Consider the following 72089-nt stretch of genomic DNA (forward strand, 5'->3'; position numbering starts at 1 on the left):
TAAGAGTTTTACTAGCATAGTAAATGACAATGGGTTTGTCGTCTTGGCATTGACCTAGGATAGCTCCAACAGCATAGTCGCTAGCGTCACACATGAGTTCAAATGGTTTAGACCAATTAGGGGGTTGAATGATAGGAGCTACGTCAGGGCAGTTTTCAGAGTCTCAAAAGTTTGTTTGCAATTGAAATTGAAATCGAATATGGCATCCTTAATTAAGAGATTGGTTAAAGGTCTAGTAGCCTTTGAGAAATCTTGAATGAATCTCCTATAGAATTCAGCGTGGCCTAAGAAGGCACGGATGTCATGAACTGTTCGTGGGATAGGAAGAGATAAAATCTTATCAATTTTTTGCTTTATCAACCTCTATTCCGTCTTTTGAAACAATATGTCCTAGAACGATTTCTTTGGTAACCATAAAATGACATTTTTCCCAGTTAAGGGCTAGATTTTTCTCTTCACAACACGCAAAAACCTGGGAAAGATTTGATAGGCATGTATCAAATGAGTTACCATATATGGAGAAATAGTCCAAGAAAACGTCCATAAAACGTTCAACCATATCACTGAAAATGTGAAGCATACAACGTTGGAATGTACTAGGGGCATTACAAAAGCTGAAAGGCATTCATTTATATGCAAAGGTGCCAAAGGGACAAGTAAACGTTGTTTTTTCTTGATCAACATGATCAATGACAATTTGAAAATAACCTAAATATCCATCAAGAAAACAGTAATATGCTTGACCCGCTAAATGTTCAAGCTTCTGGTCAACGAAGGGAAGAGGGAAGTGATCTTTATGTGCCCTATTTGACAACTCAAGATAGAACATACTTGTTGGTTTAACTGCCCTGTGAAACCTTCCTCCGTATTCTCTAATACTTATGAACACCTCTTAATCGTCTCAGGAATCTGACGTTAAAAGACCCACCAGGGAATTTCTCATTTGAACGTGCCACCACATAAATGTGATGCGACAAGAGCACATGTTTTATCTATTTTTTTTCCACATATTAATTCTTAATCTAACTGCACTTGCCATCCTGATATGTAAATGTTCATATATTGGCTATAAATCTCTTCCTTTTAGCCATCTTCATTTCACTCATTCTTCATTATTCTTCCCTCACTTATACTTTCAAATGGATCAACCAAGAAAAATAGTGCCCGATAAAAATTATTTGAAATTTTTTCATGAAGACTCATGGACAACATTTTGAATTGACTAAGGAAATCATCTCCGACATCCTTCAAATTCCAATGACGAACTCGGAGTTGCATTTTCAAGAGTCACCTTTTGATACTGTCAAACAACTACCGAAGGCCACTGTATCTCGTGGCAAACTCGGAAATAGAAACCACGTTGTTCTTCAGCGCTCTTTGAAACAAAATCAACGAACCGTTCTCCACTGGTTAGGACACAATGTGGTGGGAACATCACAAACATCTGAAGTGACAAAACCTCTACTCCACCTACCCTGGATTATGCAGACTCAAAGGGATGACTTTTGCATAATCCTATATCTCTGAAACTCAATCACTAAGCCTAAAAAACGGTTAACACCTTTGCCTATTCTAGTCACTAAAATTATGTTGCATTGGTTATCAAGCTGTTTATCCATAAATACATCTTCAAATAGTTGGCCTTACTGTAATTCACGCAAAGTGCACCGCTGGCTTTTAGACTCCAAATACTCCAATGAACCTAACAAAGGAACAAGAAGACCAAAACCCATACTCTAAACATTTCTTTGATGAAAATGTCTTGCATAACATTTTTAACCCTATGGAGGGCATTCATTTTCTTCACCAAGGCATGCGAGCCCTGCACGACCGTCAGGAAGTCATCTTTACAAGTTTGTTGGAATTACAGGAAGTTCAGGCAATACACAAAGTGGCACAGGAAGTATTCTTGAAAAACCACTCCCAGTTTTTGGAAAATCACACTCTCATAATGAAGAACCAAAGTGATTTTTCCACACACCAGAGTGCACTACAATAGTAGCTCATCCAGGAGATTAATCAACTCAACAGTCTTGTAAATGATCTGCTTCCACTTAACCATCCTCGTCGTCTACAAAGCCTTGGATTTTGTTCCACCTTTAAAACTTAGGTTTTTAGTTATGTTCATCTCTTAGTCAACCTTTGTTGTTTTTGTGTTAAGCAGTGGTTAAAGATAGTGTATCATTAGCTTGAAATCATTCTTGTTGTTATTCATACACCATCATTTCAAGACAAATTTTAAACTATTATTTTAAATTTGTTTGCAGGAGGGCATTATCTTCTTCCATACTCTTCCATCCATCACGACAGATTTTAGAACATATTTAATTACCTTGCAGTGGGCCCTTATCATTGTTTTACATAAGGCGACTATTTACTTTTGGACTTCTTACCACACTGATTGATAGTCTGTCAGGATTCCCTGCTATAAATCACATCTCTCTCTACTCCATCAAGGATCATCTTCGTCAAGCATGGCAACTCCGAAAATCATTCCTTAGCAATCATTTCAGGCTATGATGGACTCCCCCGCTTATGGCTTTCACTTTTGTGACTACATCACCAACATTGGGTGGTCTTCCCTACTTCTTCCACCGGACCAAACTTATTCTCCAAGTTTCGCTACATACTTTATGCCAATATGGAAGACACCCAAGCATTCAACCATGAACATAGTTCTTCCTAGATGGGTTTATAATCACAGTTGGGGACACACAACATATTTTCTCTGAGCCAATGATTACCCTAGCTTTGGATCTGCCTTATCACCAGCCAGTAACAACATGGTCATACATTAGCCAGAATTCATACCGTTCATTTTCATGGCCTCATTTTTTGCTGGACATATGGTGATGGTGTAGCATGGATAGACAAAGGAGCTACACTTGGCAGATGGCCAGAAACCACCATTCCCTTAGCAAGCATAACCATGAACGTGGGAAATGCGATGTTGTTTGTACTTCTAAACATCATGGGAGATTGACATTTTTCTACTGCCAATGACACTGCATGTGTAGTCTTCAATGCTTTTGCTCAAGGCCATACATTCTTTGATATCATAAACTGTGTTATCTGTAATTTGAAAAGAGATCGCAATTTTCTGCACGAATATTTACTTTCACCTGTAACCGCATGCCGAATTATGAGGACACATTTCCCACAGTTTTTGGCAACTTCAACGACTAGGTTCAAGTAGATTCTATATTCCCTGCGAACAAAATTATTCGTTCATTAAGATTTCGAGCATGGTGGCCACTGTCACGGTACCTGAGGTACGTCTGCTGTTTCCCTGACGACGAAGATATGTTGGCACATTTAAACAAATCAGGGGCACCACAATGGAGCACCATTTAGCAAACCATTATATATTGGCGTGATGCTAAGGAAATGAATTTCACTCGAGATAATGAGAGAAAGTCAGTATCTAGTGGTTAGTAAAATTTGAGTAGGACAATGTATATATATATGTAACTGTATATAGTTGTGTTTGGTGTGATATTGTTTTCCTTTTTGTATAATATATTTGGTTATAAAACCTTTATGTTGCAGATGTCCAGTCCTAATTTTGCTCGCGATTCTTAGGTAATTTATTTCTCTTGATACTTCGTGGACTAAACATCATTATGTTTGGGGGTGGTTAGAACATCTAGCAAATATTAGGCAACTTGTAGATTGTATATAGTTTTTATTCTAAGTAAATGTACTTTGTGACAAAGTCTTCTTTCCTTTTCTATAATGAAAATTGTCTAGAAATCTCACATTAGCACTCGAATTAGGATTTGTTCTTAAGATAATATGTACGCAATAGCTTTTATATCTTTTCATGAGCATTCATACACTAAGTATCATTGACGGTACATAGCAGTAAGTTTATGGAACCCACAGTTAGTTTATTTAAATTACCAATCCTGTGAGAATCTAACCAAAAAGCCTCGATATGTGTGAATTATGAGTAATGACACAGAGGAGTAGTTTTTTTGAGTAGAGAAAATCACGCGTCTACTTACTTGATCACCATTCGAATCCTAGGTGAGAATTTAGGCCTCATTTGGATCAATATAGCCAAAAATTCATACCTATTACAAATTTTATTTACCACTAGTCGCCTAAATGACGAGTATGAGAAATAGGATGAAATGTTGAAAAATAAAGAGAAAGACTTGTCCTAAATCAAAATCAGTTATTTTCTTCAGAAAGAAAAAGAAAAAGAAAAGAAAAATACAATTATGTTTCCCAAAATTCAAAAGAAAAAAAAATTAAAGTTAGAACTCCCCAAAATCAAATCAAAAGGAGTCCAAAGCTTAAAAGTGCAAAGTATGGAAACTTATTTTAAAAGCAGGAAAAGAAAACAAGGATTTCTCTAGTGTAAATATCTAAGAAGACCTTATTCTCTCATACTTATCATTTTTTATTTTTCATTCCCATTTTCTTCTATACCACCACCTAAGCCCTATAATACATAATAAAGACCTCTAGCTCAATTAGGAGTAGGATGGTGTGATAATAAGTAGTAGACATGATTGATCGACCTCAGCTCCTCTGACTGTCATGGAGATGTAAGGAAAAGTGTGTCACTACACACTGGAGTTAGCGAAACCCGAGTGGAAAAATTATGAGCAAATTTGTGTTTTGACATACCTATGAGAACCTATTTAAGGATGCTCTCCAAAGGATCTAGAAACGGCCCTGCTTGTACATTTCAATGTAAAGTTCATTGTATGCATGTTCCTATGTAGATGTTTCAGCAGGAATGAAAAAGTAGGTTTAGCACTAAACTTTTTGAATGAGTGGGGCTCTACTGTTTTGTATTTGAAAAAGAAACGCTCCCGTGATTTGTTCAAGGGTATGACATTCTCGCCAGAAGGATTTAAAAACTTGTGAAGAATGGGAGAGGCGAGAAAGTCGAGTACAAACTCAAGGTTTTATTGAAAGGGTGGAGAATGGGAAATCATGGTGATAGAAGGTGGGTGGGTTTCTACAGGTGGTAACTCATCATAGGCTCTCAAGAATTTGAAGTATTCGTCATCCAGCTTGTCTGGACTTACATGATAATCATTATCTACAAAAGTATGTGCATCCTTAAGGAAATCTTCAATATCCTCGGTAGTGAAGTCGGCAAAGAAATTATGATATTTGTCGTCCTCCGTAAGAAGAATGGGTACCAATGTTGGAGTTAAGACATCAACCAAGCTGGTGATCATGTTGATCTCACCATCCATACTTTGTGGCATCAGTTTGAAAACATTTATTTCCATAGTGAGATTTCCAAAGGACATGGTCATGGAACTTGTTTGGGTAGAAACTTGCCCAAACACACCAATGGTTTCGTAAGGGAGGTTGTTATAATTAATTGTTGAGACTGTACCTTCAATGGCTGCCTACGTATCCAAATCGTTCTCTGGAATCAAGTCTCTCAAATGAACGTAGTTCTTTGTTTAAGAGGAATGAGGTATTTATAGGATAATAATGAGAAGTATTATTTCTTTCATTGCTACAAAATCTTCTGTAATTATGTAAAGTTTTAATATGGAAGCGGTTCTTGCCAAATACATTTTCTAAATCTGAAACTGCTATATCTAGCTTATGATGCCATAAAATTGGGCAGCCAGGCACGCCATAAAATTGGGCAGCCAGGCACGCCATAAAATTGGGCAGCCAGGCATGCCATAATATTGGGCAGGGCAAGCATGCCATAATTTTGGGTGGCGTTGGCATGTCATGATTTTGGGCGGCACTGGCACCCCATGATTTTGGGCAGCGCACATAGTCGTGGGTGGCGCTATAATGGTACCCAAACCAACGATGATTGTTTATGGGGGTGCAGATATGGTGGCACATACACCGCCCCCTCTTTGCCGGATGGAACTAGTTCCTTGTGGTGAAGAATCATAATAAAAAAACTAGCTCGAAGGGGTGTGACGGTGGACGTTAGCTAAGGTACTTGACCACATCCAAACCTGACCAAATCCAAACGCTACGACTCTCGAGTGGATTGTGCGATTATTAGCAGGAGAGGACGTCAAATTTAACTTACCATATGTAGCTATTAAGGCCCATGCAAAATCTCATGGCTCTTAAAATGGGTTTAATAAGGTTGGCATGTGCGAATAGAAAGTTTTGGATACTAAGAAACCTTTGGTTATTGAAGTTTGACTCAATATTTAAGAAATAAGAAACATTAAAGGGTAAATTTGTGGGGTATAGAAACATTGATCTAAGGGTTGCTTATTAGTGAGGTCCTTGAATGTCAAAATAGAAGGATAGGAACGGAAGATAGAAAGTTGCTCCCCATGCCTAAGTTGTGAGAATCATAAGAAGCTTATATAATGAGTGTTGTTTCACGTGTATTTCATATCATAGTGATACTAAGTAAATTGAGGGCATGGTAAGGTTGTAAGAAACACAGGCCACAAAGTTTGTGCAGTCGAAAGATATTATACGGCCATATGGTGATTGTGACAGAGGATTCTGGGGAGTTGAAGGCTAAGGCCGGCGTCAATGGGGTGAGATGGATGATGACTAGTTTGTCGGGCGAGACGCTGCAACGCAGATGGGCAGAGCGCTCTGCCTTACCAACAAATAAATTTGCTCGAAGTACTACCACTAGTGATCTGAAGAGAATGTTCCACGTGAGGAACCTTTCTGTTGAAGAACTTCCAGAATTTGACAGGGGACACGTGGTGAAAGAAAACGAGTTGGTGGTGACGTTCGCACAGATAGAGTATGGGTTGGTGCTTCCCCTTGACAAGGAGATATCTCGGGTATTATTTGTATGGCGCATTGCTCCGATTCAGGTGTCAATGTCGATGTGGTTAGTATTTTCGCGAGTACACACTTTGGTTGAAGTATATCGTTGTCCTTTTGGGGCTGATGAACTGATGTTGTTAATTCGTCCAAAACGTACGGAAGAAAAAGACGGGTCGATAACGTATCACGTAGAATGGTCGTATCATGATATGAGATTTAGAGGGCTCCCAAAAGGGTACTTTAATTGGGACAAGTATTGTTTCTTAGTATGAGGAGATTGGAATCCTCATGGGTATCGCGTTCCCAATAGAATCCTAAGTATGAAAAGATTCAGAATTGCGTGCTTTATTATAGATATATATTAATTATTGTTATTTTTTATTTTTTGTGATTTGTCTGTTTGTGTTGTACTTGTAGATGAGCGACCAAACATCCCGAGAGCTGACGTGAGTCAAGAAGCTATGGATCATCTTCAATTTTACTTCAGCAAGGATCGAGACAAAAATATTTTAGATTTGTCATGGCCTAATGAAATAGTCCCTGGCTATCATTATGGTGAAGACAAAAAGTATGGGCCCCCGCTTTATGTGCCGAAGGGCCCTTATAGAACTAAGCTATTAACTGCCAAGCAGCCAGAACTTGAAGCTCAAGGTCAAGGTCCCGGACAACATAAAAAAGGGAGAGATTCCCAAAGGAATATGTCTCCGAGTTCGGACGCTCTTGCGAAACCGAAAAGGAAAAGATTAAGTAATGAAAAGGAATTGAATGCACTGGAAATACTTCATAAAGCCTCCGCTGTTGTAGAACGAAGGAGCAAGCAAAAAGCCGACAAAGGATTTATCGTGAACCTGCAACCCGAAGTGGGTCGCTGTCGATGAAGGCGTGAAGGTTGACACAAACGGAGTTAGTTATGGTCAAGTTGCCGAAGATGTAGGGTGTCGAGTGGACCCTGCTGCTATGAGCAATGAGGCTATAAGGAATGGTGTTGCTGGAAGTGAAAAAGGGTCCGGAACCATGGAGAGACATTCTCAGTATACACGACCAAAACATATCCATGCCGCACCTAATCATGCTAGTGAAGCTAGAGTTATGTAAGACATGTCTGGTGTCTCTTTACGTGCTGGAAATATTACCTTTGGACCCGCCCTAAATAAGCGTCCGACGGCGGTCTTTCTTGATGATGACGTGATAGATGCGTTGAAGCCAGCAGATGACATAGTTTTCTCTAGCGAGATGGTCGAAGAGTATATGAATAACCAATTTGCCTCCGAAATTTGCTCAAGCAACGTGAAAAGCATAGGGGAGACGTCAGAATTGTGTATCATGGGAATGTAGAAATTGCAAGAGGTAAGATGGATATATAAATTCCAATGTACTCCCTGTGTCTTTCTTTTTGTATAAATTTGAATCTTTGGACTTTATTTACAGGCTAAAGAGAGTTTAGCTAAGCTGATGGCAGTGTTAGGCCGAGAAAAAGAACTGACTCCAACGCCCTTGATTATGGATGTGTTACAGAAAGAAAACGAACAAGCAAAGGCCGAGGCTGTTAGGGCGGACGAGGAGGTGCTGGTCCTGAAGGAAAAATTGGATGTGTTGACCTTTGAAAAGGACGGTTTGGTGCATCAAAATTCCGAGATGGCACAAGCGATCATAGGGAAAGACAAAGAGTGTAAGAGAGTTATTCAAGAACTACGCGAGGAGAGAAGTACACAATCTGAATTGAATAAAAAACTCTCATCGGCCTTGCTTGAGAAAGCTCAACTTAAGGCTTTGACGAAAAAATATGTTAACGATTTGAGTGGCCCGCGCGGTGTACTGAATGATGCCTTGCAACATTATACTTCAATGTACAATTGCTGTCCGAAAAAGGAGATTTGTGGTGTACTGATGCCAAGCACCTTGGAGGATGCAATTGAAGATCTTGGACTTGAAGATGGAGCAGGAGAGGCTCCCGGGTTAACGGGGGATGACTATGGCTCTCCTGCTTAACGTGTCATTCTACCATATTCTAGGAGCAGCATTAGTAGGAATTTATTATCTATAGCTGGATAGGTTTTTGAAATGGCATTTTCATGTTTAGTTATTGTTGTGTTATATAGTTTGGAAAAGGAGATTAATAAAATAACCTTGTTGCTCCGCGTATCTCTTGTACTCCAAGTGCTTGCATATACTGCCGATTGATTGATTATTATTATTATTATTTTTTTTATATATATATATTTTTTGGGATATGGAACATGGAACTCTTGTTTCAACGCCACTGCTTGTCGCATCGATATGGTTCCTTTGCTTTATTGCTGAGCATTGATGCTTAGAGAAACTACTATAATCAAATATACACTGACAACTTGTGATAAGTGATAAGAGAGGGACTTCACTAAGGGAGTTTAGGAATGCCTCCATAGAGGTTGTAGTTTCCTACAACTGAAACAGCCCTTCCATTTTGAAAGATCCCTTTGTTTGGTACCTCAACCTCAAGGTTATTGAAAGATAGGTTCAAACTTCGTAAGACTGAGAGCTTCTCTAATATAACTTCTGTAATATTATTACTGGTACTTTGTGTGCGTAACAAGATAGAAGAGCTACAGGTCATCCATCCATCATTAGCAAGGTCACCAGGTATTTTGTGGTGCTTGTTTGTGTCATTTATGTGTCCCAGGATGATGGAATTTGAAACGACCATGAAATGGCTCCCAGCTCGCAAGATTAGCCTGTAAAAGTCCAAATTTTACTATGGAGTATTTGTGAAGATATAAATTGTACATTAACGCCTGAAGATTGAAACACTTAACAAGTATACGATGTTAAGAGATTGGACTTTGGTAATCCATTTTCTCACATATTAGTGGATTTAGAACTTTTGCACGACTACTAGGCAAAATTCCTAAGTACAAGGCAATGCATACGGGCCTTTGGCAACCTTCTCGATTTTCATCCTAACGAGTTATACTCGAGGACTACGTTATATGATTAGCGTTCAGGTCATGGAATTGGAAAGCTTGTAATTAAGTGTTGGTGCGTGAGCAGTATCTTTTATAGTGAAGAATACCTTAGGTGATAATTCAATATTGTTGATAGACACTATAAACCCTTTTGCATTTATACAGGCATTCCCACTTGATCAATTTGTGCAAGTGTAATTTGTAATTGTAACTTGTAGTGGTTGGAATCATCAACGTTCACTATATATATATGAGTTTTGATGAGTGGAGTAAGGTATTGGAAACGTGAACTCCGTGATTTTTTTTTTACGTAGAGTAAGATGTTGTAAGTGCAAACTCCACGATTTTGGATGCGTGGAGTAAGGTGTTGCAAACGCCAATTCCACGATTTTCGGGGGCGTGGGGCAAGGTGTTGCACATGCAACCCCCACGACTTCTTGATGCGTGGAGTAAGGTGTTGCAAACGCAAACCCCATGATTTTTTGACGCATGGAGTAAGGTGTTGCAAACGCAAACTCCACGACTTTTTAATGCGTTTGAGTAAGGTGTCGCAAACGCAAACTCCACGACTTTTTGATGCGTGGAGTAAGGTGTCGTAAACACAAACTCCACGACTTTGAATGTGTGTAGGTTAAATACTAACCTCACCTAAACTACTATAGTGGTGACTAAACTAGGGTAATCGACATACACTATTTTTTAGTAATTGATATACACTATGTTTGCCTTGCTGAATGAAAGTAAAGAAGTCAAATGTGGAAGAATGGACTTTATTGATGATTTGAAATCTGAAACAACATAGCTAGTTTGTCTCATGGACAAGCACTAAGGAGCTATCAATTAAGCTACCAATATGAACCAATGGGAAACAAATTTAATGATAAAAACGCCTAAGATGGAGCGAATTCCATGGTTTCGGGAGAGGGGTTTCCGAAATTGTGCGAAGGAAATATGCTCCCTTGGAAGCAGTACGGTCAATGATAGGAGGTCCTTCCCAATTTTCACCTAGCTTCCCTGCATCAATGATCTTTGATTGTCTACACAAAACCCAGCCGCCCGGATGAAAAACTTTCAAGCGAAGCTTCTTGTCATATTGCTTCTTCATTGCAGCTTGGTAATGGAGGAGACGAGCAATACTGTCCTCGCGCACTTCATCTAGATTGGCCTTTGAATGAGCTAGTAATTCGTCATTATTGCCATCGTTTAAGGCAACGGTGCAGGTCGTCCCAGCAAAAATTTCCGTGGGTAATACTGCTTCTGCTCCATAAGCCAGGTTAAATGGTGACATTCTTGTCGAGCGCTTTGGAGTTGTTCTATACACCCATAGAACGGCTGGTAACTCCCTTGTCCACTTGCCTTTAGCCTGTTCGAGTCGACGTTTGAGGATTGCTAAGATAGATTTATTTGTCGCTTCGACTTGCCCATTTGCTTGGGGGTGATAGGGTGCAGAAAAATTGTGTTGAATATGGAAACTAGCACAAAGCCTGTGTATTTCTTCTACATCAAATTACTTTCCATTGTCTGATATTAACTCAGTAGGGATACCGAATTGGCAAATTATATCCTTCCATAGGAACCGTTTGACGTCCGAAGCTTGTATGTGCACCAAAGGTTGTACTTCTGCCCACTTGGTAAAGTAATCTGTAGCTATGAGCAGAAAACAAACATTCCCTGGAGCTCTAGGTAGGGGCCCAATGATGTCTAAACCCCATTTTGCAAATGGCCATGGTGAGAAAATCGGGTGCAGCTCAGTGGCTAGAAGAATACCTAAATGATAATGTTTCTGACAAGGAATACATGTCTGGGAAATGTTTTTCGCATCCAATTGCATATGAGGCCACCAATATCCTTCCGTTATTGCCTTATGAGCCAAACTTCGACCACCCGAGTGATTTTCGCATATCCCTGCATGGATTTCTTGTAGCACGGCTGCTCCTTCCTGTGTTGTGAGACACCTCAGCATAGGAGACAATGAATTACCTTTCTTGTACAATTACAGAGTTCCTGTGGATGAAGATACAAGTATAAACTTCCATGCATCTCTTTTGATGCTATCCGCGATCTTGGGCTCTGAAGGGACTATGCCATTGCATAGAAATGCAATGACCGGTGTGCGCTAATCGCCGATGTCTGCCACGACGTTTGGGTAAGTGAAGTTGTCGAGCTCTTTTGCAATTTTGTCATCACCTTAATCGTTACTTTCAGGTATAGGGCAGGAGTCTGCATCATTTTTTTGAAGAATCGTGTTTCTATCTTTCTGGGAAGCGTCGTCGCTAGGCTTGTCTTGTAAGGGAATATCATACTTCTTTTTCCGCGTATTGACAATATTAATGTCTGATGGTAGACGTTCCCTATCAATACTGGAAAAAAAACACGCATTGATGTAGATGTCTGCGAGTTGTTCTAAGGACAAGTCAATGCTTGGGTCTTGCTGGAAATCAACGTTAACTTGTCTTGGTCCATCAATGTCTACTGCTGCGGATAGATATGCTAAGGCATCTGCATGTCGAACATCATTCCGAGGCCTTTGTATAATCTGGATGGTTTCAAACTGGTGAGCAAGTCGGTGAATTAGATCTAGGTATGCTGCCATTTTATCGTCTCGGGCTTCAAAAGAGCCGAAGAATTGCCCTGCCACCAACCGTGAGTCAGTGAAAATTTGTAATTTTTGAACTCCTAAGTCCAAAGTTGTGCGCATTGCGTACATGACAGCTTCATATTCTGCTACATTATTGGAAGCCTTGAACCCAAAACGAACTGAGCGCTCAATGGTTGATTTATCTGGCTTGATAAAAACACATCCTAATCCAGAGCCGGATTTGTTGTGTGAGCCATCTATGTAAACAATCTATGAATCAGATGAAGGGTCAGTATGCTTTGGCGAGGCTTCCTCACCCCCAACTATAGCCGTTTCGCTATAGATATTATTGTCTTGGTTGACTTCGGGGACAAAATCATCGATAGGGAAATCTGCCATTAGGGATGCAAGTGCATGACCCTTTTCTGAAATGCGAGGTTCAAAATTGATGCTATAAGCACTTAAGTAGATGTCCCATTCCGCGAGTCTATTTGATTCCTAGGCACTTCAGAAAACTTTGTGTAGAGGATATTTCGTGTATACTTTGACCAGTCTTCCTTGGAAATAAGGCTTGAGACGTCTGGCAGCATGAACCAACGCTAGAGCAATTTTTTCAATTCTCGCATATATGCTTTCCGCCCCCGTTAGTGTTTTACTAATGAAGAAGATCGGACGACCGTCTTCTCCATCGATAAACAGGACTGCACTTACTGCAGTATCTGTAGCGACCAAGTAAGCTCCAACAGGTTGCCCTGTAGCTGGGCTGGCCAAGATTGGTGGCGAGACCAGGTAGTTCTTGATTGATTGAAAGGCATTTTCACAGTCGTCATTCCATCCTGTGAGCTGTTGAATATCCTTTTTGGTTTTTGGAGAGGGCATGGCTTGAATGGATCGGATCTGTTATGGGTTAGCTTCGATGCCTCTACAAGTCATCAAATACCCTAGAAATTTCCCTAATACTAGTCCGAAAGCACATTTCAAAAGATTTAGCCGCATGTTGAATTCATCAATTCTGTCAAAGACTGATTGTAAGTTAGAGTTATGATCTCCACTGTGTTTGGATTTGACAACCATGTCATCAATATAAGCTTCCATTGTCTTGCCCAACATATCTCCGAATATGGTGTCGATCATCCCTACGATGCGTAGCCCTGCGTTTTTAAACCGAAAGGCATAACTCGGTAACAAAAAATCCCTTGGTCAGTTATGAATGCAGTTGCTTCTTGGTCCTTCACAGCTAGCGGGATCTGGTGGTATCCCAAATACGCATCCATAAATGATAATCGTGGGTAGCCAGACATGGCATCCACCAATTCCGATATTCGTGGGAGAGGGTAGGGATGAATCGGGCAAGCTTTGTTAAGATTGGTGAAATCAATGCACACTCTCATTTTACCATCTTTCTTGGGTACTGCAACCACATTAGACAACCACTGCAGATATGAAATTGGCCGTATAAACTTAGTTGAGAGTAACCGATCAATTTCCTCTCTGACTTTAAGTTTTCTTTCTGGGGCCATGCGCCTAGGCTTTTGCCGAACTGGTTTGATGGTAGGATCAACGTCAAGTGTGTGGCATGCAACTTCTGAGCTAATTCCTAGCATCTGCTCGACTGACCAAGCAAAAAAAATTTTGTTCTTTCTGAGGAGTGCTACCATTTCCTTTTGTTCATTTTCCATCAGTTCTGCCGATATAAAAGTTGTTTCTCTGCCTAAATTCCCAATATGAACTTCTAAGAGGCGGTCTATGGTAGGCGGTCCTTCATTTCTTGAACTACCAGTGTAAATACTATGTGGGATTGATTCTGATTTAGATACTTGCTGTGAATTACTGAGAATTGTATTTTCCTGCATATCCGACTGACGATATTCCTCCAAGGCCTTTTCGTGATAGCTGTGGGAAGCCATCTGGTCGCCGCGCACCTTACAACTTTTGTCAAGAGATAGGAACTTTACTGCTTGGTGAAATGTAGAGACTACTACGCCCATGCTGTGGAGCCAGTCCCTTCCTAGGATTGCATTGTAAGGGGATTTGCAATTCATCAGAAGGAATTCAATGTTGATTGACTTGTCCATTAGCGTGACTGGTAAAGAGACTCTTCCTACTGGGGTTGTTGTTGTTCCGTCAAACCCAATGATTGGATTATTTTATACAATAATTAAATTTTCTGATAGCTGCATGTTCTTGTAGCAACCTACAAAAACGACGCTGACAGAACTTCCAGTATCTATCATGATGCGCTAAACTCGCCATAATCCAACGAAAGCTGAGATAACGACAGCATCATAATGAGGATGATGGACACGAATTAGATCTCTATCACTAAAACATAGGGGACCAGGCTCTGTAGTTTCTGAACGAATTCCTTCAACAAAATCAATGTTATTCACGTGATAAAATTCACGCAAGAAACCGAACTTAGCTCGTTGTTCACACTTTTGCCTTGCTCGTGAAATGTCATTGATTTTGGCATGACCAGCTAGTATGACATTGTGGCTAGTCATTGCTAAATTTTGCTTCACAGTTTTTGAAAGAAAAAACTCGTCTAATTGTCCCTTTGTCGACTAGTCTCACGTATTTTTCCCTCGAGGGGGATGCACTCTTACGTTTCATGGCGAAATCATTGTGGAAGTGACACCAAAGATTTTTGTCATGTTTAGACTTAGTGTGTTCAGGTAAGGGCAGTGGAGGAAAAAGTAAGTTGCGTCCCTTGATTTTCTCATATATCGCATCATACTTGGCATTTAATGGAGTGAGCTTCATTTCCTCACGAACTGTGTTAACCTTTTTATATTCTGATTTCTGTTGTTGCCCTTTCGATATGTTTTGCTTCTTTTTGCCTTTACGCCCGTTTTGCGTCTTTACTCCGAAAGTCTTTATCTCTGGAGGCTTTTGATCTAACATCTTCCTCCACATTAATGAACTGTTGCGTTCGTGCAAACAAATCGGACTTTGATTGTGGGGGTCCCATACAAGGGAGTTGTAGATTCCATTTTTATCGAAATGGACTCCTTCTTTAAATGCATGAATGATCATTACGTCAGGGACATCGGTGACCTCTGCTTGCACTTGGCAAAAACGAATTACGAACTTTGCCAATGCTTCATCCTTTTGCTGCTTTGTGTTTAGCAAGATGTTAACATCTTTAGGACGTGTCTAATTATGCTTAAACCGATCTGTGAACTGGTTTGCTAATTCCTGTAATGACGCGATAGATCGAGCTGGCAAGCTGGAAAGCCAACGTAGAGCTTCTCCTTTTAACGTAGACGGAAAAAGTTTGCACAAGAGGGGGTCATCTCTGCGCCAGAGAATTAGCCTACTTTTAAATTCCATAACATGATCGTTGGGGTCACCTCCTGCTTCTTTGAACATAGGAAGGTCTGGTTGTTTGAATCCTTCCTGATGCTCTGCATTTTGTATCTTAAAAGAAAATCTCCCGACGACATCTTCGTTCACTGCAAGGTATTTCCATCGTGCGTCAGCGACACCCACATTGGTTATTATTTTCTTGACAATGTCTTTGATTTGTTGTTCTGTGAATGGTGCTCCTATGACTTCTAAATTTCTGATTTGAGGAGTACTTTCACTACGTTGCATCTCATGGTGTTGTCGCTCCCAACTATTGCTTGCTTCTATATTTAGTTGGTTCCTTGGGCTGCAAGACCTATGCCGATAAAAAGGGCTAGGCTGTCAAACTGGGGAGCCGCTTCTTTGGTGTCGTCGTACTCTGTGCTGACCTTCGTTAACCTGTCTGTATCGGTTTGCTGCATTCAAGCCATGTGTAAGGTCATATTGCAATTCATCTCTGAGGTCCTAATCTTGGCGTCCAGTATTGGGTCTTATGGTGGATGTTGTCCACCTTTCTAATGCGTTATGATCAACCTTCAATGATCTTGTCATGTTATGACCACTGCTACGCCTAGTGTTGTTGGTATTTCGAGATCTGGATTGCCTTCTTGAATGGGATGAATGTCTGCTTGACCTTAAGTGATTCTGATGATGCTCAGGGACAGGCTCCAATGGATGGGATGTACCATACTTAAATTGTAGTCAGTTGAATACACTCCGTTGTTCACCAGATCTGGGGGCTCTTGCCGGTGTGGAAGATGCAGCATCTGCGTCATCCCTTTGTACTTGCTTCCCTTTTTCCAGTTGCTTCTGCAAGTAGTTCCTATGTTCTTTCTCTCTTCTGAACCTCTGACGCAACACTTCTAAAGGCATATCTTCATCTCCTATCTCCATATTCTCTGAATCCGCTTTGCTTGCCTCTAGATCTTAAGAATGAGTTATTAGAGCCTGAAGTCGTGTACGTCTAAATCTGGGTTGTCGTGGCACCTGGAGGTTTGAAGGCTGAGATTGCAGATCTGGAGCGACTGGTTGATTCATCAAGGTCTGATTAGTCAGAACTTCGGGATTGGGTAAGTTGTTTTCTTTTTCTTGTTGTAATCTTGCGTTCTTACTCACTTGAGATCTTGTTGTTTTTGCCATTACCGGATCTTGGAAGAAAGAACGTGGACGAAGGTTCGTTGGTAATCCCCACAGACAGCGCCAATTATGTTTGGGTAGAAACTCGCCCAAACACACCAATGAATTCGTGAGGGAGGTTGTTGCAATTAATTGTTGAGACTGTACCTTCAATGGCTGCCTACGTATCCAAATCGTTCTCTGGAATCAAGTCTCTCAAATGAACTTAGTTCTTTGTTTTAGAGGAATGGGGTATTTATAGGATAATAATGAGAAGTATTATTTCCTTCATTGCTACAAAATCTTCTGTAATTATGTAAAGTTTTAATATGGAAGCGTATCTTGCTAAATATATTTTCTAAATCTGAAACTGCTATATCTAGCTTATGATGCCATAAAATTGGGCAGCCAGGCACACCATAAAATTGGGCAGCCAGGCATGCCATAATATTGGGCAGGGCAAGCATGCCATAATTTTGGGCAGCGCTGGCACGCGGCACTGGCACCCCATGATTTTGGGCAGCGTACATAGTCATGGGTGGCACTATAACGGTACCCAAACCAACGATGATTGTTTATGGGGGTGCATATATGGTGGCACATACAGAACTATCACGACAGTTGATGAGGGTATTTGCAGTTGCAAGAAATGGATGCCCTAGGATGATAGGAATGGAGTCGTATGCAACCTCCATGTCCAAAATGACAAAATCAACGGGATAGTAAAAATCCTAGACCATGACAATGACATTTTCAATAATTCCTTTGGGATGTTTGATAAAGCGATCAGTTAACTGCAAGGTCATGGTTTTGGCTTTAGCTTATGAAGACCTAACTGTTTGAACAGATAGTAGGGGAGTAAATTAACACTTGCTCCTAGGTCTAAAAGTGCAGTAGCTGTGTACTTGTCTCCCAAAGTGCAAGGAACGATGGGTCGTCTTGGGTCCTTGTACTTTATTATACCATGGAACTCCGTCATGGAAGGGAATTATTCGGTGATGAATGCTTGTTGAGGAACCTGTGTTCGTCTTTTGGTAGTGCACATATCCTTAAGAAACTTAGCATGTATGGGAAATTATTTGAGAGCATCAAGAAACGGAAGATTTATCATCAAATTCTTGAAAGTTTCTCGAATTTCTTCAAAATTTTCATTAGGTTTGTTCTTTGCCAAAAGTGCAGGAAATGGTGCCTTTGGTTAGAATTTGGCATACGGATCAGCTTGCTCGTTTCCCATTGTTGTAGATGGTGACTTGGTTGGAATTGGTGCTGCAAGCATAGGTTCAACATCAGAAGCAGGTACATAGGGAGATTCAGTTATAGTTGGGCAATCATCTGGCATACGTATTTGATTGTCTACGGTTTTGCCAGATCGAAGAGTAGTAATTACATTCACCTCACACTGGGTTGGATTACTTGTACCTGGTGAAGTGTTGATTTCGAAGGTAGTGTTTGCTAGTTTAGGGTTTGGAATTGCTTGTCCAGGAAACACGCCTTTCTGACTCTTATCCTGCACTAAAAGTTGAAGAGATTGCTGGATAGATGTCAGGATGTGAGATTGTTGGTTCATGTAAGCCTGGAAAGTCTCATTTGTCTTATCAACAGAAGGTTGCACAGGTGGTGCAGTAGAAACTAGTTCACGATTATTGTTGATGGGAGGAGGATGATAGTTGTAACTTTGATTGACTGACTAGAACAAGGCTGCGGTTGTTTTGGTAAGTAGGATTTGAATTGCTTGGAAACTGATTTTGGCCTTGTTGGTACTACTGATTATTCCCTTGATGGTATGGAGTATAGTTGGTGGATGGTCTAATAGGTGGATTTGTGAAACCTGGAGGAGCCATCTTTTGTTGGTTATTATGCCAAGTGAAATTGGGATGTTGTTGCCGAGGTGCATTAGGGACGTTGAAGGTACAAACATCTTCAGGTAGTTGAAGATTGGAATCATAGAGCAATGTGCACAAGAGTTCAGCATGGTCAATGCTTCGACAAAGGTAACATGGAGAAGTGTTAATGTTCATGACCTGCTTTGGCTTTTGATCATTCACTTGAAAAGAAAGAGCATTTACCTTCTTGATCAGAGATTTTAATTTTGGGTCAGGTTTTACCTCAAACACAGATGTAGCTACTGGGTGCAATGTCCAATGGGTACCCTTATTGCTTGTTTTTCTAGAAAGGTGTATGCCTCAGTAGCCCCTTTGTCCATGAAACAACCGCCATTCATAATATCAAGCATTTATTTTTGATGATCAGAAATACCATTAAAGAATGAACGGATAAGGATAGCGGTGTCGAGCTGATGATGGGGACATTCTAAAAGAAGATCGATAAAATGACTCCATGCTTCCGCAAAGGATTCATGAGGATGTTGGCAAAAGAATTGGGTCTTCTAAAGCATTTTAGTAGTTTTCTTCTGAGTGTAAAATTTGACCATGAAAGATTGCACAAGTTTGTTCCATGTGTCGATGGATTGTGGTGGTTGACCTGCTAGCCAAACTGAAGCTTTATCAGCTAAGGTGAAAGGAAACAACCTTAGCAAAACTTGTTCGTTGGAGACAGATGGATGTTGGAATGTGGTGGCTACTTGCTGAATCCTAGGAAGGAGATTGTACGGTTTCTCATGGTCTAAACCATGATAAACAGGTAACAATCCGAAAACGTTGGGCAGTATTCGAAAATCACCCTCAATATCCTTGTGTTTGATGCATGAAGAAGGTCATTCCTGTAAGGCAGTATAGAAGTCCGAAAGGGGCTTCTCTGCTGGACAATTTATTTCGTCGACCATAACGAATGGAGTTAATGGCATCAAAGGATTTTTATGATTTTTATTAACAGATGAAGAACTTTGGCAAAGTGAATACCTACGCAATTGCTTATCATATTTTCTCATACGATAAGTATGTTCAAATTCCTTACTATGACTAGACCTTAATCTCATGCAAGCACAAGGTTGAAATCTGAGGCACAAAAGGAACTTATTTGTACATGAATTTTATCATTGATGTAAGCATTAGAAGTGAACAACGTAGGCCTATGTTGCTGCTGCCAGTGAAGCGAAGAATACATGTGCAAAAACCAACAGTCAGGTCACATGAGAGATATGAGGGAGGTTTTCCGTGCAAGCACGTTCCTTAATTAGAGAACCTTAATCTTTCAACTTTCCTAGACACCGTTGAAATATGTTTATGATTTATGATTTTTATTTTTATTTTTTTTTAAGTTATTTACAAATTATGCATAGGATAAAAGCACAAAATATTTATTATTTTTATTTTTATTTATTTATTTATTATTTTTTTGTTTATTATTTTGTTTATTAAGTTATTTACAAATTATGCATAGGATAATCTAATCATGCAAACATGGTCCACTCAGACGTAGCTATAGATGTTAATATGTGAAGAGATTCTACTCATACGTATATATATATTAATAGGCAAAGATGTATCATCTATATATACTTCTATACTAATAGGCAAATATATATCAGTAATACGTATATGGATGTTAATAGACAAATATATATTATGTATACGTATATCTATGCTAACAGGCAAATCGAAACTACTCATACGTATCTAGAGATGTCAAACATGCAAATATCAGTTATACATGTTAATACACATGCTTTATACAAAACAGATACTAGAGACATATGAATATTAACTATCATGCAACAACGTGTATATATATATGCTAATATGCAAAAAAAAATCCATGCATAGGTATCTATAAATATAACCATGCAAAATATAATCACTCAAACGTATATATACATTAACATGCAATTCATAATCACTCAAACGTATAAATACATTACAGGCATACACACATATTTCTATCATAACATGCAAATAATAGTTCATTACATACTACATACTAGATAAACACAGGTGAATCATGCAAAATTATATTAAAAATTAGAACCTGTACGCATCCTGTAACTCCGCCTTAGAACTGAAACCGTCGATTGAACTCCCAAAACGAGTTGAGCTCCTTAACGTACTTGCTTTTACTTAATAGTGATCTCTGTATTGTAATAGGGATCTCTGTACGTGAATAGTATGTTCGGCACACAATAAAATGAGTAACAAATGAGATACTCTAAACAGTTCGAAAAATCACCAAATTTTACTGGAGTATCCCGACATATCAAATATGTTTTTGTAAAAAATTTAGACTAATTGAAATTTTGGAGATCCTCTTTATTAGTTATTGTTCTAGAAACTTGTGTTATTGAAAAACTGTTGTAACATGCTAGAAACAATCAACTGGTTAGGTGGTCAAAACAGGTCCAAAAATCACAAAATTTGAATGGAGAACTCCTGACACATCAATGATCTTCTTGTAAAAAAATTAGCTTATTTGAAGCTAGCATGCTAAGTTGCTCTGCTCAACTAGTTGCTCTGAAGCTTGCGTCCTGAAAACTTAAACGGTGAACAGGAAAAAGATAGTGTTAGTTGACTTGGTAAAACTACTAAGAAAAATAAGAAAAAATTCTAGTAAATCACTGATACGTTACAGATTGTCTCTGTAAAATTTCAGAATTTTATGAAATTTATAAATAGATATACAAGATAGTTATTTCCTGTCAAACCAACACAAAACGAAAATGGAAAAGAAAAAAATTGAAAAGGGTGGAAGGTTGGGGGTGGTCTTGGGGAATCCCTTTTAGCAATGGCGAAGCCAGAAATTTGTTCCAGGGTGAGCCAGTGAACACTAAAAGTTTTCAACTCAAGTCAACTTGTGTGTACACAACTACAGGAGCATAGTTTGTTTTATTTTAGTTAAACATTGTTCATCAATATATATAAATATTTTACGTAAACAAGCACTTCTTAATTTATTTTGTCAATATTTGAAAATAAAAAAATTATGTTAATATATTTAGGTAAGGGGAGGGATAGACTCACTCCCATTAGAGCCACTAGCTCCCAAGCCACTCCCAAAATGTACAAACCCATATCCCATCCTACCAGTTGAGTTAAGAGCTCATATTTTGTAGATATGATCTCCCCACCATGAATAACATGCCCACCAAATTTTTGCTCATTCAAATATGTCTAACTTATCAAATGTTATTATGATATCGGAAAATTCTAGACTGTTAGATAAACGTTCAAAATTGAACACTAGTTTTCGTAAGGTTAGACATATCCAAATAGGGTGAAATTTTGTGGGCATGCTATCCATTGTGAGGAGATCGTATCCACAAAAAATAGGGTCTTAATTCAATTTGTAAGTCGATAGAGTGGCTCGGGAGTGGTTCTAATGGGAGTGGATCTATCTCTCCCCTTTAGGTAATGGAGATTTCCTAATTCATAAGTAGTGTTGAATTCGGTTACAAGCCACAACTAATAGCAACTAGTTAATCTAGTTTAGCCTTAGTAAATTGGACTAAATAAGATTTTTAGTATTTATATTTATTAATAAGTAATATGTCTTTTGTTTTCCGTTAATCATGACAAGTCACTTGTCGTAAATTCTACATGATTTCTAACAATTAAACTTAAAGAACCATGGAATAAGATATGAGGGGCTTCTATATCATTAACCATCTTTTCAGGTACAATATTTCTAACTTGAGTACTCTGCTGAGTCCGATGAATCCATCAGCCTAACAAAAGAAATATTACATTTACCAAATAACCCTTCATAGTTTACTTTTTTTTACAACTAATTGAAGCCCTTATTCAATGGCACAAAAAGAAAATTCAAAGCATAATAGGGGCAAATAATGCTATCAGTTTTACCAACTACCAACTCAAAGATTTTTTGCTAAATTTCAGGGTGAACCAGGGCGTACCCTGGGCCCCCTGGCTCCGCCACTGCCTTTGAGTTATTCCAACTACGGTGTGGCGTTCCTTGAATCTTTTCCCTGACAGCGGAGCCAATTGACAATCGTACTTTTTCACGTGTAAAGAACCCGTTTCTTACAGACACTCGAGTACACTTGTTCAAACACCTCGCCCATGTGTACGTTGCAATATAATTGGAGTGAGGGTTTCGTTCCATACCAAAAGATTAGAACCCTTGTTACAACTAACTGGAAATAACTCTTTTAGGAAATTATGTGAGTAGGATTTTACAAATATTATTTAAACCATTTTCCTATGTGACTTAATATGCAAGTTACTAAAAATTGTTTTCCTAATCAAGAAATCTAATGGTTGTTAAATGAAGTAGTAAAAAGACATAGACTTTAATTTAGATATAAAGATTTTATTGGAATCCATAAAAAGACATAGAAAAGATTAAAAGACTACTTAGACATAAAACATATTGCAAGCTTAACTTAACAAAACCAAAAACTACAAAACATGGAAAATTTCTACTCCAAACTAAAACTAGCTAATGGAGCAAAAGTTATTTTTTACTCATGAAGACATCTTTTTATAGAAAATGAGAGTGCTCATTTTCTTTACATCCACGTGAATTCTAACATCCAACTGCATCCATAAATGAGAAATCTTGATTTTTTTCTAATCAAGACATTAAGCCACCAATCAGGACTTTTGTGCCAAAATCAAATAAATTTGTTTGCCACCTAATCATGCCACCAATTAGGACTTTTGTGCCAAAGTTATGCACAAAAGTCTTTAATTGTTTTATTGCAGCTTGATTTGTGCGAAAGCTAGATGTATGAGTTTGGTTGCTAGATTATGTGGGTCCACACAGTGGGTCCCTCATGCTTCGTCTAGTGGTGGGTCCAAAAAGTTGACTTTTTACAAAGTCCCACCTATGCGTAGAGCTCACTGCACTAATCTTTCTGATGGTTCATTTTCCGCCATTGGAGTCCATGTTCAGCAAATATGGGCTCCGAAAATTTGAGGCTTTTCTAGTGCTTTGATCCTATTCTGACTTGAAACTATCCTGTTTGATTCCCTAGGCTTTAGTCAGGCTTCATTGAGCTTCAGGAGGGCTAAATTGAAATACTTCATGTAGACACACTATTCCGTGCTTAAATACTGGCGTTTATCCTCATTTTCACGTTGATTGCTCAATCCTGTAAAAGCATGAAAATATCATTAATTTATTATTATTAAACACATAATTAACCAAAATGCTATGTCTTTACGGGGTTTTATATTACAGTTTGGGTGCTTATCGGTTTACACTGACGTGTTCAAGTTATGTAACTCCAATGTGCATTGACATTTCTCTGGTATTATCCTCTTCTCTGTATATTGTCTCAGGTATATATATATACACAAATACAACTATCTTACACATGTTCTATTTGATTTCACTAGAAAACAGATTCTGATTCATCTAGGATTTGCTTTAACAATACCCAAGTCGCACGGACAGACCATTCCTCATTGCACTCTTACTGGTAAGTAATTGGATTGTGAATTGTTGTAAGTGAACTCTATGCACAGTTTGTTCTTGTTTTGATAAATATATATTTTTTTAAGTGGAAATTTTATTGATAATGATAACGAGTTTTACAAATGATTAGGACAGGCGTGCAACAAGTTACGCTGCAAGTCCTTTCTGATTGGCAAATCCTATCCTCCTAAATACAAACTCGTTAGAACCTGCTGTCATTATATTACAAGTTTTTTTTTTCATAGCAACCACTTCTGTTATGCAGGACAAGATAAATGACGTTGTGGATGCAATTGTAATTGCACACCTTACTGAAAGTGGACATGATAGCTATGGATGCTCATTGAAGGATTAAAGGTCGAGAATGCATAACTGGAGGGTATTGTCATGCTTCAAGAAGTTACTAAGCAAATTGAATGGGAACACCATCTAAGCATTAGACAATGTTGTTGCTTGGCCAGTACAGTGTCTTATTAGAGATTTTAGGCCTGAACTTGAGAGGAAGATCAAGGAGCATGCAGACAAAGAATTTTTAGATGTTGTTGCTTTAGTCTTGCACCAGGGATATACCTATATGGTGGCTATTGTGGAATAGCAGTGCCATTTGAACAATGTTATGAGGCAAATCATCCTGGCCACTTCAATTTTCTGCTATTTTTCTTCTTCAGTTCAGTTGTAGTGAAAATGAAAACTGACTCAATTATGAACCACACATTGAATGATGTATGTATAGCAATATTGTTTTCTGTCAAGAATATTTCTCAATGAAACTTATAAATTGTTCAAGAAACCTTAGCAGCAAGCATGTCACTATGGGACTTATTGTTTCTCATTTTTTAAAGGGTCCTGTATTGGGCACTCATCAAATTGGATTGGGCAACCCCCTAAAATAAACAAATATTACAAATTTTCCATCAAAGCCTAAGCCCAACAACCAATCTAACCAATCTCGCCAAAACGAACCCTTCGGGTCATTTGAGTGTACACTCAAACGATCTCACCATGTAGTTTGAATGTACACTCAAACTACCTCACCATGTAGTTTGAGCGTACACTCAAACGACCTCACCATGTAGTTTGAGTGTACACTCAAGTGGTCTGTGCATGTTGTTTGAGACAAAACTCTTGGTTTTTTGCTAGACGATATGGCGGGGTCGTTTGGGTAGTCTCCTGAATAACATGGCGGGATCCTTTAGGGACTTTCTTGGGTGACCTGACTGGGTCGTTTAGACTTAAAAAATTCAATTTGTTTGTCACGATGTTCATTTTAAAAATTAAATTTCACTTAATCAGCCTAAACTCAAACTCAAACTCGAAAACGACTTCATCAAGCTTGAGCAAACTCAAACTCAAACTCGAAAACGACTTCATCAAGCTTGAGCAAACTCAAACTCAAACTCGAAAACAACTTCATCAAGCTTGGGAAAACTCGAACTCAAGTTTAATCAACCCAATCTTCCACCCAAACTCTAAAAAAACATCAAGTTTGAAATCATCAAGTTTAATCAACCCAATCTTCCACCCTATCAAATTTAATCAACCTAATCAAGTTTAATCAACCCAGCCAAGTTTGAGTATATACTCAAATAGGACACGACTCGAATTGGGTGAAGTCGCCAACTTTAATTCCCACTGTTGATTCACAACTCAACACTCGAAGTATGAACATGACAGAAAATTCAAAGTTTTTTTTTTTTGGGTTCAGTCTCGCAAGAGAGATGATACCGACTAAAAAGGTTTGAAAAAAATAGTAGCTAGTATGCGTTGAGGTGGGGGGGGGGGGTGTATTGGGCTATTGTTGTTGGACTTAGTTGTCAGGCTTAGGTCGGAGGCTACCCAATGCAATTTGATGAGTGCCCGATTAAATCACCTTTTTAAATTATCTACGCCAAGTAGTATTGTAGCCATATGGGTTGATTTTGTTTGGACCATAATAGAAAATGGCCCAGTCTAGTCATAGGCTTTAAGTAATTTATTTACAACTGACCTAGCAATCTCTTGCTGGGTCTTTTAGGAGGCAGACTTCTCAACCGAACAGTAACAATGTATTTCTAATCTCTCTATTTTATTTTAAAATTTTAGAACCACCTCGCTTAATTATTCTAATAAGCTCCCTTTTATTAAGCAATTTACAAAAAAAACTCCCTCACTTTACTGAATTAGGCTTTATATTATCCGAGAGATTTCATATTATCTGAGAGATGTTAGAGCGACAGGTTTAAAGACTTGAAAAAACACCGATGCTCGCATACTTGTAAACTTATTAAACTCCAATTCTTCCAAGAAAACAACAAACATCTCTGTGTAAAAAAATGGACCCAACCTCAAAATCATGCAAAAAGTTCCACCAGAAAAGATTAATCCTAGACGAAATAACAAACAACTTAGTATGTGAATCATGTGGAGTGGAACAAGAGTTCAACAACTTCCAACCTCATTTCAACATCTCAGAAGGACCACAAGGAATATTCATACGTGTCGGTTCGTCACTTGTCGGTTCATCGTCACACAACGGTGATTTTAATTACAAAGAAACTAAACTTTACTATTCCAAGTTAAAAATACAAGAGATTAGTAAATGGCTAGACTTTACACCTACGCGTACAAATGAAGTTACGCGTATGATTGAAGAGATTACAGATGGGGATTTTGGGAGTGGGAATTGGTTTAGTGTACTTGTCGGGGCTTGTTGTTATGTTATAATGAGGAAGGATAATAATTTGTCGTCTTTATCTATGTCAGAAGTCGCAGTTGTTATTGGGTGTGAGTTACATGAGTTAGGTAGAATGGTTGCTATAGAGTTATTAGCTATTTGGAACTATAGTTACCTGAGTTTGAATTGTTTTGTCGTTCGAAAGGGCGATTATGGTGTGTCATAGTTTTGACAATGTGTTGAAAGGGGATATGGTGGGGAAGATGATTAAACAAGGGAGGTTTTTGTTGAATTGTGCGGTTAAGTAGTTTTTGACTACTGGGCGTCAACCCGTTCCGGTTATTGTGGCTATTTTAATTTTTGTTTCGGAGTTGAATGGTGTTAAAGTTAGTTTTGATGAAGTTGCCAAGGAAATGCGTGCGGGGGTATTTACGTGTAGGAAGAGGTATAAAGAGATTAAAGAGGCGCTTGTGAAAGTTGCTCAAGGTTTGCTTAGGGTAAGAATGTTATGGATGAGAATATAGTGAAGAATGCATTGGGTATTATTCAGTATATGGAAATTAAATCGAGGTTAGAGCGTGGGGACAAGAGGAAGTTTATTGAAATGCATGAGTTTCATATGGAAGAAATGGTTAATGAGTGTTTGAGAAAAGAAACTGGATTTGATTTTGATGATTTAAGTGCGGAAAATGATTCTCAATATTTTAAGGGTGAGACTCGAAATAAGATTTCTGGAAACGCTAGTTCTAATGATATGAACAATGCTAAGATATCTCAAGAGTGTTTATCTAACATGTATAGAAACTTCTTGAGTGAAAATCACTATGTTAAATCGGTAGATGAGGGGGAAAAGGATTACAGAAAAAAAAAAAAAAAAAAAAAAAAAAAAAAAAAAAAAAGTTGGTATTCAGGTGTATAAAGTTGGGTGGTCTGGAATGTCGGATATGAGCCAAAAGCTTTTCTTAGAAGAAATATTGGAGAATGATGTTGGTTTTAATGGTTTGCCTCTGTCTTTTGTTGCGGGAGAGTTGGCTTGTAAAAGAAGAAGAGAGAAGATAAATGCTGCAAAGCAACGAATTGATGAAATCATGCAACCACCCAACTCTGTTCCAGGTGACAAGAAAAATATGGCTATGGTAGAAGTCTCGCAATGTAGAAAATGAAGGAAGTAGAGAGAAAAAGTAGCTTATATTGATTGGGAAGATTATATTATTGAAACTCTCCTCCTCCATCATGTGAAAGAGGAGGAAATAGAACAAGGTCATTTTAAAAGGATGCTAGACCTGTATGTCTTTGATTCTGAGAGAACTTGTAAGATATTTGGAAGAAAGAAGATGAACAGTATCATTGATCAGAAGAGAAAGAAAAAGATGAGTATAGTCTCGAATGGATTCAGATAGCAGTCTCATGTTGAAGAAGGTTTGTCGTTTTGCAGATTTCACAATGAAGCTTAGGAACAAACAATGTAACACTTTTTAACACTTTTTTGTTTGTACAGTGTTAAAAGGTCTTGATACAAGGTAAAGTTTTGAGCTCATGAAATTCATCTTCATTTTCTTGTTTTGAGTGAGTTTCAGCAATTTTGTTTTGGGTTATTTGTGTTTTCTACTGCAATTTACTTGTGAGTAGTTTTCGTTATATAAATATCCAGTCTCAAGTGCTTGGTGATCGTCTTTTTCATGACTTTAAGAACAAGTAGGCCGCAACTCTTTTTCTTCTTTTATATTCATAGGTTACAGTTTTCAATTGATTTATGGGGTGAGTTCACTTAAGAGTGATTTTGGTTTAGCCCATGTTTGCTTGGAAACTTTTTTTGGGATATTATTACTAGGAATTTTTAATTGATTAATGTCTCGACTTAAGTATGCACTTATTTTATGCCCAACTTACTAGCACAATGCAAGCTGGTCGGGGTCAGCACCCCCTACCAGCATATTACTTGGGAAACCGCTGAAAGGCATTCGTTTATTTGCAAAAGTGCCAAAGGGATGGACAAGTGAAAGTTGTTTTTTCTTGATCAGCAGGATCAATGAAAATCTGAAAATAGCCTAAATATCCATCAAGAAAACAGTAATATACATGACTAGCTAAACGTTCAAGCATCTGGTCAAGGAAGGGAAGAGGGAAGTGATCTTTACGTGTCACCGCATTAAGTTTGCGATAGTCAATACAAATTCTCCATTTCACTGGGATGTGAGTGGATATGCATTCATCATTTTCATTTCGCACAATTGTAATGCCAGACGTTTTGGGGACAACGTGGATTGGACTTACCCAAACACTATCAGAGATAGGATATATCTTAAAACTTCCTCTCGCACTGCACCACATCCTTTATGGCGGGGTTTTGACGACGTTCTACTTCACATGATATCTTTGCACCTTCTTCAAGATGTATGTGATGGGTGCACATACTAGGGTCAATGCCCTTGATGTCATCTAATGAACATCCTAGTGCAGAACGGTGTTCTTGAATGACATGAATTAAACAACCTTTTTGATCAGCAGTCAATTTGGATGAAATGATAATTGGGTGACTGCCATCTAGATCAAGATGTACGTACTTCAAATCCGAAAGAAGAGGCTTTAAGTCAGGGGTGGGAGGAGTAAGGATCAATGATTCATGAGGAAAGTCGTCTTCAACAGAGAAAACGGATTTATGTTCTTCAAAATCGCTAGACATCACGGTAGTAGGGTAAAATAGTGGTAATGACTCTAATAACGCATTGACTTCTTTACTGTATAAAGCAACATCAAATTAGGAAACACCAAAAGAAAGGAATTAGTGCACTTCATCATCCAGAAAAGAGTTTGTTAAATACTATTGCGCGAGACTGTCAATCATGCTAATCGCACCATTAATGTTAGCATTTGGAATTTGTTTCATTAACTTGAAAACATTTACCTCAATAGAAAGATTTCTAAAAGACATGGTCATGGAACCATCCCGACAGTTTATGAAGGCATTGCTAGTTGCAAGGAAATGACACCCTAAGATGATAGGAATGGAGTCACAGGCGACTTCTGTATCAAGAATGACAAAATCGACAACATAGTCAAAGTCTTGGACTTTTACGATGATGTTTTCCACAATGCCTTTGGGATACTTGATGGAGCGAGATCGGCTAACTGCAGAGTCATGTTGGTAGGTTTGAGCTCATGTAGACCTAGTTGTTTGAACATGTAAATATAGAAGTAAGTTCACACTTGCTCCTAAGTCTAGTAGTGTAGTAGCAGTATACTTATCTCCCAATGTGCATGGAACGGTGGGTTTGCCTGGGTCCTTGTATTTGATAATGCCTTTAGTTTCAGTGATGGAAGGGAACTATTCAATGAGGAATGCTTGTTGAGGAATAGTAGTTCTCCTTTTTGTGGTGCACATATCTTTCAGAAACTTTGCATGTTTTGGCAATTGTTTGAGGATCTCAAGAAATGGTAAGTTGATGGTCAAATTCTTAAAAGTTTCTCTAATCTCATCAAAATTTTCATCAGGTTTGTTCTTTGCCAAACGTGTAAGAAACGGTGCCTTTGATCGGAATTTGGCATAAGGATCAGCTTGCTCGTTTCCCAGTGTTGTGGACGGTGACTTGGTTGGAATTGGTGCTTCCAGTGTAGGTTCAACATCAGAAACAGGTACATTAGGAGGTTCAGCTGCAATTGAGTGAGCATCCAGCATACGTATTTGATTGTCTACGATTTTGCTAGATCGAAGAGTAGTGATTGCATTCACCTCACCCTGGTTTGGATTACTTGTACCTGATGCGTTATTGAGTTCAAAGGAAATGTTTGATGGCTTAGGGTTTGGAACTGCTTGTCTAGGAAACACGTCTTTCTGACTCTTATCCTGTGCTAAAAGTTGAAGAGACTGCTGCATAGACGTCAACATTTGAGATTTTTGATTCATTATTTCATATAATCCAGGAAAGATCCAGGAAAGCTTCATTCGTCTTCTCAACAGAAAGTTGCACAAGTGGTGCAATAGGAGCTAGTTCACGGTTATTGTTGATGGGCTGAGGTTGATAGTCGTAACTTGGATTGACTAGAACAAGGTTGCGGTTATTTTGATAGGTAGGATTTGAATTGCTTAGAAACTAATTTTGGCCTTGTTGGTACTGCTAATTATTCCCTTGATGGTATGGAATATAGTTAGTGGATGGTCTAACAGGCGGATTGGCGAAACCTGGGGGAGCCATCTGTTGTGTATTTGGTCACCATGCGAAATTCGGATTCTGTCTCCACGGTGCAGTAGGGATGTTAAAAGCACAAGCTTCTTCAGATGGTTGTGAAGTGGAATCATATAGCAAGGGACAATAAGCATCAGGATGGTTAGGACTTAGGCAAATAAGACATGGGGAAGTGTTAACGTTCATGACCTGTTTTGTTTTTTGATCATTCACTTGAACTGCGAGAGCATTTACCTTCTTTGTTAGGGATTCGATCAGGGTTTTTAATTCTGGATCAGGTTTTACCTCAAACACAGATGTAGCTTTGGAAATAGTGTCCTTAGATGATCTGGAAGAATTAGTGCTACCCTAATAGGTACCTCTCGTTGCTTGTTTTTCAAGAAAAGTGTATGCTTTCGTAGCTCCTTTGTCCATGAAACAATCGCCGTTCATGATATCAAGTGTTTCTTTTTTATGGTCGAAAAGATTATTAAAGAATGAACGGATGAGGACAGCAGTGTCGAGCTGATGATGGGGACATTCTAAAAGAAGATTAGTAAATTGACTCCAAGCTTCCATCAAGGATTCATGAGGATGTTAGTGAAATAATTCGATCTTCTGAAGCATTTTAATAGTTTTCTTCTGAGTGTAGAATTTGATCATGAATGACTGCACGAGCTTTATCAGCTAATAAGGTGAAAGGACACAACCTTAGCAAGACTTGTTCATTGGAGACAGATAGATGTTAGAATGTGGTGGCTACTTGCTGAATCCTACGAAGATGATTGTACGGTTTCTCATGGTCTAAACCATGATAAATAGGTAACAATCCGAAAATGATGGGTGGGATTCAAAAATCACCCTCAATGTCCTCGAGTTTGATGCAGGAAGGTTTTTCCTGTAAGGCAGTAGTATAGAAGTCCGAAAGGGGTTTATCAGCTGGTGGAGTTTCGTCGGCTATAACTACTGGAGTTAATGGCAACAAACGATTTTGACGAAGTTGGTTTATGGATGAAAATCCTTTATGAGGTGATAGCTTACGCAATTGTCTATAGTATTTTCTCCTACGATAAGTATGTTCAAATTCTTTACTATGACCAGACCTTAATCTCATGCAAGCACAAAATTATAATCTTATGTACATAAGGAAAGAATTTTTACATGAATTTTATCTCTGGCGTAAGCATTAGAAGTGAACAACATAGGCCTGAGCTGCTGCTAATGTAGCAGTGAAGTGAAAGTGAAAAATAGTGGTGTGGGTTTTGTTGTTCATCTTAGATTCTTTTGTTTGGAGGATGGTTTTGATGGGTTGAAAATCTCTCACTAAACTCTCTTCTAAACTTTCTAATGGTGGAAAACACTAGTAAAGGGATGGAGTTTATAACATGAAAATGAAAACAAGGATTAAAACATGGAATACTTGTAGAGAATAAAACTTGATAGAAACTTTGATTGAAGAGAACTTGTAGAGAATGAAAACTTGATTGAAGAACTTGAAGAACAATAATGGAAAATGTAAATAAAGCAAATCAAAGAAAATAAATAGACTTTTAATTAAATGACTTAATGTAAATTTGGGTTACACTACTCCTAAAAAACCAAATGGTTTGGACCCTAAAACATTGGATAACTAATTCTTTACATCTCTTTGGTTTATATAGGACACCATTTATAAATATGCCCTTCCTTCTAAAAACAATCTTGTGGGCTTTTGACCTAAGCCCATACAATAAAAGTCTTGATTTTGGCTTTAAGTCCCTGAGTCCGTAGCTTTCAGCCTTGAGTCCCTGAGTCTTTGACTTTGACAGTTGACTTGACTTTTGACTTTGACTTTCTGGCACTTTTGCTCCTAAGCTAGAATCTTCCCAAGAAGCATAAATAGCCATCCTTTTTGTGCTAAAATGCACGTATTGGGAATATGCGTCCTAAATGGCCTGTATCCTGCAAACGGTAGCAAAAGTTATAAGTTGTTTGTTCATTAAGCATAAGAAGGGCATATTTAAAGCATTGTAAAGGTAATAAAATACACATTTAGGGACTGATCAACTACCCCCAAACAACATTTTGCTTGTCCTCAAACAAAAGATGAGAGAGAAAAAACTAAGATCACAAATGTGTGATTTATTACACTCGTCTCGTTTCGCGGAGTGCGATTGCATTGACCATATGCAACAAGGCCTTAAACCACTAGGACTTTCCTAGTGGAGGAGCTTAAGCCTCATGAGAGTTTTCCAGAGAAGGTACTCACAAACTTTCTCTATCTAGTACAAAGGGTCTCGTTTCCTTATTTATTCTCTGAGGTTTATACATCTTATTAGTGGGGGGATAAAGAAAAGCTCCTTTGAACTCAGAATAATATATATACAACAGTTTAATCATCTAAAGATAAATGTACAAAACATGAGCGGTGAAATGCAAAAGCACAGTCGTTTTCGAAACTTTTGTAGAGCGTCCTTAAGTTAGATTCTCACAGGGGTGTGTTGCAATCACAATTCTCTGATAGATTCAGTCAAGTTTCATTTTCTCAAGTGCAGAAGGCACTTATATTCGTCAATACTCGAATGACGTCCAAGGAAACTAGGGTCGATTGATCATAATATCCACTTACTATCACACCATCATATTCCTAGTTGAGCTAAAGGTCTTTTATTAGGAATTACGGGGATTCGGTAGTGGTTTAGAAATAAAGGGAAGGGAAAACAAACTCTGATAAGTTGAGAAATTGGGTCTTCAGGATATTTGTAACTAGAAAAGGACCTAGTTTTATTCTTTGCTTTTAAAATTGTGATTCATTCTTTAGCCCTTTGGCTTTGTGACTCCAAATGATTTTGAATTTTAGGAGTACTAACTTTGCTTTTGTTTCTTTTGAATTCGACTCCTTTAGATTTTGAACTTTTAGGAGATTTCAATTTTTGAATCTTTTCTTTCTTTTCTCTTTTAAAGTTTCTAACTATTCTATTTTTGTACAAGGCATTATCTTCTCGTTTTTACAGATCATCCAATTCTCAACTCGTCAACTGGGTAAGCTTTTTCTTGTGTGTGTAGTAACGGTTCAGGGATTAATGGTGAAGAAATAAAAAGGCTTTTAGAATTTGGTGAAAGCTCAAGGGGGGTAACTGAAGTTTTAGTAGTGGTGGAAGTATACTTCAAAAGAGTTTAGAAGTTGAGGTTCATCCTAAATTGTTTAGAGTTTGAGTGAGGGAGATAGAAGAAGAAAGGTAGACTCTTGAATATTAGAATAGTTCTAAGTTAATGAACTTGAAAGCTTTGATTGTTAATTAAATTGACTTGAAAAATTATTGAAATGAAACAAGCAAACAAGATGAAGATTGAAATAAAGAAAACGAAATAACAAGTTGATTGAAATAAAGGAAATGAAATAACAATAAATTAAAAATATGAATTAAAAAAACAATACAAATAAAATAAACAAACCAAATGGTTTAGATTCTAAGACAATTGATGAGTTCTCTCTCCTTTGCTTTTTGATTATATACCCCTACTTTTGCCATTTACAAATTTGCCCTCATCCATTCTAAACTAGACACCTCACCCCTTTTATTTTTGCTTTATGGGTGCTTTCTTTACCAAGGTAGGTTTAGGGATAAGTTTTCATAATTTGAAACAAAGGCCTCCATCTTTGGTCTTCTGATTTGAGTCCTTTGACTGTTCACTTTAACTTTTTTAGCACTTTTCCATATCAGCTACTGGTCTTCTTAATAAGCGTGATTAAGGCTCCTTTTGGTGCTAAGATGCAGCTTTTATGATAAGTAGTCTGAAATACTCCTTAACCTGAAAAAGACAGTAAAAGCTATAAGTTGTATTTTCGTTAAGCGTAAAAGGGACTGTAATGCTGCAATATACGGGTAATAAAATGCACATTTGGGAGCTGATCACCACCCCCAAATAGCATCTTGTTTGTCCTCAAGCAAGGATGAGAGAAAAAACTAAGATCACAAATGAGTGATTTATTATCAATTGTTATACTAATCTCGTTTCACAGAGTGCGATTGCATTGACCATATGCAACAAGGCCTTAAACCACTAGGAATTCCCTAGTGGACTTTAAGCCTCGTGAGAGTTTTCCAGTGAAGGTACTCACAAACTTCTTGTATTTAGTACAAATGGTCTTGTTTCCTTATTTATTCTTAGAAGTTCATACATCTCATTAGCAGTGCATAAGGACAAGCTCCTTTGAACTCATAATAACATATGTATAGTAATTTAAGCATCTAAAGATAATTGTACAAAACATGGACAATGAAATGCTAAAGCAGAGTTGTTTCCGAGGCTTTTGGGGAGCTTCCTTAAGTTGGGTTCTCACAGAGGTGTGTTGCAATCACAACTCTTTGATAAATTCACTCAAGGTTTGTTCTCTCAAGTGCAGTGGGCACTTATATTCCTCGCATACTCAAATGACGTCCAAAGAAACCGGGTCGATTGATCACACTTGTCACTTACTATCACACCATCCTATTCCTAATCGAGCTAGAAGTCTTTTATTAGGAGTTATGGGGCTAGGGTGATGGTTTAAAAGGAAAAAAGAAAGGAAAACCAAAATCTGATAAGATGAGAAACTGGGCCTTCAAGATACTTATAACTAGAGAAGAACCTCATTTTGTTATTTTGCTTCCTAATTGTGATGCATTATTTTAGCCCTTTGGCTTTGTGACTCCATATGATTTTGAATTTTAGGAGTTCTAGCTTTGCTTTTGATTCTTTTTGTTTCTGATATCGTCTCCTTTTGATTTTGAACTTTTGGGAGATTCGATTTTTTACTCATTTGGATTTTTGGAGTTTTGGTTTTTGTTGGGTTTTTCTTTTCTTTTCTTCTCTTTCTTTTCTTTTTCTTTTGGAAGAAAATAAATGTTCTATTTTTGTATAAGGTCTTCTCTTCTTTGTTTCTGATATCCATCTAGTTATCAACTCATCAACTGGGTAAGCTTTTTATTGTGTGTTGTGATGGGTTAGGAATTATTGGTGAAGAATAAAAAGGCTTTTAGAAAGGGTGAAGGCTCCAGAGGGGTAACGAGAGGAAAACTATATTTTTGGAGTTTTAATGTTTATTTGGCTATATCGATCCAAAAAGGGCCTAAATTCTCTCATAGGATATGGCGTGGTGATCAAGCAAGTGGACGTGTGGTCTTTCTATCCGGACATCCTTTGTGTCATCACTCAATAATCATTCCGATGAGGCTTTTGGCTAGATTCTCACAGGATATGGAACTTAATTGTTCTAACCTTGGCTTCGGAAACTCACTGCTATATACAAACAAATGATGATGCATGCCATTCATAAAAAGATGCAGAAACTATTATACGTATATTAGTCTGAGTACGAAAAACAAGTCCTTACTATAATGCTATAATGAGACTTCTAAACTTTTTATTCATCATAGAAAAAGGAAACAAGACTTTTTAATACTAAACGGAAAAATATTTTTGGTCTTTTTTGAATTTTTTTTTTGGAAAGGAAGAAATATACTATTATATATACTATATAGAAAATGCCTGTTTTTCAAAAATGTTACTATACCAACTCTATGATAGAACTATGTTTGTCCTCAAAGTATGAAGATATAAGGAAAGAGATTACCATGGAAACATGAGCAAAAATGGTGATACACCTGTATTATGTTCTTCATGATAAAAATATGCCACCCCCAAATAAGTTTGGGGCGTGGTTTGTTTGATATAGAACGAGAAATACATGGTTTATTATACTAGGGATATCTACTATAAAATCTTTTTGGGTTTTTGTATTTTTTTTTTTTGAAAACATATATGAAATGCATGAAGAAAATGGAAAATTTTGGCATGATGTATCTGTTTTACCTTCTACTCATAAACTAAATTCTACAAGAAAAATAAAACACGCAGATAATATTAAACATAAAGTTAAACTTATATTACATCATACACATAAAAAAGAAACATAAAAATAAATAGATCCAACTATATGAACACTAGGAGTCCTAGTCAGAATCCATGCGTGACTCGTCTTGATGTCTAGAAGATCCTTCTCCTTGCTAACGTCGAGGCCTGACATATCTATCACTATGCGGGAGCACGTCTCTGATGCTTTGCAATGTTCTAGTGACACTGTGCTGAAAACATCGCTGCTCTTGCTGGAAGGTCCACTGCTCCTCTCTAAGGGTATGCTAATTCGCTCTGATATTCCTCTATTCTGCTATGATGTTACCCTAAGTTTCCCTTAGTTGGTGGAGATATGAGTGCAAGATCCTCTGACTTCCATGGAGGAAATGAATTCCGTCCATGGGCTGAGTGAATTGTCGAGTGGCATCTTCAGTAAAGTAATCTACTTTCTTAGTCGTCGAGCGTGCTTGCTCATCGGCTCTGGCTTGGAAGCCATGACCTCTGGACGCAGTGGGCATAGATAGGACATGTGGTAGCATCCTTGACCTCCACTAGGGCGTCTGTGGCTTGGAACCCCCAGTGATGCATGATATTGGTGACCAGCATTGGTAGAGGGGCAGTCGTCTTCTTCGGTTTGTAGATTTGCTCGAAGATAAAGGAGACGAGGCAAAAACTATTCTTCTGCTCTTGAAGAATCCATAAAATATGAAGCATTGCCTTACCTATATCCGAAGGCTTGGCCGAGCCTACCGGGTTGTATGCTGTCTACTGAGATACTGCTAGCTGGTTCCTTCGTAAGGAACTCTGATAAGCACAGTAAGACATGGGGTTTTTGAAAACTTGAGTCAATCCTAACCAGACGGCTGGATTACTCTCATCAGCTGAGCTCGATGAGCAGGTGGCTAGCACATAAAAACTGTAAAAACTGAATTGTTATAAGGTTAAAGATCGGGGAAAGTTGATGTTTGACAATTCGAGCACCAGCCTTCTCTCTTAGCTCGTCTCTTACGTGCGTATGAACTCATACCTAAACCAGGAATGATTTTCGGTATATGTGTCCATATCTTAAGCTGCAGTTCTTTAGGAAATGCTTGCACACAATCATTGAAACTTATCCATCTAGTTTTGCTAGGTGGAGGGTTTTTGTTTGCTACAGAAGACATTTTTGAAAAGTTTTTTAGAAACGAGAGAGATTAGAAGGGGAAAAGATTTAAACGATAGGGGAACGATTTTTAAGAAAGGAAATTTTTGAAATTTTTGGAAATATTTGAGTCTTTTAACGTTAGATTCTCAAGACAAAATAGAGAGCTGGAGGCAAAAAGATAGAATTAAATAGAGAATAGTATCACTTTGGGTTACTCTATTTGTTTAATTCTCATTCGGAGACGCCTCATTTTGTTTTGTTTTGTTTTTTTTTTTGGGCTTGTTTTCTCATTCAAAATATATCTCTATCCATATAGAGGTTTTGCTAAGAAGATAAAATTATAAGTTAATACGGTATCATTTTGGTTACTCCGGACGTATAACCTTCATTTTTTAGATCTTCTGGTTTTGAAAACTATGGAGAGATGTTTTAAGAAACTCATACTCAACAGCTGTGATTCTAGATATTACCACTTTAAAACAAATCATAATAGATATTCTTAGGCAACTTTCGTGTCGGCTCTGTGGGGAACCCAATCTAGACAGACAGAGCTTTAGCTACGCGAGTTGGGGGATTTATTGTGCAAGACATGGAATGTCCTGACCTAGGCGAATAGCTCAGGGATATAGGTGACCCTTAGTAAGCAAAATTGATCTCAAACCGCCCATAGATTGCGTAGTTCTAAGGGCTGGTTTGTGTAAAATCCATTGCCCGTTTTGAAAAAATCACTTAACTATTAATGCATCGAGAATCTATCATTAGTAGCACAAAGAAATCAAACATTTTTGAAAAAGAAGTGTAAAATAAAGAAAAGAAAAATTGTATACTCGCTACACAGGTTCACACTTACTCAAACGATGAGTGAAAAATGTTTTACAAAGAATATGCGAGATATACTGTGGACTAAGGCTCCGACACTTACAACCACACCCTCCATGTGGAGAGGTCCGGTTACCTTATTGATGTATCCCCCTAAAGCAAAAGATGGAATGGAATGGGAAAGGAATACATTGAAAATGAGGATTCAATCCTCGTAGATGAGATGATTAAGAAAGAGTTTTTAGCGCTCCAGCTTTATTCATGTCACTTGTTGCTTCAATGGTTGTGTTTGTTGGTTTAGGATTAAGAATAACTTGACCTGGGAACAAACCTACCTAGGTTTTATCTTGGGCTAACAAGTTCAGAGATTGTTGCATGGATGCTAGGATTTGGGCTTGTTGTTGGATGACAGATAGCATTATTTTGGTGGGTTTATCTATTTGGACACTAGTTGATGGTGTAACGACGACTAGGTCTCTTTGGTTATTAATAGGTTGGTTTTGATAGTTTTGGTTAAACTGGGATGGAACCAATGCTCTGTTATGATTGTTATAGGTACCTTGTCCTTGTCCTTGTCTGAAGGTATTTGTTGGTTTGTTGAAACCTAGTGGTGTTTGGTTTTATGGAATGTTGGTCCATGCGAAGTTTGGATGTTGTCTCCATGGTGCATTGGGTACATTGAAAGCACATACTTCTTCTGGCTGAAGTGATGATATGTTTGTGATCAAGGGACAGGTGGCATCTATATGATTGAAGCTTAGACAGAAATTGCATGGTAAGGTATTTACTTTCATGACAAAATGAGAGGTTTGGTCTTTTTGTTTGGTTGTGAGGGCATCTATCTTTCTTGTGAGGGTTTCTATTAGGGTTTTGATTTCTAGATCTGGTTTCACCTTAAAAATACCACTAGCCTTGGTTGTATTGGGTTGGGCTATTTTGGAATTGTTTGTCGCCCCAGTGGATACTCTTTTCAGCTTGGTTTTCAAGAAAGGTTAAAGCTTCAATTGCACCTCTATCCAAAAAATTACCGTTAATCATGATGTCAAGGATTACTTTGTGTTCTGGGAGAAGGCCTTTGAAAAAACATTGGACAAGAGTGGATTTTTCTAGTTTATGGTGAGGACATGAATGGAGTAGGTCAGAGAATCTATCTCATGCTTTAGAAAATGTCTTACTTGGACTCTGTCTGAAGAACTGTATCTTGCTTCTTATATCTTCTATTTTCTTTGGCGGGAAGTACTTCTTCATGAAAGAGAACACAACCTTTTCCCATGTATCGAAAGAGTCAGTTGAAGTTTTAGTATTGGTGGAAGTATACTTCAAAAGAGTTTAGAAGTTGAGTTTCATCCTAAATTGTTTAGAGTTTGAGTGAGGGAGATAGAAGAAGAAAGGTAGACTCTTGAATATTAGAATTGTTCTAAGCTAATGAATTTGAAAGCTTTGATTGTTGATTAAAATGACTTGAAAACATGAAATGAAGATTGATTAAAACATTGAAATGAAACAAGCAAACAAGATGAGGATTAATACAAAGAACAAATAACAAGTTTGATTGAAATAAAGGAAATGAAATAACAAGTTGATTAAAAGAAAGTGATATGAAATAACAAGATATTAAAAACATGAATTGAAAAACAAGACAAGAAAATAAACAAACAAAATGGTTTTGAACCTAAGACAATGGATGAGTTCTCTCTCCTTTGCTTTTTGATCATATACCCCTACTTTTGCCATTTATAGATTTGCCCTCATCCATTCTAAACTAGACACCTCACCCCTTTCACTTTTGCTTTATGGGTGCCTTCTTGACCAAGGTAGGTTTAGGGATAAGTCTTCATAATTTGAAATAAGGGCCTCTATCTTTGGTCTTCTGATTTGACTCCTTTGACTGTTCACTTTGACCATTCACTTTGACTTTTTCAGCACTTTTCCACATCAGCTACTGGTCTTCATAATAAACGTGATTAAGGTTCATATTGGTGCTAGGATGCAGCTTTTATGATAAGTGGTATGAAATACTCATTAACCTAAAAAAGACAGTAAAAGCTATGAGTTGTCTTTTCGCTAAGCGTAAGTGGGACTATAATACGGCAATATACGGGTAATAAAACGCACATTTGGGAGCTGATCTCAAATAGCATCTTGTTTGTCCTCAAACAAGGATGAGAGAAAAAACTAAGATCACAAATGAGTGATTTATTATCAGTTATATATACTAATCTCGTTTCGCAGAGTGTGATTGCATTGACCATATGCAACAAGGACTTAAACCACTAGGAATTCCCTAGTGGACGAGCTTTAAGCCTCATGAGAGTTTTCCAATGAAGGTACTCACAAACTTCTTCTATTGAGTATAAAGGGTCTTGTTTCCTTATTTATTCTTAGAAGTTCATACATCTCATTAACGATGAATAAAGACAAGCTCCTTTGAACTCATAATTGCATATGTACAGTAATTTAAGCATCTAAAGATAATTGTACAAAACATGAGCAATGAAATGCAAAAGTAGAGCTGTTTCTGAGGCTTTTGGAGAGCTTTTTGAAGTTGGGTTCTCATTGGGGTGTGTTGCAATCACAACTCTCTGATAGATTCACTCAAGGTTCGTTCTCTCAAGTGCAGCAGGCACTAATATTCCTCGCATACTCAAATGACGTCCAAAGAAACCGAGATCGATTGATCACGCTTGCCACTTACTATCACACCATCCTATTCATAATCGAGCTAGAGGTCTTTTATTAGGAGTTATGGGGCTAGGGTGATGGTTTATAAAGAAAAAGGAAGGGGAAAACAAAATCTGATAAGATAAGAAACTGGGTTTTCAAGATACTTGTAACTAGAGAAGAACCTCGTTTTGTTCTTTTGCTTCCGAATTATTATACATTTGTTTAGCCATTTGGCTTTGTGACTCCATATGGTTTTGAATTTTGGGAGTTCTAACTTTCCTTCTGATTCTTTTTGTTCTTGATATCGTCTCCTTTTGATTTTGAACTTTTGGGAGATTCAATTTTTTTTGTTTTTTTGTTTTTTTTTCGACTCTTTTGGATTTTTGGAGTTTTGGTTTTGGATGAGTCTTTCTTTTCTTATCTTTCTTTTCTTTTCTTTTTATTTTTGAAGAAAATAACTGTTCTATTTTTGTACAAGGTCTTTTATTCTCTTTTTCTGATAACCATCCAGTTCTCAACTCATCAGCTGGATAAGCTTTTTATTGTGTGTTGTGATGGGTTAGGAATTATTGGTGAAGAATAAAAAGGCTTTTAGAAAGGGTGAAGGCTCAAGAGGGGTAACTAGAGGAAAACTATATTTTTGGGTACATTGAAAGCACATGGTGCATTGGGTACATTGAAAGCACACACTTCTTCTGGCTGAAGTGATGATAGGTTTGTGATCAAGTGACATGTGGCATCTATATGATTGAAGCTTATACAGAAATTACATGGTAAGGTATTTATGTTCATGACAGAATAAGGGGTTTGGTCTTTTTGTTTGGTTGTGAGGGTATCTATCTTTCTTGTAAGGGTTTCTATTAGGGTTTTGATTTCTGGATCTGATTTCACCTAAGAAATACCACTATCCTTAGTTGTACTGGGTTGGGCTATTCTAGAATTGTTTATGTTGCCCCAATGGGTACTCTTTTCAGCTTGGTTTTCAAGAAAGTTTAAGGCTTCAGTTGCACCTCTATCCAAAAAATTACCATTACTCATGATGTCAAGGGTTACTTTGTGTTATGGGATAAGGCCTTTAAAGAAACATTGGACAAGAGTGAATTTTTCTACTTTATGGTGAGGACATGAATGAAGTAGGTCAGAGAATCTATCCCATGCTTCGAAAAATGTCTCACTCGGTCTCTGTCTGAAGAACTGTATCTTGCTTCTTATCTCTTCTGTTTTCTTCGGCGAAAAGTACTTCTTCATGAAGGAGAACACAACATTTTCCCATGTATAGAAATAGTTGGTCTTCTGTGAGAGAAGCCAAGCATGACTTTTGCCAGCTAAAGTGAAAGGAAACACTTGTAGCTTAACCTGATCGTCGGTAACACCTGGATGATAAAAGGTATTACATACTTTATGTATCTGGCATAGATGCTCGTACGGTAACTCGTGTTCTAACCCATGGAAGATGGGTAGAAGATTGAACACGTTCTGTGGAATCTTAAAATCGCTCATAAGCGATGTGAGTCGTATACAAGATGTAGGTCCATCTTGCAATGGTGTGTAAAAGTTGGAGAGAGGCTCTTCAGCTGCACTACTTCGTCAGCCATCTTAAGGGATGGAGGACTAGAAACAGGAGATTGTCTAGGTAGACGAACTCTCCTACGTGAGTAAGTTTTATTCTTACTAATACTAGAAGTGCCTGAATGCAGTATCATACGCTTTTAGCAAGACCCCAAAACTATCCTAACATGCGCAAACGGTGCAATGTATGCTCAAGCAATCAAAATTTGTTTTTACAGGTATGGAGTTTTGAAAACTTTGCTATTGCTCTATTGTTTACTATGCCCTGTTCAGAGGAACAGTTAGGCGCATAACTAGGATGGCTCTACTACACGTCTCAGAAGAGTAGGCAGTCACTTCACCAAGTGGTGTGCTACCAAGAATCTCACTCACGATGAATCTAGAGGAGGGGAGTGAGGAAGGTAGTTGGTCCACCGGAATCTGGTAACTGATTACTCTAAATCCTCATGGCTAAATTTTTGTCCTTTTCTAGAGGAGAGTAACTACTTGGGCTCTAGTTGATTGATTTAATTAATTTTTTTGGTCTATGGCTTTCAAGATTCAAGCAACGTCCAATTTACCTACATTGGGTAATGACTTCCTAATGGTTGTTATGGCTCGGGTTCAACCTTATGCGCGAATGTAAATTGCAGTGCGGAAAGTAAATTTCAAACAATCATGTAAGCATGCTTGAACACACAAGTATCCTCTTACTTGGGCTTCGAGGAGGTTTAGAATTTACCTCTGATGCCATGCTTACAAGCTGTGTGAGGAGAAGACAACGTCGGTTGGCGCTTGATCTAAGAATCAGGCCCAACCTTTCGAGCTTTACCCTGTTTTAAGTTACAATAAAGGCCCACTTAAAAAATCCACAAGTTGGGTTTTTGACAATTTATACAACTTTGCCTTCAAGGGCTCAAACTTAAAACTAAACTAAGATTATACTAATCTAATTAACTAGTTTTAGATTAATCTCCTAGATTAACTACAGTCAATTGGACTTAGAGTGTTGATTACCAAGTTGATTCAAAGTTTGTGAGCTATGATCCACAACTTGCCTCACACACTTGAACTTCCCAAGGCAATTACACCTCTAATCCCTTGGTAAGTATTAAACTTAAACCAAGTTTAACTCAAGTTTATCATAAGAAATCAATCAAAAACGAAGTTTTTTTTTTTTTTTTTTATAACTAAGTATTACAAACAAGTTATACTATTTTCTCCTACTCTATTACAAAATCCAGGCTCGGATTACAACTTCTTGTCACAAAGGAACTGGCCTACAAAAAAAAATAGCATGCACTTCTGTGGAGGTGGCCGGGTGGTCGCCCGCTAGCTAAGATGCGGTCGCCCGTCCGATGTCGTCCAGTGTCTTCTGTGTCTTCAACTCCTCTTTAGGTTCTCTGTTCTGCAACCTAATTTGCAAGAAAGTAGATCAGTACAGAGAAACAAAAAAAATGAAATGACGAAAAATAAAAAATAAAAATAGAAATGGAGAGGTGTGAATGATGCTCCCTTCTTAGATACTCAACCAATCACTCTCACTCCTTAAATCCTTGACGGCGGCGCCATTTGAAGTTTTAGTTTGCTTCAATCTCCCAGCAGTGGTGCCATTTGAAGTTTTAGTATTTGTGGAAATATAATTGAAAAGAGTTTAGAAGCTAAGGTTCATCCTAAATTGTTTAGAGTTTGAGTGAGGGAGATAGAAGAAGAAAGGTAGACTTTTGAATATTAGAATAGTTCTAAGCTAATGAACTTAAAAGTTTTGATTGTTGATTAAAATGACTTGAAAACATGAAATGAAGATTGATTAAAACATTGAAATGAAACAAACAAACAAGATGAAGATTGAAATAAAGAACAAATAGCAAATTTGATTGAAATAAAGAAAATGAAATAACAAGTTGATTGAAATAAAGGAAATGAAATAACAAGAAATTAAAAACATGAATTGAAAAACAAGACAAGAAAATAAACAAACCAAATGGTTTGGATCCTAAGATAATGGATGAGTTCTCTCTCCTTTGTTTTTTGATTATATATCCCTACTTTTGCCATTTACATATTTGCCCGCATCTAATCTAAACAAGACACCTCACACCTTTCACTTTTGCTTTTGCTTTTGCTTTATGGGTGCCTTCTTGACCAAGGTAGGTTTAGGGATAAGTCTTCATAATTTGAAATAAAGGCTTCCATCTTTGGTCTTCTGATTTGAGCCCTTTGACTATTGACTTTGACATTTTTAGCACTTTTCAACATAAGCTACTAGTCTTCATAATAAGCGTGATTAAGGCTCTTTTTTGTGCTAAGACACAGCTTTTATGATAAGTGGTCTGAAATACTCCTTAACCTAAAAAATACATTAAAAGCTATGAGTTGTCTTTTCGTTAAGCGTAAGAGGGACTGTAATGCGGCCATATACGGGTAATAAAACACACAATTGGGAGATGATCATCGGCCTTCTATGAGAGAAGCCAAGCATGACTCTTGCCAGCTAGAGTGAAAAGAAACACTCGTAGTTTATCCTGATCGTCGGTGTCGCCTGGATGATGAAAGGTATTACATACTTCATGTATTCGGCATAAATGCTCGTACAGTAACTCGGGTTCTAATCCGCGGAAGATGGGTAGAAGATTGAACACGGTCGGTGGAGTTCTAAAATCGCTCGTAAGCGGTGTGAGTCGTATACAAGATGGAGGTCCATCTTGCAACGGTGTGTAGAAGTTAGAGAGAGGCTCTTCAACTTGTAATACTTCATCAGCCATCTTAAGAGATGGAGGACTAGAAATAGGACATTGTCTAGCACGACGAACTCTCCTACGTGAGTAAGTTTTATTCTTCCTAATACTAGAAGTGCTTGAACGCAGTATCATACACTTTTAGCAAGACCCCAAAACTATCCTAATATGCCCAAACGGTGCAATGTATGCTCAAGCAATCGAAATTTGTTTATGCAGGTATGGAGTTTTGAAAACTTTGCTTTTGGTCTATAGTTTACTATACGCTGTTTAGAGGAACAGTTGGGCGCTTAACTAGGATGGCTCTACTATACGTCTCAGAAGAGTAGGCAGTCACTTCACCAAGTGGTGTGCTACCAAGAATCTCACTCATGATGAATCTAGGGGAGAGGAGTTGATAAGAGCCCAAAACTGTAGTTTTAACCCCTTAATAATCATACTTTTAGACCAATTATGTGAGTAATAAATAAGAGTTAATGCTGATTACGTGTTTTTATGTATTTCAGGCAGTAAAGTCAAATATATGCAGAAATGTGCCACTTTGGCGAGATAACGGAGCAAGGGTTGGTTGCTAAGAAGTTTTGTGATAAAGGCCAAGATTCAAGGAGACAAAGCCTTTGTAAAGCCCGGTCAAAAGCTAAAAAGTCAACATGGGCAGAAATAGTGCACAAGTCGGAAGAACTTCCGAAGACCATATCTTTGGACTCAGACCTCAGAATTGGGCCTACCTTATGTCAAAACGACCGACTCGGAAAGAGCTTTCTAATGGTCTAAGCTTTGGCCCAATCAGAGGAGCAAAAGTGGACAAAAATTCTGTTGAAGCCAAATCCAGCTGAAGAGCCCTTTTTGGACTGAAAGAATTAGGTTTTAGGCCCGATTTTCCGGCCCAAAACATGGCTCCAAGCCCATACACGATTTTTGGATCTGAAGCATATAAAAACAAAAGCTTAGCTCTTTGTTAATGGTAGATAGTTAGACCTAGATTAAAAATTAGATTAGTTAGCCTCCATTAATTAGTTTTAGAATTTAGTTTTAAAATTTCAATTAGTTAATTAATTAGTTTTTTTCATATCTTGTTTTAGATCTAGTTTCATGTTTAATTAATTACTTTATAACAAAGTAGATTATTAATTTAAATTCATTTTGAATCATTGTTCTTATTGTTCTATTAGATTTGTAAAGTTAATTTCTTATTCAAATCATTACTCTCACCATTGTTCTTTGTGTTTGTTCAATTGAATTTGTTTAAGTCTTGAGAGTTAAGAGTGGAGCGATTCATTACTCGTTATATTGCATGAATATATAAGTGAGAGTAGGAAATAAATAGTTAATCTTGTAAGAATAAGATTAGAGTAATCTAATTGAGTTTTACGGGTTATCAAATAACCAGCGCCATCTTAATCTCGTTCAAGACAAGAATTCAATTGCTTGAATCAAGGGGCAATCCCCATTCTCTACCCACCCACCCTTTTAATTTTTCATTCTTATTTCTTGAATTTTTGGAACTGTTCACTGTTTTAGGCATAGGGGCTGCGGATTCACAGAGGAAAACACGACGGTAAAGGTATTTCTAAATTTTCAAAAATTCTGAAAATTTTCAGACGTAATATTTAATGTGTTTTTGATTTACTGGAATATTTTAAGATTTTTCCAAGTTGGTTTTCCTTGTGAACAAATATGATCTTTATAGTGCTGCATTTCAGTTTTCAAACCGTAAGTTCTTGAAAAACAGACGAGTAAGGTTACTTAGTACGATATCAACCAGAGTCACTCAAACGCCAATAACTATTACTATCAAACACCATACCAACTAGAACCACACCACCAAGTTTCCCCTCCACTAACAACATTTGACAAAATAATGGCCCAAAACAAAATAATACTTCAGAACCTAGAACGGACAAGATTAATGCTAACCTCACATAACACAGAACTTTCAACCTTGCCCGAAATCGACACACAAGTAGAACAACCTACTCCCATAACCACACCATTCGACCTAGTTAAGACCCACCCTGAATTTCATGAACTATTACCTACCCATGACCCTCCCATTAACCATTATGTTAACTCCACACCCCACCTAGATGAGAAAATTCTTGAAGATGACTCTTTAGGACTTGTTTTGGATAACCACTCAAATTTGATAGATGCCTCCGAGGAACCTCCCACTGATCCATCTGAATATGAATATAATAATGACACATTAGAAGATATTTATAAAGATGTGACGGAGGAAGAATTTAATAACTATTGGCATTCTCTTAATATGGACCCTCCTGTTGAGCATGTCCAGGCTTTTGAGTTTGCTAACCGCGACTTTCTATTTGGATGATTCCTCGACAAATTCGAATGATGCCATTGAGGATACTTATAGTGTTTTAGAAGAAAAGGGTGAGGACATAGAGATTAACAATTCTAATCTAAGGCATGAACAAGTTAATGTGCAAGAAAAAAGAGGAAATAACTTCTTTAGCGCAATGTGAATCTCAATTTAGTTTGGCAGCTGAGGAAATAACAATGGAAAGAATAGATGACTTTCATAAAGATAAAGCCACGAACCACAACCTTGTGGATTCAGCCAAGCCAAATGTAGAGTTCTTAAGAGCGTGTGAGGATCCAACAACTGATGAACCACCAACTGACCACCAACCACCTGAGTTACCACCTCCTAAAATCCAACCATCTACCAACACTAAACCATCCATTCACCCACCATTTTAGAGGAACCTCGAATTTGCACTTGAGCCTATTGCCTCAGAGACCCTCTATAATTTTTTCAACCCTCACAGTGATGAGTGTTTGCCTAGCACACACTCCCATGAGTACACCATTCCGGTAATTGAGAGCCAAACTTTGACCGAGTGTAGTGAGAAACCTAGTTTGTCTTATTTTTCCTCATCTGAGCTTCATGAAAGACATCACGATCCACACTTCATTCCCTTCGCACCTAAATTATCGCTAATTCATCTTTTGGGTCATTCCAACTATTTAAAACAACTACAACATGATGGGTTACATATGTTTTTTGATAGGATGCATAAGTTTTCATTCCTTCGCTTACATGTTTGCATCCAATTATACAACATCATTATGTTTGGGGGTGTTGTTAGTATCATGTTTTTATGGCTAGACCCCCAACTCTTTCGACTATTTCTTTATAGTTGACCATGCATCATCCATTTTGTGCCACCCCAGTTTCTTGTTTGTTTGGGGGTGTACACAGTCTAGGAGAATCTGACTTAAAACGACCCCACATTAAGTCTTGGGAATTCGACTTTAAAAGACCCACATTTTAAAACAAATTTTCAAAAACCTGTTTTCAAAAATTTGTTTGGGGGGTAAGGTGTTTGTTTTTCCTTTCTTGATCACTAAACTTCCTATTCTTATCCCTTCCCCATCTCGTAGCTAGATTTCTTGTTGTTTGTTGTTTTGATGTTGTTTTTATTGTTTTTAGTAGTTTGGATATTAAGTTGTTAAATTTAGTAGTTAAATTTGAATTCGTTAGTTAATTGTAATTGAATTTCATTTTTTTTAAAGTTAAGTGGTTCTTTTCAAATTGTGCATTGTTTTTATCGTTAATCCCACCTTCCCGAATTGTTTAGGGGTGGTATTATTTAGCCTAGCATAATTCGTTATATGATCATCTATTGTATACTTTGTTTTGGAGTGAAGATTGAGAATATTGCCGATATGGGCATCGCTATGAATAGATATTGTGGAAGGATGAAATCTCGATGAGTTAGGCAGTTTCTATCCTAAATTCAACTTAAAAGATATTAGGGTTGTTTTAGAATCAAGAATATGAGTTGTTTCCATTTTTGGTTTTGGAAATTTTATTATTTCCGGCAATTGCCTTAAAGCTTTTTGGCAACTTTCCGATTTGTCGTAGCAATTTACAACCTATAAAAACTGCATTCATTCTATACTCACAACCCCAACTACATCTCACATTCATCTCTCACGATTCACTCCCACTTTACCTTATTTTTCCTTCGCACTTCGGCTTATCAGGTCCCCGAGCGCACCTGCACCAGAGGAGCGCCACCTGCGCCCTAACCACTGTTAGAGAAATCCTACCCTGAGCGCGACCTGCGCCCTCTTCAAACCAAACCGAAAGTGCCACTGCCCAAAAACTGGAATTTCAGTTTTTCAGTTTTCATACCGGAGCTAAAGGAGAGCGCACCCTGTGCCCAAGTGCCTGGAACTCGAAATTCACCAGAGCGCACCCTGCACCCAAGCCAAGCATAGCTAGAGCGCACCTGCGCCCTGGCCCCTACGGGCACCAAAAATTTCCAGTTTTCTGAGGGTTGTTCTAGGATAGTTGCAGCTGTTCTAGAGAGTAGTTTTGTGATGACATCCCCTCGTATCATACTGGAGCAGTCTTTTGAAGAATTGTTCCAAAGTCACACCTATGGTGCTTGGTTTCGCGAGGTGATCATACAAGCAAGCTGGGAACCACTAATGCTAAGTCCTGATGAACTTTATTCTCCTGCACTTACATCTTATTTTTATGATAATTGTAAGTTCTTTGATAGACCGGATGGAGAACAAGTGTTCTCCATCACCGTTGAGGATGAAACGATGGAAATTACTAGGTTCTTCTTAGCCTTTGCTCTCGGACTTGCTATGCCCGCTGAAATACAAGACTCATTATCCTATTTGGTAGATAATACATACCTCTATAACTATGAGGATTTGCATGAGCATTATGGGGCAAGAATCTTTAGGATAGAGGACCAAGGGGAATATAACGTCTCCCTTGGTAGCCTGTCCATGAACGTGGGCACAGTGATGTTCTTTATAATGCTAAACATATTAGGGGAGTGGCATTTTTCTTTTGCGAATGACGCCACTTGTGACATTTTCCTTGCTCTAGCTGAGGGACGTCTACTATATGACCTTCCCAAGACATTAATGTCTAGTTTATCACGAGCCCAGAACATGAGGCATAAGTATCTTCTTATGCCTGTTTTAGTTTGTCGTATTATGTTATGTTTCTTCCTTATTTTTTGTGCCCGTTACACGGATCGGATTGGGGTCGACACTATGAGACCCTCCAACTCTATTATTCGATCCTTCCGTGCAATGACTTGGCCGAGATGGCAAGTGCAACCTCATTTGGTTGCCCCCTACACCCCATCCGACCAAGTGGTGCTAAACAGGTTAGCGATTGTAGATGATATGGCGTGAAGCCTGGCAAGTTATCATGGCATGGTAGGATGCGAAGGAACCTCATCTCTTTAAAGATGAGTCTGATGAGGAGGAAGAGTAAGCAGGAGTGCAGGTAAGTTTTTAGTTTCAGTTAGTGTCTGCTTATGTCCCAAGCAAGTAATTTCTTATTACCCCATAATGGGTGGAACTCCTATAGAGTTACGTCAGTTTTTATTTTCTATATTAGTATGTTATAACCTTGTTTTGCAAATGTTCCAGAATTGCACGCGTTTCCATGGTATCTTTCTACCCTTTTTAATTAAATACTTTGAAGACAAAGCATGCTTCTTGTTTGGGGGGGGCATAGAAACACGTGTAATTAAGGCATCTGTTAGGATATAGATATATATAATATGCACTTGTTTTCTAATAAAATTTCAAAAAAATAAAAATAAAAAGTTATGCTATACACTTAGAAATATTGGTATTGTTTTCTTTCTCTATGCTCTTAATAATCTAGAAGTCTCACGTAGCTTTTGCATTAGAATAATTTTTAGAAACTTAGGTTAATATGTAGGTAATAATCTTTGCATCTACCAATAAATATATTACATGAGTATCTATGATTGTTAGCAGTAAGTTTCTGAAACCTAGACTAGAGTACTTATTCTACAAATCCTGTGAGAATATAGTTTAAAGCCTTATATGAGCGAAACATTTGAGAAATGACACAAGGGAGAAGTAAAATCCGGATAGAGAAATCACACATCCACTTGTTTGATCACTATACCATATCCTAAGCGAGAATTTAGGCCCTCTTTGGATCGATATAGCCATAAATTCAACCCTTATGAAATTATTTTCCGCTAGTTGCCCCTCTGAGCCTTTCCTTAGCCTTTCATAAACCGCAAATCCTTTAACCTGTTACAAAAACAAATAAAAATAAAAATAAAAATCAGCCTACCCATTATTCGAATAAGTCTGAGAATATAGATGAAGAATAGAAAAGAGAAAGACCGTTGAAATCGAGAATTTGTCAGTCGCTTCAAATAAGAAAAGGAAGTTTCCATCCAAAAAAAAACAAATAAAAGAAAATAAAGAGTTAGAACTCCAAAAAAAAAATAGAATCAAAGGAGTCAAAAGCCAAAGAAAAAGAAAAATATGGCTAAGGATGGAAACAAAGTGTAGAAGCGAAAGTAAGGAACAAAGTCTTCTCTAGTTACATAATACAAAGACTCTATTATCTCAGGCTTGTTCTTTCTGAATATCCATTTCCTTCCTTCTTAAACCATCTCCTAATCCCCGCAACACCTAATAAAGACATCTAGCTCAATTAGGAATAGGCTAGTGTGATAGTAAGTGGCAGATGTGTTTGATCGACTCCGGCTTCCTTGTGTGTCATTGAGATTGTAAGGTAAAGTGTGCCCACTACACACTGGAGTAGCGAAACTTGAGCGGAAAAATCAGAGTGGTTTTTGTCTTGACATTTATGTGAGGACCTACTTAAGGACGCTATTCCGAGTTTTCAGAAACAGACCTGCTAGTGCATTTCTTAGTATTACTCATTGTATATATGTTTATTATAGATGATTGATTATTATGCATATATTAGCTTAGGTTTTGACTTGATTATTCTGTATTCATTGCTAGTGAGATGTATAGTTAATTTAGAGCATGAATAAGGAAACAATAGTTTTATTTCTTAGTCGTTGTAGTATAGATGAAGTTTGTGAGTACCTTCACTGGAAAACTCTCACGAGGCTATAACTCGTCCACTAGGGAATTCCTAGTGGTTTAAGGCCTTGTTGTATATGGTAAATGCAATCGCACTCAGCGAAACGATAGTAGTTAGAACTCTATTTTTGGTCACTTATTTTAATTTCTCATATTAGCTTGAGGACAAGCAAAATGCTGTTTGGGGGTGGTTTGATAAGAACCAAAAACTGTAGTTACCCCTTAATAATCATACTTTTAGACCAATTATGCGAGTAATAAATAAGAGTTAATGCTGATTACGTATTTTTATGTATTTCAGGCAGTAAAGTCAATTATGTGCAGAAATGTGCCACTTTGGCGAGATAAAGGAGCAAGAGTTGGTTGCTAAGAAGTTCTGTGATAAAGGCCAAGATTCAAGGAGACAAAGCCTTTGTAAAGCCCGGTCAAAAGCTGAAAAGTCAACATGGGCAGAAACAGTACACAAGTCGGCAGAACTTCCGAATACCATATCTTTGGACTCAGACCTCGGAATTGGGCCTACCTTATGTCAAAACGACCGACACGGAAAGAGCTTTCTAATGGTCTAAGCCTTGGCCCAATCAGAGGAGCAAAAGTGGAAGAAAAGTCTATTGAAGACAAATCCAGCTGAAGAGCCCTTTTTGGACTGAAAAAATTGGGTTTTGGGCCCGATTTTCCGGCCCAAAACATGGCTCCAAGCCCATACACGATTTTTGGATCTGAAGCATATAAAAACAAAAGCTTAGCTCTTTGTTAATGGTAGATAGTTAGACCTAGATTAGAAATTAGATTAGTTAGCCTCCATTAATTAGTTTTAGAACTTAGTTTTAAAATTTCAATTAGTTAATTAATTAGTTTTTTTCATATCTTGTTTTAGATCTAGTTTCATGTTTAATTAATTACTTTATAACAAAGTAGATTATTAATTTAAATTCATTTTGAATCATTGTTCTTATTGTTCAATTAGATTTGTAAAGTTAATTTATTATTCAAATCATTACTCTCACCATTGTTCTTTGTGTTTGTTCAATTGAAGTTGTTTAAGTCTTGAGAGTTAAGAGTGGAACAATTCCGTACTCGTTATATTGCATGAATATATAAGTGAGAGTAGGAAATAAATAGTTGATACTGTAAGAATAAGATTAGAGTAATCTAATTGAGTTTTTACCGGTTATCAGGAGTGAGGAAGGTAGTTGATCCACCGGAATCTGGTAACTGATTACTCTAAATCCTCGTGGCTATATTTTTGTCCTTTTTTAGAGGAGCGTGACTACTTGGGCTCTAGTTGATTGATTTTAATTAATTTTTTTGGTCTAGGGCTTTCAAGAATCAAGTAACGTCCAATTTACATACATTGGGTAATGACTTCCCAATGGTTGTTATGGCTCGGGTTCAGCCTTATGCGCATATGTAAATTGTAGTGCGGCAAGTAAATTTCAAACAATCACGTAAGCATGGTTGAACACACAAGTATCCTCTTACTTGGGCTTCGAGGAGGTTTAGAAGTTACCTCTCAAGCCGTGCTTACACACTGCTTGAGGAGATGATGACGTCTATTGATGCTTGATCTGAGAATCAGGCTCAACCTTTCGAGCTTTACCCTGTTTTAAGTTACAATAAAGGCCCACTTAAAAAACCCACAAGTTGGGTTTTTGACAATTTATACAACTTTGCCTTCAAGGGCTCAAACTTAAAACTAAATTAAGATTACACTAATCTAATTAACTAGTTTAAGATTAATCTCCTAGATTAACTAGAGTAAATTAGACTTAGAGTGTTGATTACCAAGTTGATTCAAAGTGTGTGAGGTATGATCCACAACTTGCCTCACACACTTGAACTTTCCAAGGTAATTAAAACTCTAATCCCTTGGTAAGTATTAAACTTAAACCAAGTTTAAGTCAAGTTCATCATAAGAAATCAATCAAAAACCAAGTTTTTTTTTCATTTTTCTTTTTATCACTAACTCTTACGAACAAGTTCCACTGTTTTCTCCAACTCTATTACAAAATCTAGGCTCGGAGTACAACTATGTGTCACAAATGATCTAGACCTCAAAAAAATCGCACACACTTGTGTTGAGGTGAACCAGCAGTCGCGGTCGTCTGCCGGCGCCGGTGGACAGCGGTCGTCTTTCGCTGTTTGATTAGCTCCTCTCCACCTTTGTTGTCCCACAACCTGTTTTGCAAAAAAGTATCTCAGTATAGAGAAATAGTAAAAATAAAATGAAGAAAAATTTTAAAAAAAAATTGAAATGGAGAGGTGAGAATCATGCTCCCTTTTTAGATTCTCAACCGATCACTCTCACTCCTTCAATCCATGACGACGGCACCATTTGGAGTTTTTGTACTGGTGGAAATATACTTCAAAAGAGTTTAGAAGTTGAGGTTCATCCTAAATTGTTTAGAGTTTGAGTGAGGGAGATAGAAGAAGAAATGTAGACTCTTGAATATTAGAATGGTTCTAAGCTAATGAACTTGAAAGCTTTCATTATTGATTAAATTGACTTGGAAACATGAAATGAAGATTGATTAAAACATTGAAATGAAACAACCAAACAAGATGAGGATTGAAACAAAGAACAAATAACAAGTTTGATTGAAATAAAGGAAATGAAATAACAAGTTGATTGGAATAAAGGAAATGAAATAACAAGAAATTAAAAACATGAATTAAAAAAATAAGACAAGAAAAATAAACAAATCAAATGGTTTGGATCCTAAGATAATGGATGAATTATCTCTCCTTTGCTTTTTGATTATATGCCCCTACTTTTGCCATTTACAGATTTGCCCTAATCCATTCTAAACTAGACACCTCACCCCTTTCACTTTTGCTTTATGGGTACCTTCTTGACCAAGGTAGGTCTAGGGATAAGTCTTCATAATTTAAAATAAGGGCCTCCATCTTTGGTCTTCTAATTTGAGTACTTTGACTGTTGAGTTTGATCATTGACTTTGACCGGTTGACTTTGACTTTTTTAGCACCTTTTTATAGCAGCTACTGGTCTTTATAATAAGCGTGATTAAGGCTCCTTTTGGTGCTAAGACGCAGCTTTTATGATAAGTGGTATGAAATACTCCTTAACCTGAAAAAGATAGTAAAAGCTATGAGTTGTCTTTTCATTAAGCGTAAGAGGGACTGTAATGCGGCAATATACGGGTAATAAAATGCACATTTGGGAGCTGATCAGTAACTAAAGAAAAAATTATCTTTTATGGTTTTTAACTTTTATTTGGCTATATCGATCTAAAAAGGGTCTAAATTATCTCCTAAGATATGGCGTGGTGATCAAGCAATTGGACTTGTTATCTTTTTATCCGGATGTCCTTGTGTCATCACTCAATAATCATTCAGATAAGGCTTTTGGCTAGATTCACACAGGATATCAAACTTAACTGTTCTAACCTTGGTCTTGGAAACTCACTGTTATATACAATCAAATGCTGATGCATGTCATTCATGAAAAGGTGCAGAAACTATTGTATGTATATTAGTCTGAGCTCGAAGAACGGATCTTTACTCTATTGCTATGCTGAGACTTCTAAACCTTTTATTCATCATAGAAAAAGGAAAAACACGACTTTTGGTACTAAACAAAAAAAATATTTTTGGTCTTTTTGAAATATTTTAAGAAAGAAAGAAATATAGAAAATCTATCTAATATAAGAAATATTATATAATAAATACCTAGTTTTTGCAAATGTTACTATACCACCGCCAAACAGAAATATGTTTTATCTTCAAAATATGAAGAAAAGGAAAGAGATTACCATAGGAACATGAGCAAAAATGGTAGTAACATGTACTCTGTTCTTTGTTATGAAAATATACCACCCTCAAACAAGTTTGGAGCATGGGTTAATAGATATAGAACAAGATGTACACGGGTTATCTAAATAGTAAGCTACATAATTATTCTACCATGACATTTTTGGTTTTTTTTTTTTTTTTTTTTTTTTGAATTCTATTTTTCTCAAAAGGTATCTTTAACCATATAGAGGGTTTTTACAAGAAGATAAAATCATATGTTTATCCAGTATCATTTTGGTTACTCTTGGGTGAACCTTAGTAACATATCCTACAAGAAGATAATTTTTATATCTTCAAGTTTTTGAAAAACTATGCAGAGATGTTTTAAAGATAACTCGTACAAAAGTTGTAATGTCTACAGTTAAGTTTGAAAAACAAACCATAACAGGTGATCTTAGGCAACTTTCGTGTGGGCTCTTTATTTAACCCAATCCAGTCAGACTGTGGCTTCAGTGATGTGTGTTACGGGATTTACTGTGCAGAATGTAGTGGGATGGTTTATCTGATTGGACACTAGTGGATGGTGGAACTAGGTCTGTTTGGTGGTTTTTGGTAGTTCTGGTTAATATAGGGTGGAACCAATGCTCTGTTCTGATTGATGTAGGTACTTTGTCCTTGTCTGAATGTAGTTGGTGGTTTGACAAACCCTAGAGGTGGTTGGGTTTATGGCTTTGGGTGTTGCCTCCATGGTGCATTTGGTATATTGAAAGCAGAGACTTCTTGATGGTATGTTGGTGCGCAAAGGACAATTGGTATCTATGTGGGTTAAGCTGAGACAGAAAGTGCATGGTGATATGGGCGACCCTTAGTAACAGATCCTCAAACCGCCCTTAAAAGAATGGAGATTGAATACTTCTAAGGGTTGGTCTATGTGGAATACATTGCCTGTTTTGTTTTTTTTTTTGGAAATCACATAACTATTGATGTATTGAGAAACTCTATTATAAGCACAAGAAAAGCAAGAACTTTTGTGAGAGAAGGGTTTTTCTTTTTGCCTTTTTGGGTTATTGGTCCTAAATTACTTAACACAATGACAGAAAAAGAGAAAACTACCACTAAGAAAAATCACTATGAGGAAAGTGATCCTCCCAATATAATGAAAAAAATGTTTGAAATTAAGTGATTCTAATTAAGAACCTGCGTGGGGTTTGGCTTGCCCTAGATTGTGCACTTCCTTATTTTGTAAGAAAGTGAATCTAGTGAAGAGGACTAGCTCTATTGCTAGATACTCTAGTCTCTCCTCTCCTAATCTCTAGTTAGCCCTATTTTGTAGCTATTCCAACTAGAGAGAAAGACGAAGCTCAAAATAATTAGAAATCACCCATAGAAGGAAAAAGTTTTCGAAATAAAAGGGCTCAAATTGCCAACCATCCCATGGTATGACATGCCCATGGAAGACGAGACATGCTAAACAACCATGAGTGATAATCGTAAGACACCTTCACTCAATCCCCATCGCCCTCTGCTTTGTTTTACATCTCTTCTTTATAAAGGAAAGACTACTCAGCGTCAAAGGTGAGATTGAAAGAAAAATGCTTATGTAAAAATAGAAAACAGGGAAATGAAAATAAAGACAGGAATTTTAAATGACAGGAATAAAAAAGCTATTCTAAAAAGAAGTGTAAAATAAAGAAAAAGAAAATTGTATACTTGCTCCATAGGGGTACACTACTCAAACTACGAGTAAAAGTGCTAACAAGGAATATGCAAGTATACGTGGACTCAAGGCTCTGACACTTACAACCACACACTCCAAGTGGAGTGGTCCAGTTACCTTTATGATGCACTCCCATGGAATGCATCAAGAAAACATAACTTGAATCTTTTATAGTCAGATATTCAAGACTACATGTGAGGTCATTTTAAGTAAAATTCCCCAAGACTATGCATATGAGATGGATGATATGCTGTTAACTATATACCAATAGTCTAAATAGTTAGGGATCTTTATAGAAAAACATATGAAAGCATTTACCCCCAAATAGAATGAAATGATGCATTTGGAGTGTAAAATGTAAAATGATAAAAGAAAGTTTATGTAATGCATCATGGAATGTATGCAATAACCCGTCATTAAATTGTCTAAGAGAGTGTGAGTGTGGTATTAGTTGTTCTTCATGAGGCTTAGATGATTTGACATATGGCAAACTGGGTTTTTCAACCACTTGAATAAAGGGATCACCGTATGCTCTCAAGAACTCATATTCCACCTTAGATTCTACTTCCTCTTTTTCTGGCATTTCAATCAATGCGGGGCTCTTCTCAACATGAATGATAGTCTTAGGAGTTTGTATGTTGGGCAAAGTCTTTTTCTTTTGGGAAGGTTTAGAAAATTATGAAAGATTTCGAAGGCAATTGACTTAAGTGCGAGCTTGAGGTTTCTTTGAAATGGTTTAGTGGTACAGTCCTCAAAATTTAGTGGATTTTTTATGAGTGGAGGTTGGCTTTCGAGAGGTGTTAACTCGGGGGAATGATGGTTGGGTGGTGGTTCTTCATATGATCTCGAGGACTCAGAGAACTTTTCATCTAGCTTTGGTGTTTCCACAAATTTGTGGTTCATATCTGCAATATTAAGGATGTCACAAATTTGTTCCATCGATAAGTCTTTAACAACCAAACTAAAATTAGATCCACTTTCCACTATATAATTTATATCCTCTTCTCCAAGCACTTGCACTTGATTTTCTTTATCCTCTTTATCATTGTCTAAGTGTGTCGAGTTATTTTCCAACACATGTTCTAGATTTTCTTCTGCCGGAGTGTTCTCATCCATGGGTGTATTAAAACAAATGGGAAAAATTGTAACTTTAGGCATGTAATCATCATAAGAACTAGAATTCATATGATAGTCAGGTGGATGATGATAGGGTTTTAATTGGTCATAAATATTATGATGGGCTTTAGCAATTGGCTTTATTATAGTAACACCTTGTTCCTCTTGTTGGTTGGTTTTTGGACTAGTGGGAAGAACATTAGTCTCAGATGTGGTATGATTAAAATGGATTGGAGAGAATAGAAGGTTTTTGCTATTTCTTGTATTTGAATTGTTTGCTTAACCATTACTTGGTAAAGTTGGTCTCTGATAGATGGTGGAGTGAAGTATGAATTTGAAATGGATGGTGATGTGAATGGTAATGGATTGTTAGTGAACCCATATTCTGACTGACCGGGTGGATATATGAATGATGGTTGACTATTTGTGGTGGAATTCCATGAATTGTCTGCATGATTAGAAAACTATGGGGTGTATTAGGTACTATGGAAATTTAAAAATTGAGGTTCGTAATCGTAAGAATATTCCATAGGAGGCTCGAACTCGGTATATGATGTTCATTGAGATGCCCAATGATACGAACTACCACAGCAAGAACAAGGTTTTGGGTTTGCATTGTAAGTCCATGACGATTGCAATGTATGTTGATAAGACATGAATGCTCAAACAAGAATGATGCACAATCTACATAAATTCATTTGTGACTTTGAAGTTTTTGAAAAGTTTGCATGCAATGTCTGTAGAATAGATACTATGCCATGTTTGAATTTAACTGTGGGCGTAATTGAAACTGGGTTTTGGGAACTACACGCGTCGAGGGAGAAGATCGCTACTTTACCAAATGGTGTGCCACCAAGAATCTCACCCACGGTATTTCTGAGGGAGGGGAGTGAGGAAGGTTGTTGGTCCACTGGAATCTGGTAGTTTACTACTCTCTTTGTTCGTGCTAGATGTTTGTCCTGATGGACGTGACTAAATTGGGTCTGCTTGATTGATTTTATCTTTTTAATTTGGTCTATGTAACAAACATTTCACACAACATCCGTACTAATGTGGGGCTTACTCCCACATTTTATTCTTTTAGGGCTCGGGTTTAGCCTTAGCGTTAATGTAAATCACACAATCATCCAAGCATGCTTAGTAACACATAAGTATCCTCTTACATTTTGTAGTGAGAAGGTTTAGAAATTACCGCCCAAGGTGTGCGTACACGACCCTTGGGGTGAAGGCGACGTGGTGGGGTTGACGAAGTGTTTGGTGTCTTGCATGTTAACCCACCATTCGAGCTTTTCCTTACAGTTACAAATTTAATCTAACTAAGACCAACAAGTTGGGTCGAAATGTTAGCAAAGCCAATAAATTACAATTGATTGCCTTCGTGGGCTTAAACTATGGAAGCGGTAAACACGAAAATTTTAATTACGTTTAACTAATTAACTATTCCTTAATGATTAATTAAACAAAATATGTAAAAGCTCGGAAAGTATTCGTCAAAGATTGGGACTTCAACCCCCAAGTTAGGTTGAGATGCGTGAGCGTGATGTTACACTATTTGTCTCGCACATCCAACCGGTCCAAGTTGGTTGAATCCCCAACTCTTGGTAAGTAAACTTAAACCAAAAGACTAAACTTTCAAACTTAAACTATTTTGTATTTATCCTAATTTTTTTAATTTTTTATTATTTTAATACTAAAAAAAATAAAAATAAAAATAAACATAATAAAGATAATGTCAAAATATGATATTATCCTAAAAATCTAACATTTTTTTTTTATATACTCAAACTTTGCAAATATATCTACTTTTTATCTACTAACAGTTTAATTAAAATAACTAGGGGAAAGTATAGATCCCTTACATACGATTGAGATTAAGATTGAGAAGAACAATGAGTTATTTTTTTCTCCATCTTTCACCTCCCATTTGAATCCATGACGGCGGCGCCATTTGAAGGTGTAGAAATAGTGGTGTGGATTTTGTTATTCATCTTAGATTCTTTTGTTTGGAGGATGGTTTTGATGGGTTGAAAATCTCTCACTAAACTCTCTTCTAAACTTTCTAATGGTGGAAAACACTAGTAAAGGAATGGGGTTTTAAACTTGAAAATGAAAACAAGGATTAAAACACGGAATACTTGTAGAGAATAAAACTTGATAGAAACTTTGATTGAAGAGAACTTGTAGAGAATGAAAACTTGATTGATGAACTTGAAGAACAATAATGGAAAATGCAAATAAAGCAAATAAAATAAAAAGACTTTTAATTAAATGACTTAATGTAAATTTGGGTTATACTACTCCTAACAAACCAAATGGTTTGGACCCTAAAACATTGGATAACTAATTCTTAACATCTTTTTGGTTTATATAGGACACCATTTACAATTATGTCCTTCCTTCTAGAAACAATCTTGTAGGCTTTTGACCTAAGCCCATACAATAAAGTCTTGATTTTGGCTGTAGGTCCCTGAGTCCGTAGCTTTCAGCCTAGAGTCCTTGAGTTTTTTACTTTGACAGTTGACTTGACTTTTGACTTTGACTTTCTGGCATTTTTGCTCCTAAGCTAGAATCTTCCCAAGCAGCGTAAATAGCCATCATTTTTGTGCTAAAATTCACGTATTAGGAATATGCATCATAAATGGCCTATATCCTGCAAACGGTAGCAAAATCTATAAGTTGTTTGTTCATTTAACATAAGAAGGACATATTTGAAGCATTGTAAAGGTAAATAAAATGCACATTTGGGGACTGATCATGAAGCGAGGAATACGTGTGCATAAACTAATAGCTAGGTCACATGAGAGATATGAGGGAGGTTTTCTGTGCAAGCACATTCCTTAATTAGAGAATCTCAATCTTTCAAGTTTCCTAGACACCGTTGGAATATATTTATGATTTATGATTTATGGTTTATATATATATATATATATATATATATATAGGGTTTTGTTGATTTAGGCACGAAATATATAGGCAAGAAAATTACCAAGCATGCAATATCTAATTAACAAAATAGGTCTGCTTTTATACCCAACGGCTAGGATTCAATATGAGGGGGTATAAATCGAGGGTCAAGACTCAAGACACCTCGACCATTTAGAATTGAAAACGCCAGCTATTAAAATGCCTACCGAATCTAAACTCTTCATTCTCCATCTCCCTCTTTCTGCCCCTCTACCAATTTAATGTGGATATTAATTAGACTATTAATTGTGAAAATAAACAGTAAAAACCCTTCATTATCTCTGTTCGGCCTTCTCCAATCTCGTTCTCCAAAGTCCAAACTATTTCATTCTCTCTCTCTCAGCGATCATTTTGTTTCAATAAAGTTTTGTGGATGAGCAAGTCAATTAAAGAAAACAACAGTCGGAAACAGAAAAAATAAATAAATAAATAAATAAATAAAAGTAATAGAAGCCAATTAGAAAACACTACAAAATTGTCTCATCATTTCTTATACTACTCCGATTTCATTTCTCTTGGCTTCATCCCCTCCCTTCACTTCTTTTGCTATTTGTTAAATTAAAGTAACAATTATTTTGTAGATTTTTATTTTCTTTTAACTTTCTTTCCATGTTCAGTTTTTTTTTTTTCCCTATTTCGCTCAACTAAAGGTATCCAGGTATGCCCTCTTATCCATTCTTTCATGTTAATGAAGTTTTCAATCTATCGTAGTTTAGTTGTTAAATATTTCCTATCTTGATTAAGTTTTGATTCAAATTTCATTTAGGTTCATTTACCACTTCCTTTGGTAAACATAAATCTAATGAATTAAACTTCTTGGTTATGTGGGTTTCGAAAAGCCTATGCCAATGATATGATGTCGTACCACATGAGGTTAGTTCAATTATTATTGGTGTTGGTTTGTTTCCTCCCTAATTTATACATGGTATTTCTTTTGGTTGATTTGATACTTTTTACTTAACAGTGCATGTGGAAAGAGGGGGTAACATAAGCAAGCATGTGAACATTTGCAATTTTTGAATCTTTCTTAGTGTTTTATTTTATTTTATTTTTACTGTTTTATTTTAATATATTTTATTGTGCTTTTATTTGTGTTGTTGCAATTGTTGCATTCTGGTGCATTTATTTTCCCTTAAGTTTGCCATTAGCTTCTTAATGCAAATTATAGTTGCTGTCGAGATCGAGTACCAAAAAATCCAGGTCCATGTCTTAGTTTTTTGTATGGACTTGGGATATCCAATTCAATGGTTAATTATAGAATTAAGAAAGTACATGAAAGAAAATTGTCTTCGCTGGTAGTGTCTATTTAGGATCCTATTTCTCTTCCCTCCGTCATGTTACTGCACAATTAAAGTAATTCCTATGTTGCTGCATAGTTTTCTGATGCAATAACTTAATGGGACTGTATATTGTGCAGTACATGGAACCAAGTTCAGTCGTTGCAATGGAGAAAATTGCACCTTACATGACCAGCTCTTACCAACGCCACTTTCGTCCGTGACAATTGATATACAGAGGTAAGCACTCTCCTAACCGCGTTTGATATTTGTAATATTGTTTGTTTTGTTGGTTATTATTTTTGCAACTCTACGTAGGATGCTTTTTTTGTAACTCCTTTTCAAGTCCTACGCTTATTTGGTGGTTAGTAATATTGCAATTGGTGTTGGTTTTACTTCAAGCTTTAGTGCTACTAAAGTTGTTTTTTTGCAACCTTTTTACTTATTCTTATGTCATTGGCTGCTATATATATGGTAGTTTAAATTTATTAACAACCATGACTACTTTTAGGGTTGATTGAATATTTGATTAACGTTAAGGTAATTTTTTGTCTCAATATTCTTACTTTCACTTTCGTTTTGCTAATAATTTCAATTCAATTGTTAAAATGTTGAATAATTTGTGGTTGTGAGGTGTTGAAACGATAATTTTTATGGTATTGAATAAAAAGTCCATGATTGCAGTTTTTACAGTTTTCTTTTATTCGCTTTATATTCTAGAAAGTGATTCCACGCTAAACATGCTACTGCCATATTTTCCAATAGGTAGAAAACAAACTTCTTCTTTCTCCCATCCTTGGTATATAGAACTTCTTCGGAGATCAAGATTTCATACGACATAGTTTGATACGCATGATTGGTTGGTTTTAAGGGGTATGGAAGGTTGAGAGTTGAAATTTGAGTATATCTAGGAATAACTCTTAGTACATTAATATTTCTTCTCATTTTTTTCTCAGATTCAATGTGCGAGAAGAGAAGAACGCAGTTTCTTTCCATATTGAAGTTCAAAGAGCAAAATGATATATGGCTAAATCAATAGAATTTCCACAATCCCATATAGCAAAGAGTCGTTTGTACAACTAATGAAGGAGGAGAAGCTAAGCATTGCTCACATACTTTTTTACTTATGTGTATGTCATTCAAATTGATCTCAGGTACATTGTCTTTAACTCTTCTTCGTATGAACTGCCACTGTCATGTGACTTTAGTATATACATATCGTATCAGATTCGTTGTGCCATGCGTTGTTGTTCCTTCATTAAATACATACCTAAGGCAATGTAAATGGTTAATTATAGATAAAATTATGTATTAAGCATAAATAAGGCATATTGTTTATATTGAATTGTTGTGACCATATAGTGTGAATGCTTATTTGCTTAGTTTATGCGGCATAGCATGAAAGTTTTGTTGGTTTTAGAATGCTTTAATTAGTTTTTTTCAAGAGACTTGACATGGGTCAAACCCAATCTTTAGCAAGTATAAATGTAGTTGGAGCATATATTTGTAACACATTGGAGCAATTTTAAGGTTTAGTTGATTTTGAGTCTAAATATCTAGATCATTTTATCCAGGTGGTGTGACCAGTGCTTACATAGGTCAACTGGAACTAGAGACTAGCTACATCCTTCTGCTGCTCTCCAAGCATTCAAAGTTGAAAAGGGCAGTCGGAAAGCAACTACGTGGATCCACATAACAACAACATGAAGCTAACATATGTGCAAGAATGGGAGCATCGATGGGAACTCCAGGAACTTCGAAATAGAGGGAAGGCAAACCTGACTTCCTACACTAAATGGACTAAGATGGAGCTGACATATTGCAATCGATACGATTTCTCTGTTGGGAAAAAAAAATCATTTTATCCTGTTATATGTCTTCATCTACGTTAAAAATGTCAAAGAAAACATCATTATACAGTGGATATATTAGGTAGGATTCTTAAAGGTTAAAGAGATTTTTTATTTATATCTTGCTCTCAAAAATTTTGGCAATAGAAGGTGCATTGGTGATCGAACATGACTAGGTCAATAAGCCGATGTTAGTGTCCACAATCCACAGGTTTTTAGGTGCACCAACAGAGTTAAGTCAACGTGCTAGTTTCCTCACACTGCAGCAAATATCACTTTTTGAATGTCTGAGGGATTATTAATGATAAATTACTGAATTAAATTGGCCTTAAACCCGAATGTTATTCCAAAATATGATAAGAAAATAGAATACCATTTATGTTTTGTTATGGGTGCAACGGTTACTTCAAAGTTCATACAATGACATTTTGTAGTAGAATAAAAATACGGAAACTTCAAGTTATATATAATCAAATTAACCATGTGTAGATGTTTTTTTGGGAAAATTCTAATATTTATATTTAGAGCTCAACAAGGGCATTAACTAGTATCTTAAAATGTAGGTAATGATAAAAACAGGTATCATGCAAACATGTTATAGATACTATACACTAATCATGCTATTGACAAGTTCCTATCATGCATAACAACTTAAAACTAAGCATGCGATATAAACATATCCACTAAACATGCGACGTATTACATACCTAATAAGATACTATACTAAACTACACATGTATCGCATAAAAATTTGATTCCGTCAATACCCAGTGAAATTGTGAATGTCATATAGAGAGCAACTTCACTCCGAAGGGCTTAGAAACAACTTACCCAATTCGGATTTTAACCCTCGTTGGAATGTTCTCCTCTTTCTTGACAAAATAAAATTATTATACAAAACATTGCACTCATACGCATATATAAATATTAATAGGCAAATCGTAATCACTGCAACGTATATATATATTAACATGCGTACACACACCATTCATACATATATCTATCCTAACACGCAAATAATAATCCATATCATCTTCTATGTACTACATACGAGATAAAACACAGGTGAATCATGCAAATTTTATATTAAAAATTAGAATCTGTGAGTGTCCCGCAATTCTGCCAAAGAAACGAAACGTTCGTTTCAATCCACGCGAACATGTCGAAATCCTGATGATACTGGAAAAATCCAATGCAGTTGCAATGAACTCAGAACAATACTGGAGTGTCACAGAACAAGAGATTATGTCATTGAAAATTGAACGGAAACAGGCACAAAAGGCTAGTGCACACGACCAAAGATGTAGGGCGCGCGACTATTTCACTCGCGCCGCTAGTCTTTAAAGACTATACCACTTCAGATTTTCATAGTGTCCTTAGAATTTCATGTATGTTATGTTCCAGTACTGGGTCAGAGGTATCTGCATGAACAAAAAAATTACAGTACACGAATCAGTAGCAAAACGTGAAGAAAATTAAAAAATGAAAACCAAATGAAACAAGAAAAACGAAAAAGATGAAAGGCTAGGAGAGGGGGGGTTCCCCTTGGAGCTATTCCAGCATGTAACGTAGGTTCCTTAAGGCTTTAGGATGGCAGCGGTGCCATTTTATGATCAGTTTTTTCATGTGTACACAATGTTTAAATCATATACAGCTCAGACACAAATCAATAAATTACCTAACTCACGTGCACGTTGGAATACACTTTGAGTAAGGGAATCGTTCCACGCCTAAAGTCTATAACACTTGTTGTACTTTACTTCACTATAATTACTACCTAGGGAACTTGTGAAAAGGATTTGTTGGTGTTTATTCGAACTACTCTACGGTGTACTTTGAATTCCAATTACTAAAACTTACAAAAGCTGATTTTCTTAACATGGAAGAGATATAGAGAAAGAAAGGTGGAGAGTTGATTCGACTCATGCTAAATCATTCCCATAATTAAGAAGCCTAATTCATGTTGTCTCTAACCTATTTTGGGTTCATAAATAAACCCAAAACTAGTTGAGACATCGATCCCTAACAACATGAACCTATCTTTAAGCCCATCTTGTTAGCATAAGGGATTGAACTGATATTCATCTCTGAAATATCTCTTCAACCCCTGGTTCTATTCTATACCAACCACTCAAATTTGAGAACCTGGATTTATTAGAGACTCACGCACGCGACTAGCCCCAGTGTCACCTGGGTCACGCACGTAATCTTATCTCGAGTTCCAGGTTCCAATCTTGGACGATCACTGTCATTTTGTGACAGGATGTTAAATACAACCTAAGTCCTAAGCCATGATCCAGGACTCCTCAACTGGAGTTTCATCTTCACATGAGCATCATTAACCCTCCACCAGGGAGGGTTTTAGCTCATGGTCCTTAGATTCTAGAAATTAAAGTGAATTAAATTGATTGGAAAGGAAAGAGAATAACAATGACAATCCTAATTATACAAGAAAGTATTTTTATTAGAAAGCTTGTGAAAACTAATACAAAGTTTGATTATAACTTAGAACTAGGAAATGTAACTCCGTTAACTTTTTAGCAAAATGAAAAGTATACTAACTTAAGGATGCCAAAAGTTGTTTTTGCCTTGAAGACCCTCTCTATTTAAGCATATAAGAGTGCTCCTCATTTCCTCTTCCATCCATGTGAATATCAAGCATTCAACCACATCATTAAATGTGAAATCTTGATTTTTTTTTTTTCTAATCAAGACTTCCATGCCACCTTAATTAATTATAACTTGTTTTCCAACTACTCAAGACATTGTGTGCCAAAGCATGCATAAAAGTCTTTTATCCTCTTAATCCAAATTGACATGTGTTGAAGCTTGGCGTGTGAGCTTAATCAACCAAATTCTGTGGGTCTGCATAGTGGGTCCATATGCTCTGTCTAGTGGCGGGTCTGTTATCAGGTCCCAAATATATATTTTATTACCTTTATATTACTGCATTACAACCCTTCTTACGTATAATGAAAAGACAACTTATAGCTTTTATTGCCTTTTTCAGGTTACAGAGCATTTCAGACCACTTATCATAAAAACTGCATCATAGCACCAAAAGGAGCATTATTTACGCTTATTATGAAGACTCAAAGCTGCTACATATGAAAAAGTGCTGGAAAAGTCAAAGTCAAAGGTCAAAGACTCAAAACTAGATAACTGAAAGTCACGTCCTTAACTCAGAAAACTAGAGATGGATGACCTTGATACAAAAGAAGACTTGCTCAAAACCTAACTTGATCAAGAAGATATGCAAAAACAAAAGGATAAGCATAAAGCAACCATGGTGAGGTATCATAATTGTAAAAGGAGAGGACAAATCAGACTTTTGTAAAAGTTAGGGTATAAGAACCAAAAAATAGGAGGAGAGAACACACCTAGACTTATTCTAGTGTCATGTAGGAGTAGTGTAGGATTTATTTTTCAAGTCATTTACATTCAAGTCTTGTCTTTACTTTTTGTTCTTTAATTCAATCTTTTTCATTTCAGGTTTATGTTTTTGTTCTTCACTCAAAGCTTTTCATTTCAAGTTTATGTTTCCATCTTCAATCAAGTTGTTTTATTTTGAGTTTGTTCATTCAATGCAAGTAGAGTCCATAAAAACAAGTCCTAAAAGCTAATATTACTACCTTTTCTCCTTCACAACTCCCATTCAATCCAAGTTCTAAGCAATTTATGGTGAACCTCAATCAAATAATCTTTGAAATACTTATACCACATACCACTTCAAATGGCACTGCCATCATGGATTGAAAGAACATGAATTCTTGGTTGAGCTCTAAGGAGGGAAGCACCATTCTATCCTTTTCATTTCTTGTTTTTTTTTAATTTTTTGTTGATGTATTTTGTTATTTTTCAATACTGATCTATTTTATTTCAAATCAAGGTTCGAGGTTCAACTGGCTGGGAGGAGTGAAAGCTTTAGCCGAAGCCGAGTGAACTTGGCTGAGGACTTGGTGGGGTGGCTGACGCCCATCCCTTTAGCGATCGCCTAGGCACCTCAAGACACTCCGCTGTCGTTTTTTTATAGTTCGATCATTTTTTATGTGTGGTTGTATCTAGAGATCCGGATTTTGTAATAGAGTGATATAAATCAGTGGACTTTGTTGTGATAGATAGAGATAAGAAAAAAAAAAGTTTTTTTGTTAATTATGTAGATTAGCATGAGTTGAACACTTGATTGAAGTTGTGCAACTTACCAAGGGTTAAATTTTTTATTGCCTTAGGAAGTGCAAGTGTGCGAGGCAAGTCGTGAATCATATGCTCGCGCACTTTGAATTAACTTGGTAATCAACACTCTAATTACGATTAGCTCTAGTTAATCTAGTTAATCTACTAGTCTTAGTATTACTGCTAGTTTACTTTTATGGTTTAAGCCCTTGAAGGCAAAGTTGTTTAATTATTAAAAAACTCGGATTATGGACTTTTTAAGTACACCTTTTTTGTAACCTAAAACAGGGAACGCTCGAACAGTTTGGCCTGATTCTCAGATCACGCGCAAACCAACGTCACCTTCTCCTCAAGTAGCTTGTAAGCACGGCATGAGAGGTAAATTTTAAACCTCGTCGAAGCCCATGTAAGAGGATACCTTGTGTGTTCAAACATGCTTACATGAATGTTTGAATTTTAATTTTTGCACTCCAATTGTAATTCACGCATAAGGCTGAACTCGAGCCACATAACAACCATTGGGAAGTCATTTCCCAATGTAGAATCAGACGTTTCTTGATTCTTGAAGCACTAGACCAATTAATCAAAATTAAAATCAATCAACTAGAGCCTAAAGTAGTCACGCTCTTCTAGAAAAGGACAAAAATATAGCCACGAGGATTTAGAGTAATCAGTTGCTAGATTCGGTAGACCAACTACCTTCCTCACTCCCCCATATTTATCATGAGTGAAATTCTTGATAGCACACCACATGGTAAAGTGATTGCTTACTCTTCTGAGCCATGTAGTAGATCCATCCTAGTTTGGAGCCTAACTATTCATTTGAACAGGGCATAGTAATCTATATGCCATGCAAATATTTTCAAAAATCCAAAAAAATGAATTTCTATTATTTGTGCATCATCATTGATTGAGCATTTATGTATTATCAAAATGCATCGCAACTGTCATGGAATTACAATGCAAACCTAAAACCTTGTTATTTTTGTGATAGTCCTTATCACTGGTTATCTCATTGTCCATCATATACCGAATTCGAGTTTACTATGGGAAATCCTTACGATTACGAACTTCAAATTTCAAACTTCCCTAGTGCCCCATACACTCAAAAGTTTTCTAGTCATGCTGACAATTCATGGAGTTCCACCACAAATAGTCAACCACCATTCATATATCCACCTGGTCAGTCAGAGGACGGTTTCACCCAAAACCCATTATCATTCACATCACCATCCATATCAATTTCATATCCCACTCCATCATCTATCACAGACCAACTTTACCAAGAAATGGCCAAGCAAACAATACTAACTCAGCAAATAGCAACTACCTTATGTTTTCTTCTATCAAATTCAAAAGATGCCACATCTGAGACTAATATTCTTCCCACTAGTCTAAAACCTAACCGAAAAGAGAAATAAGGTGTTACTAAAACAAAACCAATTGCTAAAGCCCATCCTGATACTTCTGACCAATTAAATCTCCATCAACCTTTACCTGACTATCGTGAAAATTCCAAATCTTATGATGATGACTAGAATCCCGAAGTCACAGTTTCTCTCATATGCCTTAATGCATCATCACCCTTAAACGAGAAAACTCCAGCAGAAGAAAATCAAGAGCATGTATTTGACTCGACACATTTGGAAAATGGCATTGAGAAAATTTATGAAGATCTAGGTAGAGAGGACAAAGAAAATAAAGTGCTTGGAAAAGAGAGAATAAAATCTATGGTGGAAAGTGGATTTCAATTTAGTTTGGCGGTTAAAGACTTATCGATGGAACAAATTTGTGACATCCTTACTATTGCATATATGAACCACAATTTTGTGGAAACACCAAAACTAGATGAAGAATTCTTAGTCCTCGAGATCATGTGAAGAACTACCACCCAACCATCACCATCCCAATTTAACACCTCTTGAAATCCAACCTCCATTCATAAAAAATCCACCAATTTCTGAGGACTGCACTACTAAACCATTTCAAAGAAACCTTAAATTCACACTTAAGCCAATTGCCTTTGAGATCATTCATAATTTTCTAAACCTTCTCAGTAAAGAGACTTTGCCCAATATACAAACACAAGAGTCCATCATTTCAGTAGTTGAGAAACCTAATATGTCATATTCCCCATCATTTGAGCCTCATGAAGGACATCTAATACCAACCTCTCACTCTTTTGGGCAATTTAAACATGACGGGTTATTGCATAAGTTCCATGATGGGTTATATAAGCTCTCTCTTATCATTCTGCATGTTACACTCCACATGCATCATCTCATTCTATTTTAAATGCTTTAATATGTTTTTCTGGATTGATCCCCAATTGTTTAGATTATTAGTATATAAGTAACAACATATCATCCATCTCATATGCATAGTATTGGGGAATCTGACTTAAAACGACTCCACATATAGTCTTGAATATCTTACTATAAAAAATTTATATTATGTTTTCTCGATACATTCCATGGGAGTGCATCATTAAGGTAACCGAGCCTTCCTCTTGGAGTACGTGTGTGGTTGTAAATGTCAGAACCTTAGTCCACGTATATCTTTGTAAAACATTTTTTACTCGTTTGAGTAAGTGTAACCCTATGAAGCGAATATACAATTTTATTTTTCTTTCTTTTACATTTCTTTTTCAAAATAGTTATGTGATTTTTCCAAAAAAACAAAACG

General features: G+C 37.0%; 1 protein-coding gene and 1 pseudogene across 1 annotated transcript; one reads left to right on the forward strand and one right to left on the reverse strand.

Annotated features, from left to right (window-relative positions):
- Nucleotides 1–13403: 13403 nt before the first annotated feature.
- LOC147497086 (uncharacterized) lies at nucleotides 13404–14342 on the reverse strand. Its single transcript, XM_086562753.1, has one exon. The coding sequence runs from the start codon at nucleotides 14340–14342 to the stop codon at nucleotides 13404–13406; it is 939 nt and encodes a 312-aa protein (XP_086418879.1).
- Nucleotides 14343–26569: 12227 nt separating this feature from the next.
- Nucleotides 26570–31027, forward strand: LOC147497087 (plant-specific TFIIB-related protein PTF2-like; annotated as a pseudogene).
- Nucleotides 31028–72089: the final 41062 nt, after the last annotated feature.

This window comes from Coptis chinensis, chromosome 5, assembly GCF_015680905.1.
Source record: "Coptis chinensis isolate HL-2020 chromosome 5, ASM1568090v1, whole genome shotgun sequence".
NCBI classification, from domain to species: domain Eukaryota; kingdom Viridiplantae; phylum Streptophyta; class Magnoliopsida; order Ranunculales; family Ranunculaceae; genus Coptis; species Coptis chinensis.

Excerpts from the sequence above, each read along its gene's own strand:
- LOC147497086 (XM_086562753.1), bottom strand. The coding sequence starts at position 14,342 with ATGGACAAGTCAATCAACATTGAATTCCTTCTGATGAATTGCAAATCC.